The following is a 72,089-nucleotide window of genomic DNA, read 5'->3' on the forward strand; positions in this document are numbered from 1 at the left end:
TTATAAGTCATGATCCATCTTTGGATGATATATATATATATATATATATATATATATATATATATCATTTGACATAAACATGTTATCCATATAACATCAAACCAAAATTCAACTGTATAATTTAGAATTATAAACTTTAATGAATTTAATCACTTTGGTGATTAACAATTCTAGAACAATTATATTTAATATATAAAAAAAAAAACGATACACTGTTTTTAAAACAATAGCATTTAAAAAAAAGTTATCATGACAATCTGACAAGTTAATTAAACTAAGATATGCACATAAAAAATTTGAAAAGATAACAGAATCATTAAAAATTATATATATACATAAAGTTTCTATGTATATATTAATGGATATATAAGGTACTACCTTTAATACCTTGTTACTGCATGAGCATATTGTCGACCTCCGTTTTTGGCCATACCTCTCGCGGAGAGATACGTGAATTGACTCTTTTTTGTTTCTGCTTTTGTATTTTTGAAAATCAGAGAGTCGCCACCGACCTTTTATTTTATCCAACTAAGGAAAGGTTTATAAAAGAAACAGAAAAAAGACCTTTAAGAAATTCTGGGTAAGGGGGTAGGTTATACAAAGGGAAGGTGTTAGCACCCTTTGTATCCATGGTTATCCATGGGCTCTTTAATTTGCTTAGCTCACTTGTATTCAATTGCTCTGAAATGCTCGTATGTGGTTTGAAATACCTTTGTAAATTGAATTTGTAATGATCCTTGTGCGGATGTATACAAAGTGTTTTTATCTTTCAAAAGATGCTTTGGAAAAAAGAGCGTTAACTTCGTAATGATCCTTGTTTGGATATATACAAAGTATTGTCTTTTTGAAAGTTTTATTTTGAAAAACAATGATATATGAGAGATTTGTTTGTTTTGATTTGAGCAAGCAAATTAGGAGGTCTACCCTGAGTTATAAGGTCTTTATCCTATTTCCTTTAAAAATCTATCCTTTCAACGGATATAAACAAAAGTTCGATTTTGCGTTTGAAATAATAGAATTTGACTTTGATTTTGAAAAGAATAAGAAAGGGATTACCTTAAGAGGTGCAAATGTGATTGTGTTTTGATTAAGGTATTTTATCTTTGAAGTTAGTGATCTAACGGTTCAATTTTATCTTTGGCATGTACGCAGTTTATATGTGCTGGAATTTAAAATGCGGAAATGTAAAATGCGGAAAGTAAACCTACGCTATGACATCGATTGTGCAGGAAATGTAAACTACGCTATTTACATGAATTTGGCAACCTATACATTTATCTAGGAATTTAAATTGCAAGAAATATAAAAGAAATGTTTTTGGATTTTTATGATTAATTTTAATTATAATTAATGCATGATTAATTAAATTAAAATGAGGAAAAAAGATGAAAATAAATTTCAAACCTAAAAATTAAGTTCAAAATATGTTCAAAAATGCTTGTTAATTAAATTTAAAACAAAACTAATTTTTTTTGGGATTTTTGAAATTTGATTTGAAATCTATTAAGTTAATTAATACATAATTATATAAATAATTACACAAATAATTAAAACTTGAAGAGAAAATTATTCTAAATATGTACAAAATTAGCCTATGATATATAAACAATATTTAATATAAAGAACAAATTTTTTATGATTTTTGATTGGTTGAAAATAATTAAAAGATAAATATATGCATATTATCTAATTAATTATACAAAATATTTAAATTATGAAGAAAAATAAAATATTTTTATATCAGAAAATAAAATATTATTTTAGAAACTTAAAAATATTTTTTGTGTATTTTTTAGATATTTAAAACTATTTTTAATTAATTTTATAAGTTTAATTGAAATAAAATAGAAAATATAAAAAGATATGATCATGTGTGGTTGATTAGGCTGGATTATGGTGTGGCTGCATATTTTGATGCGTTGGATGAAAAGTTGAGAGGATCCAAGGGCTGTGAGGTGAGGTTACATCATAGCCACATGGAAATCAGAGCACATAATCATTCAGGTATTCAAAGTCCACGCTGGGACCCACGCTGGTTGACCAGCGAATGAGGGACTCCCACGTAGTCATCTTCCTCCTTCGTCCCATGCAGATTTCCTGAAGGCAAATTATGGCGGTTAAAACCGTCGTAATTTGCGTCGCAGAAACGCCATAATTCACATGAATCTATAACCTGCAAAAATGTTAGCTTCAAACAACAAAAGTAACCCAGATCCCCTAATTAGGATGCTCTGAGTTCATTGGTGGTGTTAGTTTTGATTAAAACCCACTCCATCTATGAAAACGAAAGCTTTGCATCTTTAGAGTTCAAAAATGGCACACGATGCTCTAGGGTGTATGGCTCATAGATGATACGTTGGATCATCTTTAATTCATGTTAGGAACACATAGAAATCATCATATTACATTGAAAAGGATTAGAGCATGAGATATTGAAATTGGAAGTTTAATGGAATATGGAAGAATGGCTATGCATGTTCTATGTACAAACAAGCAAGACTATTGATTGGAACCTGTTCTATAATAGCCCAGGAGAAGATTGAAGTGTTTATTTGATATTGATATGAGCTTATACAAAGAAAACGAAAATTACAAGTGTTTAGGTATTTTTTGAGAATGTTGGTGAGTTTCTTTGATATGCCCTTGCTATATTTCGTGTGTGTTTGTGTCCCCCTCTTTTTGATGGAGTATGCTGAGCTATTTATAGGCCATGGAGTGCTTAAAATTGAAGCTAAAAGCATTGATTGCTTTTGTTGAATTTTTGACTTTCAAGCTTAAAATTCAAGCAACCATTGCTTGATTTTTCCACATCTCTTGCCCTAGGCCTTCCTTGTATCTTCCTTGCTGCAGATTGTAAGCTAACTTTGATGAGTCATGCTTAGAATTCAAGCTATGTTTTATCCTTCCTTTTTTCCTTTTTAATTTAATCTTAAATGGGATAAAATTAAACCAAAAATGAATAAAAATGATATGGGCTTTGTCTTGGTCGTGGGAGGCCCATAATATCATGGCAAACATGTTTGAACCATGAAAACTTGGCCCCATTTGGAAAAAATACATTTTGAGCAATGTTGGTTTTATGCATTTTCCCAAAATTTAGCCAACTTCAACAAGGTGTAAATCCCTCAATTTTTGTCATATGAAGGAGATCTTGCACTTTTTGGAAACCTCAAAGAGTCCTTTAACCAATGTCTTTGGTCTCATGTCGAAATGATTTTTGATGCTCCTTGTGTATCCTTTTGAAAAAAGTGTCTTTTTGTTGACTTTGAAAATGACCTGTAATATCTTGGTTCATATTTTTCAAATGGTGAACCTAATGACCATGGGACCAATTGCATTTGAAAGATAATTGAATTTCCTTCACAATGAGCTTTGGTTTGAATTTTTTGGATGAAGGATGAGAGAGGTATGACCAGTCAAAGTTCAGTTGACTTTTTAGGAGAAAACCCTAATTATCTTAGGGTTTTGTTGATTTTTGATCTTTCCTTGATGAATTATGATCATCCAATGATCAAATGATGAATCCTTTGACAAAATATGGATGTTGACAAAAAATTTCATTTTTGACTGTCTGTTGACTTTTTGGTCAAACGGGTCGTCTGTTGACTGTTTGAGCTGCTGACGGTGCGTCTGAGTGAATTGAAGTTTGAAAATTTGTATGATGGTACTTTGAGATGTATGGAGGTCCATGAAATCCATTTGAAGTCTCAAAAAGTTGTTTCTCCTGAAAAAATAAGAAACCCTAGTCAGGGACTATTTGTGTAGGAGACAGTTAAGCGTACCTGATTTTTGTGCAGTGCCGAGTCTCTGCTAATCATGTGATATTCAGAAGACTTATAGGACAAAAATCTTGGAATTTTGAAATGCAAAAGTTTGATTTGATTGATGGTACAAAACACGGAGAATTGTACTGTCAGCAGTTTGACTGTCAACTGACTATTCAGGCATGTAACAGCTAGAGTGAAAAATCAACAGTCAAAGTTAATTTTCTTTTTGTTGTTTTTGTTTTATGTGAAAGATGAAAGTTTATTTACATGACTTGTTAAAAAACACAGACATAATAAATAATTATTATTTACTGTACGCGAGCAAAATTACCGATAATAACCCTGAAAATCATTTAATGCACAGAAACATAAATATTTGACTGGAAGAAAACACACAAAATATTATCTGAATAATTAAGCAACAATATGACAAATAGTACAACATTTAATACTGACAGTACAGACATTACATACTATAATGAACAATACGACGAGTAAACGGTACATTTAAGAAAATAAGAGATACGGCAATTTAAGAATGACGATTAATAACCCATGCTATGACCAACAGAAAATAGATGATCGGGAGTGTAACCATCGCAGGTCCACATTTTTCAGGACTATGCAGACAGAAGAAGGACACGATCCTCGTAGCAATGGTGATGACCATAAGAAAACATGTTTCCATCCGCTTCGCCATTTTGCCGGGGGAAGAAGAGAGAATGGATATGAAGTAGAAATTTGAGAAATGATTTAGAATTTGATGTGAGATTTTATGGAAAAAATGAGAGGTATTTATAGAATGAAAAGAGGGATAGAGACGTTGGGGAATGAAGTGATTCCGTACAAAAAGAAAATTTGAGTGGAAGTAAGATTTGAAAGAAAGTGTATGATAGTGTTGGGAAAAAGAGAGATGTGTAGAATAAAGTTAAGATTTGATTTTTGAAAAAGAGATTTGAAAAGAGATTTTGAAAATAATGGAATATAGTACAAAAGTTAGTGGGAAACAAAAATTAGTAATAATTTACTTGTTACCAGTACAGTCTGAATCCCGGACTCTGCGCCTGCAAAAGATTTAACTCTGTACCAATTGTGTCAGTACTATTTATCTGTAAACAAATATCAAATAAATAGCGTGTATGAACCTTAGGAACGGTAAATTAAAGAACAGTGCACAACCGATTCCCAAACGAAGGTACAACAGGAAAATGGTCGTTACGGCCAGTGCAGGGGGTAATCAGGATCCCCCACAAGGTTCAGGATCAGGAGCGGCAAATTCGACTTCTACTCAAGAAACACGAGATGCAACGGGTCCAAATGGATCGAGACCTGCAGATAATTCCCAGACTATGCCTGAAAATAGTACAGCACCCTCAGGGACTGTTCCAGTTTCAGTGTCGACAACCGCACCCTCATCCACAAGCGCAGAGGACGTATTGTTTGCCTCGACAAATGCTGCAAACAATTTATTTGGTCAAGGCACGAACTCCGCTTTCGAATGGAGACCAAATAATCCATACGGAATGCCATACCCATATGGAACAGGCGTACGAGGGGCAGGACATATATATGCCCCAACTAACAATGCGACATTTTCACCAAATGTTAGTTCAGTGGGTCGAAGTGCACATAACACTGGTTTCTCTACCCAGATGCCTCACTTTACCACAAATAACCAAGCAGCATTTCGACAAGAAATGGATGCAAGCAACCATGATATGGTAGGGGTTTTGGCCAGAGAATTGACTTCAGTTTTAAGCCCACTAATGGCAAATGTTACTACTACGAATAGAGAAAACATGGAGACTTTCCAAAAGATATCATCTCAGATGAATCGAATGGCAGAATTCATGGGAGTAACGCCACCTAAAAGGAAAGACAAACAGCCTTCGAATCAAGAAGAGAGGCCCATTTTAGAACGTGTACAAGACATAGTTCCATCATCTAAGACGGCTACTAGGGATGTAGGCCCCTCACGAAGAACAGAGGTGTTCGAAGGAACTCCAATAATTAACTTAGAAGCTTCAAATCAAAGAACTGTCCCCGTCCGACAAGAAACGGAGGAGGAGCAACCCAGATTAAGGATTGTGGGTAGGAACGAACATCCAGATGAGATTGTTCAAAGAGTCAGAAGAGAAAATCTGGCTACAGAAAATAACTTAACTGCCATGATAGAAAGGGTTATGGCCAACAATGGCCTTAGTACTGGACTTAGACGTCCAAACTATACATCCCCTATATCAGACTATATCATGCAAACAGAATTGCCTAGGGGCACTAAGGTACCCAAATTTACAAAATTTTCAGGCGAAACGAACGAGTCAACGGTGGAACATATTGCTAGATATTTGACGGAAGCAGGAGACTTAGCGGGAAACGAGGATTTAAGGATCAAATATTTCCCTAGTTCACTGACAAAAAATGCCTTCATTTGGTTTACTACTTTGCCACCAAATTCGATAGATGCATGGGCATACTTGGAAAGACTTTTCCATGAGCAATTCTACATGGGCCAAACTAAGATAAGCTTGAAAGAATTGGCCAGTGTTAAAAGAAAATTCACAGAAACAATTGATGATTATTTAAATAGGTTCCGTCTGTTGAAATCAAGGTGTTTTACAACAGTCCCAGAGCATGAACTTGTTGAAATGGCTGCAGGTGGTCTAGATTATTCAATAAGAAAGAAACTAGATACCCAATACCTTAGGGACATGGCCCAATTAGCAGATAGGGTTCGACAAGTCGAACGCCTGAAGGCAGAAAAAGCTAGGGCAAATAAAAGTTATAAGAAAGAAAGAGTGGCATACGTCGAAGCCAAGGAGGCTGAGAATGAGTCTTTCGATGACTCATATAGCCCTGAAGAAGTCGAAATAGACTTGGCTGAATCGAAAGAAGCGCCACCTTATGCTTGCAAACTGCTAAATCCTGCCAATGGAAAAAATCCAGTAGAAAACGATAAGAATGATAGGTTCCCTAAGAAAACTTATACATTCGACATTACCAAGTGTGATGAAATATTTGATTTATTGGTAAAAGATGGCCAAATGATACTACCTTCAAATTCAAAAATTCCTCCGTTGGAACAACGGAAGAAAAGAGGTTTTTGCAAATATCATGGGTTTTTAGGCCATAAAACTTCTCAATGTTTTCTTTTCAGGGATCTAATTCAAAATGCTCTCAATGATGGAAGGTTGAAGTTTGCTGACAAGACCAAGAGTCATATGAGGGTCGATACCAATCCCCTAAACATTGCTGACGCTAGCCTCTGCGAGGTAGAAGATATCAACATGGTGGAGGTTTCTGAAGTCGAAGTTGTGGAGACTAAAGCAATGTTCAATGGAAAGCAGGCTACCGAAAGCCTAAATAGTGACATAATCTTCAATACTGATGTTGAAGAATCTTCCAAGGCAGAAATAACTGAAGCCTCGAAGGAAGAAAACAGCGAGGCCACTGAAGACCTCAGGATGAAACTCCAGAAAATCCAGATTTCTGAAGTTCCTCCAGCAGCGGTTAACATGGTTAGCGCCAGACGACCAGCGTCTGAATTTGGCGAACTAGAGACATGGCTGACGAGGAAAAATGGGGGCATCGAAGTTCCTCCAAGAACTGAAAGCCTCAAAGAATATCTCTGGAATTGCCACGAGAGAAATGGTGGTAAGCAATGGATGTGTCCAAGGTGTTCGATCATGCTGAATCGAAGGGTCGAAGCCAACTTCGAAAGGGTTCGACGCGAAAGGTGGGAACACCCAGGAAGAGAGCCAAATCCCCTACTACAACTGTACCCAAAGATGGAGGAAAGCCTGGTAGGATTTTTGGTCAGATGCCACAAAGAAAACACTGAAGTTGCTCTCTGCCCAAGATGTGGGGCAGTCTATGACGAAATGCTAGCACGATCATTCGAACGTGTGTATTGCTACATGAGTCAAGAAACTCAGGGGTTGCGTCCCAACCTGTACGGTTTCGACATTTGGACTCCAACAAAGAGGCCTGATAGCCCACATCCTAGGACTCGAAGGGTGACGTTCAAAGTCCCTGCAAATGCACCCAGGGATAGGTGGGTACAAGCTGATGCAAGAACCAACAAATGGCGAAGTTGGGACCAAGGTGGTAGAACTGCAATGGCATATAGGAAACAATTTCAAAGATCAAATCGAGAGGCGTATCGGTTGGAGAATTATAAAGGAAAAAATCCTATGTCTCGGTCCCAGTGGAGAAGACATCAGAGAATAAAAAAAGGCTCAGAAGGAATACAGGCCAAGAGAAGCTGGAGACTCTAGTAGCAACCAAGTCCTATACCAGGGGGCAAAGTCGAACAAACCTCCGGTGGAACGCAGACTATTCGAAGCTGAAAAACTCTTGGATGAAGAAGACAAGATGCGTTCAAATTCTTGGAAAGAAGAGGATAGAATGACAAATGATTTTGACTCTGATGGGGTGTCATCTATAAACTTGAATTGCAATGTTGTCTCGGTACTCCCTCACGAGTTTAATCAGGAAACTGAAGTAGAAGACTGTGAAGAGGCTGATATCGAAGAAATGGCAAAACACAGACCCGTGTGTTACTATGTGCTGAATAACGGTGCAGTAGAAGAACAGAATGCTTTCTTCGAAAGGCCTGATGAGGGTATGCGAAATCATTTGAAGCCACTCTATATCAGGGCTAAGATTGAGAACGTGGGCATAAATAAAGTCCTAGTTGATGGGGGAGCAGCAGTAAACCTAATGCCTCAATACATGCTAAAAAGAATTGGTATGTTCGATACAGATATAAGGCCACATAACATGGTTTTATCTAACTACGAAGGCAAAATAGGACAAACTCTGGGAGTTGTTCAAGTCAATTTGACAGTAGGCTCAGTTACCAGGCCAACCATGTTCATGGTTATACCAGCGAAAGCAAACTACAACCTTTTGCTTGGTAGGGAATGGATTCATGGAGTAGCGGCTGTACCCTCAACCATGCATCAGAGGGTGACAATTTGGAGAGAAGATGGTATAGTGGAGAATATCGAAGGTGATCAGAGTTATTACATGGCTGAGGTCAACCAGGTGAACAAAAACAACTTCGACAGGAACTTGGCAAACATAGGCCCTTGTCATACTGCTGAAGAGATGTATACCCCAAACAAAAATGCAATGTACTATTTGACTTTACACCCAAATGGATTCCAATGGGATAGGGAGATCATGGATGGTCCACCAGATCCAGCACCATCGGAGAATTATCCAGCAGTACGGCCAACGGGCTGGGACGATGACATTAATCATGTCTGAGTCTGCGTTCTTCGAAAAGATTTCGGCCTATGTGGCCGAGAACAAAAGGAAAACGGCTCTCGAAGCCGAACTATCAAATACAAAGATAGATACAGTCCTAACCAAAGAAGGAATATCAGAATTGGAAATTCGTACGAGTTTCGAACTCTCTGAAGATACGGGTCCAGTTGAAGAGATCATAGGAGAAGAACCAAGTCAAAGGTTAGATGCAATATATGACGAAGAACCGTTGGGATTTGAAAAAGACCCGATGGCGTCGAACATAAAGATGTTGGCCCAAGATCCACTTGAAGAAGTCAATCTTGGAGACAATGATCAAAAGAGAATAACATATATCAGCGCGAAACTAGAACCAGAATTGAAAGCAACGGTCATCAAAATGTTGAAAGACAATAGAGATTGTTTTGCTTGGGACTATGATGAGATGCCTGGTCTCGAAAGAGACTTAGTCGAATTGAAATTACCAATAAAAGAAGGGAAGAAGCCAATAAAACAAACTCCCAGAAGATTCGCGCCAGAGATTCACTCGAAGATTAAAGCAGAGGTCGAAAGACTCTTACGGTGCAAATTTATCCGAACTACAAGGTATGTTGAGTGGATTGCTAATATAGTACCTGTAATTAAAAAGAATGGCTCATTAAGAGTATGCATAGACTTTCGCGACCTTAATGCAGCTACTCCGAAAGACGAGTATCCCATGCCTATAGCAGAAATGCTAGTAGACTCGGCCGCAGGTTTTGAGTATTTGAGCATGTTGGATGGATATTCGGGATACAATCAAATTTTTATAGCAGAAGATGATGTATCCAAGATAGCATTTCGTTGCCCAGGAGCAATAGGCACTTACGAATGGGTTGTGATGCCTTTTGGTTTAAAAAACGCAGGGGCAACTTATCAAAGAGCAATGAATTCTATATTTCACGACTTCATAGAAACATTCATGCAAGTGTATATAGATGACATTGTGGTAAAATCTACCTCGGGTATGAGTCATCTCGATCATCTGAGCCAATCATTCGAAAGAATGAGGAAATATGGCTTGAAGATGAACCCCCTTAAATGTGCTTTCTTTGTGCAGGCAGGAGATTTCTTGGGTTTCGTAGTCCACAAAAAAGGGATAGAAATCAACCAAAACAAGACAAAAGCCATTATGGAGACCAAGTCTCCCTCCACGAAGAAAGAATTACAATCATTGTTGGGTAAGATAAATTTCTTAAGAAGATTTATCTCTAACTTAAGTGGACGCACGCAAGCTTTCTCACCTCTACTTCGGCTTAAGCAAGGGAAATTCGAATGGCGTGCTGAACATCAAGAAGCTTTCGATCAGATAAAGCAATACTTGACTTGTCCACCAATTCTATCTCCCCCAAATGGGAAGAAGCACATGCGCCTATATATTTCAGCATCAGATAAAACAATAGGCAGCATGCTTGCCCAGGAGGATGAGAATGGCATTGAAAGAGCCATTTATTACTTAAGTAGAGTACTCAATGATGCAGAGACTAGATATACTGATATAGAAAAACTCTGCCTTTGTTTGTATTTCTCCTGTATCAAACTCAAGTATTATATAAAACCAGTTGATGTTTACGTTTCATCTCATTATGATGTTATTAAACATATGTTATCTAAGCCAATACTACATAGTCGAATTGGCAAATGGGCTTTAGCCCTTACTGAATATTCATTAATATTTCAGCCTCTCAAGGCAATGAAAGGTCAGATTGTGTCAGACTTCATTGTCGACCATGCGGTGGTTGAGAATCATCAGCATTTTGTAGATTTGAAACCTTGGAAGTTATATTTCGATGGTTCAACGCATAGAGAGGGAACTGGTGTTGGAATGTTGATAATTTCTCCTGATGGAATTCCAACAAAGCTCAAGTATAAAATCGAAGGTCCATCATGCTCCAATAATGAAGCTGAATACGAGGCTTTAATTGCTGGACTTGAGGCTTTGTTAGAATTGGGGGCAACCAGAGTCGAAATTAAAGGAGACTCCGAATTGGTCATCAAACAATTGACGAAGGAGTACAAGTGCATCAAAGAGAATTTGATCATGTATTTTATCATCGCAAATAGGTTACTCAAGAAATTCGAATACGTGGAATTAAAACATGTACCAAGGGTGAATAACCAGGAAGCAAACGACTTGGCTCAATTAGCTTCGGGATATAAAGTATCAAAAGAAAAGTTGGAAGAGTTGATTGAAGTAAGAGGAAGAGCAATGTTTACTAAACTTTCGCCAAGTGATCTGGAAGATTCACAATTGGGTTATGCCAATAAAGAACAATTCGAGGTACTAAATATAGATTCATTGGCTGACACAGATTGGAGGAATCCAATTATTAACTATCTGAAAAATCCTTCGACGGATACAGACAGAAAAATCAAGTATAGAGCCCTGTCATATTTTCTGATGGGAAATGAATTGTTCAAGAAAACTCCTGAAGGGGTATTGTTGAAATGCTTGGGAGAAGCAGAAGCATACTTGGCTTTGTCGAACGTACATAGTGGGGCATGTGGTGCACATCAAGCAGGGCACAAAATGAAATGGCTCTTGTTTCGTTATGGGATGTATTGGCCTTCGATGCTAAAGGATTGCATAGAGTTCGCGAAAGGGTGCCAAGAGTGCCAAGAACATGCAGGTATCCAACACGCTCCAGCAAACGAACTAAGTACAATAGTAAAACCATGGCCTTTCAGGGGATGGGCACTAGATTTGATTGGAGAGATTCACCCCAAGTCATCCAAAAGGGCAAAGATACATTTTGGTAGGAATAGACTATTTCACAAAATGGGTTGAAGCAATACCACTGGCAAATGTGGATCAAGAGGCGGTGATTGAGTTTATTCAGAAACACATTATATATAGATTTGGAATCCCAGAAAGTATAACAACTGATCAGGGATCAGTCTTTACTGGACGAAAAATGCAAGATTTTGCCAGAGAAATAGGTTTCAAGTTATTTACTTCTACACCTTATTATGCCCAAGCGAATGGACAGGTTGAAGCAGCAAACAAAATAATAATTGGCCTTATCAAGAAGCATGTAGGAAAGAGACCCAAGAATTGGCATAAGACTTTAGATCAAGCACTTTGGGCTTGTCGAACATCTCCAAAAGAAGCTACGAATACAACTCCTTTCCAGTTGACGTTTGGACATGATGCGGTACTCCCAATTGAGATATGTTTGCAATCAGTAAGGATACAAAGACAAGCAGACATTCCTCCCAACATATACTGGGAATTAATGATGAATGAGTTAGTAGATTTGGACGAAGACAGACTTCGAGCGCTGGAAATGATAAAAAGGCAAAAGGAAAGAGTGTCCAGAGCTTATAATAAAAAGGTGAAAGGTAAAACTTTTGTTAATAATGACTTAGTCTGGAAAGTTATTTTACCTATAGATCGAAAGAATCAGGCACTTGGTAAATGGTCCCCACATTGGGAAGGACCCTTTCGAATCTTAAAAGTATTCTCGAACAATGCTTATGAAATTGAAGAATTAGCAGAAGATCATAGGATCTTGAGAGTAAACGGGAAATATTTGAAGAGATATAAACCAAGTATGCACGAAGTAAGGATTGTAAAGACGTAGATACCCAGGGTACTACGAAAAGCCAAAATGGTCAGGCACCAAAATGGCTTCACAATCAGGAAGAATTATGGAAAGAAAAATCAAAGAAGACACCAAAATATTTTTTTTCATTTCAAGCATGGGAGTACATTCATTACAAAAAGATCCAAAGAATAGGATCTGAAGTTACAAAAGAATGAAGGCATAAATATAAATAAAAAGATTAAACCTAAGGTAAAAACTTGCTAGTCAATCCTTTGGTTTAAATTGTCCAAAGACAACACGGGAGAAGGTTCAGCCTCGAACATATCCATGGCTCCAGAAGTACGCATCCTTCTCACTACGCCTTTCTTAAGAAAAATGTAGCTAAGGAGTCTCCCGTACGGAAGACAAGTCACAACCCCTCGACGGTCGACACCGGCAGAGACAGCTTTAACAAGTCCCTTGAAGATCATCAAAGGGATGTTAATTTTCTTCCCTCGAAGACCGCAGAGGATAAACTCCAAGTCTTCAACCATGATGTCGTTTTCGTCAATCCGCCGAGGTTGGAAGTTCCCCACGAGCATCTTGTGCCAGATCCTGATGACTTTGGCACTGAAGCGGTCATTATCCACAAGAGCTCTCAGCATGAGATGAGTAGTCATGTTGAAACTGTTGTCATCAAAAGTTTCACCAGAGTTATTGCATCTTATTAGATTGGCAATAGTGGTGGGAGTAATGCTGAGACGAGCGTGTCGAATAACAGAATCAATGGTGGTCCTACCTTCAGGATCTATGCGTAAAGACGCATTCATCCAGAATTCTGCCACCATGTTGGGGTAAATGGCACCCTCCAGGACTTCCTCAAAGTAGAAGTCTAGTTCCTGGTTAACAAACAGGGTTTCGATGTTGATGAAATGGCGAACAAGTTCATCCTCAGAGAGTCTGAACTCGCCTCTAATGAGGGCTTTGATGTCGTTAAAGAAGAGAGGTTCAGCCATTGCAAGGTAAGAAAGTTGTTCTGAAAGAGAAGTTGTGTGTTTTCTTTTTTCTGTGTTTAATTGCCAATGAGTGATTGGACTGCGGTTGGTTTTCCAAAGAAAGAAGTTATGGCTTCCGCCGTTTCCCGCCCTTGGAAGTTGAGAAGTAATCATTAAACTGATGCACGCACGTCTGAAAACCGACGTTTTGGAGAAAGTGACGTCACTTTTAATAATGATTATGGCTAGAAGAAGTGGAAACGTCAAGTCTAGAGGCAAGAGTGCTGCGAAGGATGTTCAGGTTCTACATGTTGCATTTAATAAAAGCACTGTAGGAAATCTAAAAGATATATCTTGACAAGAAATTGAAAGATTTGCTAAATCAACAATGGCAAATATGATAGAGATAAAAGGGAGTCAAGCGTACAAATATTATATGTCTACAGTGGCCTCGATTACAAAATAAAGGTGCAATAAGTAACAAGATCGAAAACATTTAGTTGAAATCCTCAGGGAGATCCTTTTTGATCTTCAAATATTGAGTCTCCCATGAAGACATGCGAAGTTCAATTAGTGCCCGGTGTTTCTTCAACCTTTCGATTTCTGGCACTAACTTTTGTGCAGCCTCGAAATGTTTCATTCCTGACTGCAACACTTCGAGCAAGTCTTGTTGATTAGACTTTTGTAGGACTGCTTGACAACTTTCAGCCTCCTTTATCTTGCCCTCGAGTACTTTGATTTCTTGTTTCCAAGAGCCGATTTTCTTCTCATAATCATCAATGGCCTTCTGATTTTCTGAATGTTTGAGCCTGAGGGCCTCACCCTGTTTCGTTGCGTCCATAGCAAAATTCCATGAAGAGTCATGAGAGGCCTTTGTCTCAGATAACTCTTTTTCGACATTTTGCCTTCGAAGGATGTTAGCTTGGAGTTGCTCGAGTAGAGAGCCCAGCAGAACAATTACCTCTGAAACTTCTGGGGAAACTTGAAGCAAATCTACTTTCTTTAGAAGTTGATTTAGGTTGTGGCTCTTAATAGGGTCCCGGTTGAGAACATCTACAAGATTGACCCCAAAGAATCTTTCTTTTATTTGTCGAAGAAGACTGGGAATATCTTCCTTGTCACTAGAGTCTGCAGTAACAGCTGTTGAGACATTAAGCTCCGGAGGCGAAGGAGTATTCACATTCATAATGGCCTTTAAGAAACTGAGAGGATCAGTTTGCTTAAGTTGTTCAAGCTCTGAAGGAGTAAGCTTTGCAGGGGCAGGCGTCGAAGTTGTCTCAGAAATGGTTTTTGCGTCAAGAGTTGAAGTTCCATGAGAAACTGGTTTTTCAGGCTGAGAAATCTCTTCCATAGCATCTTTCTCCGACGCGGAATCTTCGTTGTCATGTGATTCCTGGTTCACATTGTCGCTGCCTGAGAATGGATGATCCTCTTCCAAAATTTTGCCTTGATGGGTAGGTGGGGATTCGTCAGTCGAGTGGCTTTCTTCGACTGGTTCATTAGGCAATATGGTAGCAATTGGCCTAACATCTTCAAAGACTGGTGAAAGAACGCGAGTTTGATTTTGAGAGGTACCTATGTTAAACAGAGCAAAGTTATTCAAAAAAAAATAAATAAATAAACTTTTGAGGAGTTTAGTTAACGAAAGTTAAAGTTTGACAACTACCATAAAGTTTGTCAACATCAATGGTGAGGCCAGGGTCTTTAAAACCGGAAGTAGCAGTGCCAGCATCATCCTGCAATAACAAGGTAAAGTGTCAGTACAATTATTTAGTTAAAATCACAAGATAATATGTGGGACAAACCCAAAGTACCTTGGGTGGAATATTGTCTGGACTTGAATTATGGCTTTCCACAACGAAAGCATTACTAGCAGCTTTCAAAGGAGACTCTTCAGAGGACGCTTTATCACCAGGAGAAACAGCCTTGGAAGGACTTGCTTTTTTCCCTTTTCTCGAAGGGGTAACAGCTTTATATTTTTTTCTTCTGTCCTTGTCTAGTTTGAGGAGGGGATTTATCTTCGCCATCCGAACCAGTGGTCGAAGAAGCTTTACGCTTCGAACCCGTTGGGGGTTTCGAACTCTGGCAAGTGGAAAATGAGAAAGATGATTACTAATCACATATTGTACAAGATTGAGAGTATGAGATAAGTATGTACCGTGGGCTTCTTATCAGTGACGAGGGAGTCACTCCCACTTGGTTTATTGCTTTTAGATGTCCCAGAGTCCTTTGGGGCAGAAGCTTCCTTAATCTTCCTCCTTTGTGCAACAGCTGTAGTTGAGACTGAAATCAGTATATCAATAAAGAAAAGATAAGTCAGTCGAAAAGATTGCCTTAATCCAGACCTTCAGGTATTGGAGTCAGGACACGAACATGTTTAAGATCTATATGAAGATGTCCTTTGAAAGTATCCAAGGTATGCTTAGTCGGAACCACTCGTTCAGCGCGTTTTTTGGTACTCTCTTGAAGAATTTTGAGAGCATTCCCACACACGAACCAGTCTGGGAAAGGAGGACTTAGAGCCACACCAAAATCAGCACTTGGTAGTGGGGGGAATTTTGGAGGATTGAGTTTGAAAGCCACTTCATAACGTAGTTCTGGTCGAACATACGAGGGCAATTTCAACTTATTTAGTTTGGCGGAAAACTTTTCGCGCAAAGTAACTGCAGCCTCACGAACAGTCCGACTAAGATCATCAGGCCTATAGATAGTTTCAAATAATTTTTGAAAAGCTTGGATTTCTTTAATATGAGTGGAAGTACCTTTTTGGAAGTTCTCCTGCACATCATTGAAAGCTGCAGTTAGTTCCTGAGCAAGGCTATCAGCATCAAAAATTTGAGAGCTATAATACTCTGTCCACCATTGATGAAAATCTGGTGTAGAGTAAAAAGAAGGTTCAAAAGGAATAGGAGAAAGATTGGTGACGTCAACGTATTTGTCGATTTTTTGCTCACATTCTTCTTCAGTCAAATACAAAGTGTGGAAACACATATGGTTCCTTTTCTCATATAAGCACTTGGGTGTTATTTGAGTTAGCCCAAATTGTCTTGAGACCAAATTCGGTTGATAGCACATGAGGATACATTGACCCTTTGATGGTCGAAGACGGTGGGAAAACAATCTTGGAGTCAGAAAGGCTTCCCAAATTTCCATAGATTCAGTTTGTTGATCCTGAGATGTTGGTGGAAATTTTTGAGTAAACCATTCAGGACCTATTGTTCTGTGTACAAATGGGGCCATAGAAGGATCGAACTGGTCACGCCGAGCAAACATCATCGAATACGCCAGGAAATGTTCATGAAGCTTTCCCATTTCTACTTTTGGAGTTAGGTAAGCTAACCTGGTCCCCTCTATAGTTCGATTTTTGATTATGCTATCCTCCTCATTGACATCTCCTCGAAAGGGAAGATGAGTTTCGAATGTAGCATTAAGCCACAGTTGCAATAGCCAGAAAGGACCAGCGTAAAGTAAACTACCAGATTTGAAATTCTTGGTAAGGTTTGCAGCTTCACTAAGGTTTTCATAAAGAGACCCTAGAAGTAGTTGGCTGAGGTTGAGCTTTTTCCCAGCATGCAATTGATTAGCCATGCAAAGGTACCTTTTCGCAACTTGGATAGACCTTGAACAAAAGGCACATCGTGAAAGCCATAATGCTAGAAAAGCAATATGCTCTTCATCAGATACTGTCGCTTCAGTGGTAATATGATGCTTCTGGATGAATGCCGTATAAGTGACTTGCGAATCGTTAAAACCAATAGTGTCATTGTCCATTTCATTGGGGTCGAAGGTTTCACCAGTTGGTCGAAGTCCTGTAATAGCGGCCACGTCGAAAAGCGTGGGGGTAACCATTCCACATGGGAGATGGAAGGTGTTGTGAGAAGCATCCCAAAAATGAACCGCTGCTACTAACATGGGTTGGTTGTATTCTAAACCCGTTCTTGACAGTTGAATCAAATCGTATATTCCTAATGTTTCCAGAAGGATCCTTTTTGTTTCTCTACCTTTTCTAGCCAGGCATAGTACAAGTCAGGATCTTTGGCTAAAGGGATTGACCTAAACACTTTTACAGAATTGGTCATATAGTTTAACCTAATTTTGTTTAGAGCTAAAGGGATTGTGGTCGAAGTTTCCTCAATATTAGCAGATTTGCCTAAAGGAGAGCGACCGTCTTCATCTATCTTAACTTTGCTAACTAATGGTCTAGTCTTGTAGTAAGCAGGAAAAAACTTATTCATAGATTGGATACTTTCACTCGGTAACGGACCCATAAAGGCAAGAGTTTTTTCAGAGAGTTCAAAGGGAATGATTACCTGGGAAGCGTAAATAGCGCGTATCTCTTCAGTGTTAGGGTTTGGAACGAACTCTCGTTCCCCAGAACGTGTTGTTGATTGGAGCTTCAACGCGGGTTGAAGAACATTTGAAGATGAAGCCATGAAGAATTTTTTTGATTAAAAGAACAAGATTCTAAAAAGAGTGAAGATGTATCAATTTTTTGGTGAAGAAGATGAATGAAAGGCGGTATAGAGACATAAGATCAAGTATTTAAAGGTTTAACGGAAACCTTTTTAAATCTTTTGGGTAAAGCCCGAGAGACACGTGGCGGCTGATGGTTTAATCCAACGGCGGTTGAATGATTTAGCCTCACTCCTAGTATGTAGGAGTAATGATCAGGAAGTAAGGTTAAAACGTGGGAATGTAGGTTATGAGAAGACATCTTTGAAAATGACAAGACGTTTCGGAAACAGTGTTATCAGTGATTATGACGCTAGTCAGCAGTCTTGGAACTTTCAAGGATCATAAAAACGAAATCTTATAATGACAAGAAACGCCTATTTCTGTTGATTCTCGAAACAGGCATTTATTGGGGGCAATTTGTTAGCTGAAGATTTCGTTTTATGTTGTTTATCCTTCGAAGGAGTTGAGAATCGAAGGAAAGATGGTTACTGATGGCCATCCCTTAAAAAGTAAAAGAATGGCTACTGATAGTCATGCTTCGAAAAATAAAGACTTCTAAGTTCGATGAAGATAAGTGAACGATGAAAGATTAATGAAAACATATGTCTTCGGGACTTAGACAAAATTCATAGAATATGTATTCAAGTATTACTACTTAGCGTGTTTTTTAGTAGTGTTTGTTTAATACACTGCCACGCGTCGAAGATGGACTCAGGCGGGAAGATTTGAAATTCGAAGACGGTTTCGTAACCGTTCAATAACAGATGGCTTCGCTGGAAGTTCTGATGAGTAACGTGGCAGCAGATTAGTATAGGACCGTTAAGGTCGAAACTAGTATAAATAGGAGTCTTAGTGTTAGGATTCTGTGTGTTCATTTTGTACAAATCACTCACATATTTACTCAAGTATCAAGCGTTAAGAGAAAGAGTTCGCTGAGAAAATGTACGTATGACACCACCATTTTAATACATGTGTATTATCTTTTGTGTTTATCTTTCAGAATTACTGCATTTCGTTTATTTCTTGCCATTTACGTTTCTGCATCTTTACTTTAACGTCATTTACTTTCGAATTACTTTCATGCTATTTACTTTCAAAGTCTTTTATATTTCTGCAGTTTAAGATTCTTTACGTTTCAATTGTCCCTTTAATTTTTATGTCATGTCACTTCGTTGAAGTCACATTTATATATAATAAAGTGATTGTCAAGACTATTTGTTCTGTTAATCGAACAACGCTTATTGAAGAAGACAAATAATGGATATGGTTCGAACAAACATTGATAACAATCTTCTTGACTATGTGTCCTAGGATCAATCTAGTCGATCCTGCAAGTAACCAAATCATATTTATTATAGTTTGGAAGACTAGCGGTTGTTTACCGGAAATCACCGTAAACAAAACTGTACAAGAAAAGATTCATTCACATCCATACCTAAGGACTTCAACTTTGCCGCCAAATTTCCCATTTGCGTCACATGATCATGAATGGGTTGAGACCATTAAAAAATTTTAGTCGTCAAAGCACTCATCAAATTCCCCACAACAAATTTGTCAGTAATTTCAGAATTTGAATACTCTTTCACATTTTTTCATAAATTCCCTTGCGTTTTCAGTGTTGGGTATAAATGGCTTAACATTGTTTTCCATCGTCATTCTCATCAAGTTCAAAGATAACCTGTTGGACCTTTCCCAAGCCTCAGAAAGAGACCTTTCATCGTCAGTACTATCCTCCGTAATGGTCGCGGGTTTTTCATTCATTATCAATGCCATGTCCAAAGTCCATAACACCCAGTTGAAACTGAATCTTTTCAGACCAATCATCATAGTTTAGCCCATTGAAATTTGTCATTGCATTGCCCAAAGCAAACATATTAGTAGTAACTGCAAACATTTAAAACATGCTCATACGTTAATGCTTTGAATAAACTTCATAGATTCAAACTAATCATCTTTAAACATGTATCTAAATTCACCTTTGGGTGATACATAAATACATTTCAATAAAATAAACAGATGTTAAATGAGCATACTTTAATGAAGAAATAATCATACTCAAAATAACATGCATGTTTATCTTTGTATATACAAGCAACAAGTATGTTGATAAATACCTTAATTTCATCAATTATAAGTCATGATCCATCTTTGGATGATATATATATATATATATATATATATATATATATATATATATATATATATATATATATATATATATATATATATATATATCATTTGACATAAACATGTTATCCATATAACATCAAACCAAAATTCAACTGTATAATTTAGAATTATAAACTTTAATGAATTTAATCACTTTGGTGATTAACAATTCTAGAACAATTATATTTAATATATAAAAAAAAAAACGATACACTGTTTTTAAAACAATAGCATTTAAAAAAAAGTTATCATGACAATCTGACAAGTTAATTAAACTAAGATATGCACATAAAAAATTTGAAAAGATAACAGAATCATTAAAAATTATATATATACATAAAGTTTCTATGTATATATTAATGGATATATAAGGTACTACCTTTAATACCTTGTTACTGCATGAGCATATTGTCGACCTCCGTTTTTGGCCATACCTCTCGCGGAGAGATACGTGAATTGACTCTTTTTTGTTTCTGCTTTTGTATTTTTGAAAATCAGAGAGTCGCCACCGACCTTTTATTTTATCCAACTAAGGAAAGGTTTATAAAAGAAACAGAAAAAAGACCTTTAAGAAATTCTGGGTAAGGGGGTAGGTTATACAAAGGGAAGGTGTTAGCACCCTTTGTATCCATGGTTATCCATGGGCTCTTTAATTTGCTTAGCTCACTTGTATTCAATTGCTCTGAAATGCTCGTATGTGGTTTGAAATACCTTTGTAAATTGAATTTGTAATGATCCTTGTGCGGATGTATACAAAGTGTTTTTATCTTTCAAAAGATGCTTTGGAAAAAAGAGCGTTAACTTCGTAATGATCCTTGTTTGGATATATACAAAGTATTGTCTTTTTGAAAGTTTTATTTTGAAAAACAATGATATATGAGAGATTTGTTTGTTTTGATTTGAGCAAGCAAATTAGGAGGTCTACCCTGAGTTATAAGGTCTTTATCCTATTTCCTTTAAAAATCTATCCTTTCAACGGATATAAACAAAAGTTCGATTTTGCGTTTGAAATAATAGAATTTGACTTTGATTTTGAAAAGAATAAGAAAGGGATTACCTTAAGAGGTGCAAATGTGATTGTGTTTTGATTAAGGTATTTTATCTTTGAAGTTAGTGATCTAACGGTTCAATTTTATCTTTGGCATGTACGCAGTTTATATGTGCTGGAATTTAAAATGCGGAAATGTAAAATGCGGAAAGTAAACCTACGCTATGACATCGATTGTGCAGGAAATGTAAACTACGCTATTTACATGAATTTGGCAACCTATACATTTATCTAGGAATTTAAATTGCAAGAAATATAAAAGAAATGTTTTTGGATTTTTATGATTAATTTTAATTATAATTAATGCATGATTAATTAAATTAAAATGAGGAAAAAAGATGAAAATAAATTTCAAACCTAAAAATTAAGTTCAAAATATGTTCAAAAATGCTTGTTAATTAAATTTAAAACAAAACTAATTTTTTTTGGGATTTTTGAAATTTGATTTGAAATCTATTAAGTTAATTAATACATAATTATATAAATAATTACACAAATAATTAAAACTTGAAGAGAAAATTATTCTAAATATGTACAAAATTAGCCTATGATATATAAACAATATTTAATATAAAGAACAAATTTTTTATGATTTTTGATTGGTTGAAAATAATTAAAAGATAAATATATGCATATTATCTAATTAATTATACAAAATATTTAAATTATGAAGAAAAATAAAATATTTTTATATCAGAAAATAAAATATTATTTTAGAAACTTAAAAATATTTTTTGTGTATTTTTTAGATATTTAAAACTATTTTTAATTAATTTTATAAGTTTAATTGAAATAAAATAGAAAATATAAAAAGATATGATCATGTGTGGTTGATTAGGCTGGATTATGGTGTGGCTGCATATTTTGATGCGTTGGATGAAAAGTTGAGAGGATCCAAGGGCTGTGAGGTGAGGTTACATCATAGCCACATGGAAATCAGAGCACATAATCATTCAGGTATTCAAAGTCCACGCTGGGACCCACGCTGGTTGACCAGCGAATGAGGGACTCCCACGTAGTCATCTTCCTCCTTCGTCCCATGCAGATTTCCTGAAGGCAAATTATGGCGGTTAAAACCGTCGTAATTTGCGTCGCAGAAACGCCATAATTCACATGAATCTATAACCTGCAAAAATGTTAGCTTCAAACAACAAAAGTAACCCAGATCCCCTAATTAGGATGCTCTGAGTTCATTGGTGGTGTTAGTTTTGATTAAAACCCACTCCATCTATGAAAACGAAAGCTTTGCATCTTTAGAGTTCAAAAATGGCACACGATGCTCTAGGGTGTATGGCTCATAGATGATACGTTGGATCATCTTTAATTCATGTTAGGAACACATAGAAATCATCATATTACATTGAAAAGGATTAGAGCATGAGATATTGAAATTGGAAGTTTAATGGAATATGGAAGAATGGCTATGCATGTTCTATGTACAAACAAGCAAGACTATTGATTGGAACCTGTTCTATAATAGCCCAGGAGAAGATTGAAGTGTTTATTTGATATTGATATGAGCTTATACAAAGAAAACGAAAATTACAAGTGTTTAGGTATTTTTTGAGAATGTTGGTGAGTTTCTTTGATATGCCCTTGCTATATTTCGTGTGTGTTTGTGTCCCCCTCTTTTTGATGGAGTATGCTGAGCTATTTATAGGCCATGGAGTGCTTAAAATTGAAGCTAAAAGCATTGATTGCTTTTGTTGAATTTTTGACTTTCAAGCTTAAAATTCAAGCAACCATTGCTTGATTTTTCCACATCTCTTGCCCTAGGCCTTCCTTGTATCTTCCTTGCTGCAGATTGTAAGCTAACTTTGATGAGTCATGCTTAGAATTCAAGCTATGTTTTATCCTTCCTTTTTTCCTTTTTAATTTAATCTTAAATGGGATAAAATTAAACCAAAAATGAATAAAAATGATGTGGGCTTTGTCTTGGTCGTGGGAGGCCCATAATATCATGGCAAACATGTTTGAACCATGAAAACTTGGCCCCATTTGGAAAAAATACATTTTGAGCAATGTTGGTTTTATGCATTTTCCCAAAATTTAGCCAACTTCAACAAGGTGTAAATCCCTCAATTTTTGTCATATGAAGGAGATCTTGCACTTTTTGGAAACCTCAAAGAGTCCTTTAACCAATGTCTTTGGTCTCATGTCAAAATGATTTTTGATGCTCCTTGTGTATCCTTTTGAAAAAAGTGTCTTTTTGTTGACTTTGAAAATGACCTGTAATATCTTGGTTCATATTTTTCAAATGGTGAACCTAATGACCATGGGACCAATTGCATTTGAAAGATAATTGAATTTCCTTCACAATGAGCTTTGGTTTGAATTTTTTGGATGAAGGATGAGAGAGGTATGACCAGTCAAAGTTCAGTTGACTTTTTAGGAGAAAACCCTAATTATCTTAGGGTTTTGTTGATTTTTGATCTTTCCTTGATGAATTATGATCATCCAATGATCAAATGATGAATCCTTTGACAAAATATGGATGTTGACAAAAAATTTCATTTTTGACTGTCTGTTGACTTTTTGGTCAAACGGGTCGTCTGTTGACTGTTTGAGCTGCTGACGGTGCGTCTGAGTGAATTGAAGTTTGAAAATTTGTATGATGGTACTTTGAGATGTATGGAGGTCCATGAAATCCATTTGAAGTCTCAAAAAGTTGTTTCTCCTGAAAAAATAAGAAACCCTAGTCAGGGACTATTTGTGTAGGAGACAGTTAAGCGTACCTGATTTTTGTGCAGTGCCGAGTCTCTGCTAATCATGTGATATTCAGAAGACTTATAGGACAAAAATCTTGGAATTTTGAAATGCAAAAGTTTGATTTGATTGATGGTACAAAACACGGAGAATTGTACTGTCAGCAGTTTGACTGTCAACTGACTATTCAGGCATGTAACAGCTAGAGTGAAAAATCAACAGTCAAAGTTAATTTTCTTTTTGTTGTTTTTGTTTTATGTGAAAGATGAAAGTTTATTTACATGACTTGTTAAAAAACACAGACATAATAAATAATTATTATTTACTGTACGCGAGCAAAATTACCGATAATAACCCTGAAAATCATTTAATGCACAGAAACATAAATATTTGACTGGAAGAAAACACACAAAATATTATCTGAATAATTAAGCAACAATATGACAAATAGTACAACATTTAATACTGACAGTACAGACATTACATACTATAATGAACAATACGACGAGTAAACGGTACATTTAAGAAAATAAGAGATACGGCAATTTAAGAATGACGATTAATAACCCATGCTATGACCAACAGAAAATAGATGATCGGGAGTGTAACCATCGCAGGTCCACATTTTTCAGGACTATGCAGACAGAAGAAGGACACGATCCTCGTAGCAATGGTGATGACCATAAGAAAACATGTTTCCATCCGCTTCGCCATTTTGCCGGGGGAAGAAGAGAGAATGGATATGAAGTAGAAATTTGAGAAATGATTTAGAATTTGATGTGAGATTTTATGGAAAAAATGAGAGGTATTTATAGAATGAAAAGAGGGATAGAGACGTTGGGGAATGAAGTGATTCCGTACAAAAAGAAAATTTGAGTGGAAGTAAGATTTGAAAGAAAGTGTATGATAGTGTTGGGAAAAAGAGAGATGTGTAGAATAAAGTTAAGATTTGATTTTTGAAAAAGAGATTTGAAAAGAGATTTTGAAAATAATGGAATATAGTACAAAAGTTAGTGGGAAACAAAAATTAGTAATAATTTACTTGTTACCAGTACAGTCTGAATCCCGGACTCTGCGCCTGCAAAAGATTTAACTCTGTACCAATTGTGTCAGTACTATTTATCTGTAAACAAATATCAAATAAATAGCGTGTGTGAAGCAATAAACAGTACTTGGCGTTTGCGTAAGAGTAAATCCAACAGCGAGCCAAAATACTGTATAAGAAAAATTCTAAAAACTAAGTATTTCATATGTCAGGATATTTGTGAAATAAAAATCCATGATTATATGAAACTCCTAATTTTTAGATTGGAGTTTTCTTGAAAAAATATGCGGGCAAATTTTGGGGTATAACACATATCATAATAGAGAAATAAAAAAAAACTTGAAGTTTCTATGTGTTATCAAAGCGATGCCGACACAGTACCTCTTAACATTTATAATAATACACACATTTTCAAACTAGCAACATTACGACATTGGTGCATATCTTTCAACATGCTAAGCCACTTTTACGCACAGTAACAATACAATGCAATAACAAAATACATTATTATATTAATCATTATCGGAAAATTATAACATGGGTAACTTTGCTCTGATACCAATTCTTAGCATTATTTCATTTTGGATCTTGATATCATGAATTTCACGGTGTTTTAAATTCTATGAAGAACAATAAAAGCGTACCCGGATCCATAACGACGATTCTTGTCTGGTTCTCGATTCTTGATTTCAATTGTTCTCTCCTATCTTCCTTCTTCCTTATGTGTATCTTTGATGATGAAAATACTTTTATGTATTTGTGAGAAAATGAAAAGGAATGAGAAAAGTTGATTTTTCTTGCATCCTTTTATTCTATCCCAATAGTTATGTCCCAACAGTCATGAAGAGAGAAGAGAGATTTATATTTTGAATTTCAAAATAAAACCTCTCTGACTTAATTACCAATTAAACCTAGACAATCATCACATTTAAGTATCTTTATTTAAAGTCAAATTTTATTTACATGAGCCACACCTAATTAATTAAGTAATATTAATCCAACACAAATTACTATATCATTTGTATTAGCTTGATGTAAACCAATATAGGACCTCGGAATAAATTTGTACATATAATTACGTTCTAAGTGTAATAAAATTTAATATAAAAAGTAGTATTTAAATGTAGATGAAATTCATCGTTTAACTTCAACAGATTAATAAAAATTGACGTGCGACAACACAATAATGCAGAGTTATATGAGATTAATATATTGCATCCCATGTCTGGACCACGTAACAAAATTTATAAAACTTAATTACGTAACAAGAGAAAATTATAAGTAATTAACTAATTATATGTATATATTTATTAAGGTGTAACAAATATGAAATTTATTTGGTAGCAACCGAATAGAAAAATATTTAATTATTTCTTGATGCTAGTGTATGTAATCTTAACTATCTCACGTTTGGAGTAAGACAAAGAAAAAGAAATCTATTGCACTTAACTTTTGTCGTATTTATGCATTCAGTTATTTTTAGGTCGTTAGATTAAGATTAAATGGTCAAAATTTAAATATTATTTCTAATTTGTATAAAATAGAAATATTTAATATAAAATTTTAATCGTTTAATTTTAATTCAACAATTAAAAAAATGCCGAATGCTTAATTATGTCTAATTGAAGACCGCATAGAATAGTGGTCTAAGCTAGAGCATCTAGTAAATCTATGTACGTTTTCCAACGTGACTTTAAACATTCCTTTGTAAATAAACTAGTAAATCAACCGTATTGTCGCACGAGCACATTAATTTGATATTATATATATAATTTGTTTAAATATTTATAATATTAAATAATAACGATAATTGTATAAAGAATAGTGATATTTATACATTTGCATAGGTTAAAATAATTTTATATGACGGTTTTATACTCAAATATATATTGAAAATAATATTTATAAAAAGAATTGCGTAAATTTAACTGATTGTGTCCCGTTACAAATTATTTAATATGATATAGATTTTATTTAAATAAATATGTAGATATTTTCTTGATAGTGCCCCGTGAGAAAAATAAAATTTTGACATTTGAAAATAAGAATTTTGTGTCTCAAATAAAAAAAATTTGTTAATTAAAATAAAATATGTATTTTGCTGATAGTTTCCCGTGAAAAAGTAAAAATATTGACATTTGAAAATAAGAATTTTGTTATCTATCGACTTAATATAAATGTAAAGAAGTCATGATGTCAACCCTAACCACATGTCATCTTGATAACAATAATTACCACATGTCATTTGGAAATAATTCTAAATACACACCATAATTATACAAACTCAAAATTAAAATAAATAATAACCATAATAATAATAGAATAAATAATAATTATAAATATAATAATAATATTAACCTTAATAATGTAAATAATAAGTAACAATTAATATTATTTAATAATTGACACAATATTAATAATTAAAATAATAGCAATAATAAAAATATTATTTAATAGTTGATGAAATATATTTTAATATAAAAAATTTTGTAATAATTGCAATATATTTTATTATTATTATTATTTTTATTATTATTATTATTATTAATATTTGTTTATTTATTTGTTTATTTATTTATGTATATTAATATTTATTTGCAACATTTTTATTATTATTATTATTTTTATTATTATTTTTATTATTAATATTTCATCAACTATTAAATAATATTATAAATAATATTATTTCATCAACTATCCATAGTAATAAATAAACAAATAAATAATAATTTAAAATAGAGTAAAATTAAATATACATAAATAATATTTTAATATAAGTTGTTGTATTCAAAAAATATTTTAATTATAATTAATTATATATATATATATATATATATATATATATATATATATATATATATATATATATATATATATATATATATATATATATATATATATATATATATATATATATATATATATATATATATATATATATGAATAAAAAGTAACGCTTATTGACACTACCTTACGAATAAATAATATTATCTTAATAATAATAATAATAAATATAGTAATTATAATTAAAATAATATAATAAAGTATTTTTCCACTAATAGTAATAATTATTTTTTAAACTATTTTATCTTAATAGTTTTGTATAATATAATTTAGACAAATATTTAATAACGTTTACTCAGTTAACGACAGATATACTATATAAATAAATTACTTAAGTAATATGTTTTATTGAATATATTTTGTGATTAAATTAATAAAAAAAATTTTAAATATATTTTATATTGATAATAATGAATAAATAGTGATGCCCACATGTTTATATTCAAATAATATATTTATTTTACTCAAATTTATCATATCATATATTAAGACATTAGTTTGCAATATATTTTAATATAAAAGAAATAAAAATTTGTTTTTATAAATATTTCATAACTATTTGAACGTTTTTTTCTTCAATTCAAATCTGTAACTACTATTATTTATTTAGAATCATTCACTCATTTATTATATTATATAAATTTGATATTTTTATAAATATAATAAAATAGTTACATGTTTCTATTCAAATAATATATTTATTTAACTCAAATTTATCATATCATATATTAAGACATTAGTTTGCAATATATTTTAATATAAAAAAATAATAATAATAATTTGTTTTTATAAATATTTCATAACTATTTGAACGTTTTTTTTTTCAATTCAATTTTGTAATTGTTTAATTAGGATCATTCACTCATTTATTATATTATATTATATTTAATTAATACGTTATTATTTTTATTATTTGTTATTGTTCTATTCATATCCAAATCATTGTGTATATAAATATGTGATCATGGTTTATCATCATTTTCTACAAAACAAATCTTTGATGGTGATTTTTTTTTTTTATAATGGTTTTTGTTTCCCTTTACATATATGTCTTGCATTTAGTTTGTGTGGCATAATAGAGACTGAGTTATTCTATTACAAGTATTTAAATTCTCTTTTTTATTGATATTATTTTTTCTATTTGAATCAGGAGAAGATGATAAATTTGTGTTTGATCATTGATGCTTGGAAAGTCTGCAGATTGGTCACTTATAAATGTTTTTATTGATGTAATTTTTTAATAATTGTTCAAATAAATAGATATATCTTTATCCCTAATATCTTTATTCAGCATATTGTTATGGTTGCTGTAAGGGTTTAGCCCCTTTGGAAATATGGAATACAGAGAAAATATAGACAATCGGAGAAATGTAACTTTATATAGAATTCATTAGAAACAATCCAATAGGAATTAAGTGAATACAATGCAAACTGACAAATTAAGGAACTAGTAAGAGGATAAAAGAAGATTAAGTATAAGACTTAATCATTACTCTCAAGAGAGTACCAAAGGGGAGAGAGGAGTGATTCATCAATTTTCTTCCATACCTTTGATGCTAATCAATGCTCCCTTTATAGAAGATTAAGAGAATATTTCTTGTTAACTCTATTCCCTTAATTGATGGATCAAGTGACACATGTCTCTTTTCTCTAACCATTTTAATGACTCACTTTGATGACATGGCTTTTCTTCAATTTGGATCATAACATTACCACCCCCATTAAAAATCAACCTTGTCCTCAAGGTTGAAATCATAACAATGCATATAAGTAATAAAAGCATCCTTTCAAGTGACTTCCATGTCAAGTGAATCTTCATAATGAAAATAAAATAACCACCTGGATCCCATTTAACAATTGTAGCATTAAACAATATATAAAACTTTGGTGCAATTGGCCCTTGTTTAGTCCAAACAATTATTGCCCATGTCACAAAAGTATCGAGTCTTCCGTTGTTTATGACTTTGGGGTATAAGGTTTGAATAACAGCCACACATCCTGCATCTAATGTATATCCCAATTTGCCAAAGCATGTGGCTTTGTAATTCAGTCCATTGATAAGTCTCTCATACAACTTTTCAAAGAAAATAGGTGAAAAAGATAAGTCATCATGTGTTGCATGGGCATGAGCTAAGCAATTATCATTCTTATTGGCAGCCAAGGAACAAGGGTGATCCTTACTAAATAACTCATCATTAGAAACAAACATTACCATTTGGATTGTAGTGATGTCAACTACAAGAAGTTTGGCTCTTAAACCCAAGACAGTGACCTTCCTCCACCATTTTTCCTTCTTGGAAACCACACACATATCTTGGAATGTGATTTTAACAACAAGGAAGTGAATATGCATTACTTTGAACTGAACCAATATGTATAGTTCATGACAAATCCAAAGTCTATATATTATCATGAAATATGCAGCAATGACAATTTTTGAGAGATATTTATATGTAAGCCATTTAAACTTTGTAGATTGAAACCAAACATCATAGTTAATGGTAGGAAAAGCACATTGTGAAACAGGATATCCAAATGAACCAACCATTGAAATGCTAGAGAGGTTGAAATTACCATTATTAACAAGCTTATCCAAGCCAAGAAAAACACCCGAGAGTTCCAACTCAGAGCCAGTGAAATAGGCATAAATTAATTCCTTGCATTCCACTGAGATGCTAAAGTCCAAGTTCTTATATCTTGAATGTGAATTGTGATTACCACTAGAATCATCAAAACTTTGTAGTGGCATGACCTTACAACCCAAAACTCCATTAAGAGTCAAGTCATACACAACAACCACATTTAACATAGCAAAATGATGGAAGCTCAGTAGCTCTTGTAATTTAACTTGAGCAGTTCTTTCAACAATCATAATTGACAACCAATTCCCACCCTTAAGTTTGGTTTGGCAATGAGATGAGTATAATACTAGTAAGAGCTCAATGTGGCAGCAATAGAAAAGACTCACAAAATCATGACAGCTTAGGTTACGATTCAGAATCATACCACAAGAATTACAAGCAAAGCTAGCCAATAAATAATATGAAAGGGGGACTGATCCAACAATAGAAATTAAACCAAACTCAAGTCCAAGTCCACTAGATGGAAAACCATTACTACAAACATGATAATTATGAAGCAAATTATTACTTGCAGAATACTGGGAGTCCATATCTATTTGTCCAATAATTTTCATCATACTCAACAAGCTTGTAAAAGTGTCAAAAGAGAAATCAACTGTGAGGGGAATTTTGACAAACAGATAGTGGGCATCAATTAAGGACACAGTATTCTTATAAGCATAAGAATAACATGTTAACACACAAACACTTGGAATTTGGGGATCAATTATGGGTGTGTTGTGATATTGAGTTCCAATTAAAATATTCTGCTTAAATTGGAGATAGTGAATAAGGTTGTTTACCTTGATTGAGGTTAATGATTTAAGCGGTCTTGTGTAAAGTGAGTGATGTAGCCATGGTGGTGCGAGCGGCGGCGGCAGAATGAAGACTAAGTCATATGGATCCAATAAAGGAATCATAGGCAGGGTAAGCGTCACAACGGGACTTAAATTCCTTCTGACAATCACCGTTAAAGACCCCGGTCGCTTGCTATCGACTTCGGTTGTTGTCTTCTTCTTGCTATAACAATCGTGCCCGACAATGGAAGGAATAAAATCTTTGATTGTGGAAACCACATAAAAATTGGAAATCGATGGCTCAATGACTCGATCACTACTCAGGTTAGAAGCATCAACAACTAATAAAGTTTCACTTAAAGCTTCTGAAAGAGTACTCGTCTCAGCAGTCGTGTATGGGGTAGTCAATACCTCAACATCGAGCAAATCAGAATCATCGATCTCTTCTTGCGGTTGGTCGGTCATTCTTGTAAGAATCACCAACGATTGATTCTCTGGAGATTGCAGAAATGAGTCCAAATCACCATTAGAAGCAGAGCTCACTTTAAGTGCAACCAATTGCTCCTCAACGCGGTCTAAACGCAAGGCATTAGTTGTGCGTAACATCTTATACTCAGCATAACGTACATCTTCCTTTTCCATGAATGTTTTCATTGTGGCGTTGAGTCTTTGGATGGCTGCCTCCAAACCATTCAAACAAGTATTATCTGCCATGGTGAGATATGAAAGCACCAATGTAAGGGTTTAGCCCCTTTGGAAATATGGAATACAGAGAAAATATAGACAATCGGAGAAATGTATCTTTATATAGAATTCATTAGAAACAATCCAATAGGAATTAAGTGAATACAATGCAAACTGACAAATTAAGGAACTAGTAAGAGGATAAAAGAAGATTAAGTATAAGACTTAATCATTACTCTCAAGAGAGTACCAAAGGGGAGAGAGGAGTGATTCATCAATTTTCTTCCATACCTTTGATGCTAATCAATGCTCCCTTTATAGAAGATTAAGAGAATATTTCTTGTTAACTCTATTCCCTTAATTGATGGATCAAGTGACACATGTCTCTTTTCTCTAACCATTTTAATGACTCACTTTGATGACATGGCTTTTCTTCAATTTGGATCATAACAGTTGCTATTGATCCATTTGTTACTATTCTATTGTAAATTATTTGTTACTATTGTTCCATTTGTTCTTTCATTTACCTTTAACGTATAAATTATTAAACTAATAATACTTTTAACCTCAATCTAAAAGTTGATCGTGCATATGTTCCTTAAGGTAATATTGAGAAACTTTACGTGCTAAAAATGTGTTTGAAGAATTCTGATTTACTGGGGGTTAAACACATAACATTCTGAAAGTAATAAGCTTTCTGATTTAGAATTTATAGCTGAATATAGTTATGTTATTAGAATATCTATTATTGTTTTATTACAAAAAAAAAAAGTTTTTTTTGTAGGTTATTGTATTTGGTTTCAATTTCATATATGGCTTAACAACTAATAATTATTTGGTTATTTAGTTTTATAATGGTTCAATTTTGAAGTTTTCTTTGTGTGATGTTCTTTCACGTGATTGTGTTAGGATCGAAACTATTAATGATATTATAATGATATGTAAGTCATTTGAATATTTAATTTTTTATTACATAAATTTAGATGATGGTAATTATATCTTAAGTTTGTATATTTTTTAATTATCATATCAAAATAACATGTCTGTTTATATAATTTTTGTTATTATAGTTTAGATGTTTCTATAATTTATATTTATTTTCGATTAATAATTAGATAACCATTTAAATTAGAATAATAATAATTATTAAAATTATTTCTTTATAAAGTTTTTGTAATCTCGATAAAATCAATTTTTAATTAATTTTTTAAAATAAATTTATATTTTCTCTAAAAATAATACCAAAATCTTCTCATGAAGGAGTGAACCTAAAAAAAAAAAAAAGACCAAGCCTATTCTTTATAAAATCTACCCGCAAGAAAATAGGGATGCAATTATAGTTAGTGTATTCCAATACCATTTGTCCAATATTTACCATAGAATCCGCACAACTATTCTCTTCTCTCAAAATATGAGAAGCCACAAAATTCATACTATTAGTGATATTATTACAGTTGACCTATCGGTTCCGAACTTGCCAAGGCACAAAATCCATACTATTATCTTATAAATTTATAAGATAAATTTTACGATTTCTTACAAATAAAAGTCTACATATTTTTGACTACGTAAGTAGTTATAATATAAACATGTGTTATTTAATTTCCATATTATTAACTAAAAAGAAAAAAAATTAATTTATAGTCTTTCGCATTAAAAAATTAATAATATAATTGTAAATATAACCTGAATGGCCTACAAGATAATTTTATATATATATAGTTTTATTTCTAATATACTCGTGCGAAGCACGGGTTTTGGCAATCTAGTATATATAAATTTAAGGTTGTCATGATGACAACCCTAGCCACATTTCACATTGGTAGCAACTCTAAACCCAAATCCTAGCCACATGTCACCTTGGTAGCAACTTTAAACACAAACTCTAATTGTATTTTTACTAATTTGTCCATACTTTAAAAATAAATAATAATAATAACTATAATAATAATAATAACTATAATAATAATAAACATAATAAAAATAATAATTATTATACTTATACCTAAAATAATAATAATAATAATAATAATAATAATAATAATAATAATATTCTACCACATTATTAATAATAATAATATAAATAATACATTATAATATAATATTCATCTAATTATAAAATAATAATAGTAATATAATATAATATTTTATAATATTCAGCTACCACAATTAAAAATACTATTATTTATAAAAATTATAATTATTTATCTATTATGCACTCAACTATAATATTTAACACTATATTAATAATTATTAGAAAAAATAATAAGGAATAAATGAAACAATTATCTAACAATATAACAAAAATATATATGTTAAAAAATTGAAGTAGCTAAAATATTATAAAAATAATAATTGAAAAACAGAACTAAAGATTAATTGATATAATAGTTTAAAATTTATTAATATTTTATTTTAATACTTTATAATATGATATAAAAATATTTTTTAAATATTGTATTTAAATATAAACTTTATTAATAAATAAATTTGAGAATTCGAAATTTGAAGTGATAAAATAAAAAAAAAATCTTAAAAGGTATATTTTAATCTAATATTATTTTTAAAATCTACAAATAATATGTTTTTGGTTAATATCAATAAAGTTTTTAATAACTATTTTACACATATTTTTAGAAAAATGTAGTAATTTAAAATTTATATAAAGTAACAAATCATTTTAATTATTAAAACTTTATGAGGAATGAGTGAAACAATTATCTAACAATATAACAAATATATATATATATATATATATATATATATATATATATATATATATATATATATATATATATATATATATATATATATATATATATATATATATATATATATATATATATATATATATATATATATATATATATATATATAAGTAGAAAAAATATTATAAAATAAATAATTTAAAAAAGAACTAAAGATTAACTGATATAATAGTTTAAAATTTATTAACATTTTATTTTAATACTTTATAAGATGATATAAAAATATTTTTTAATTATTGTATTTAAATATAAGTTTTATTAGTAAATAAACTAGAGATATCGGATTTTGAAGTGATAACAAAATATTTAAAGGTATATTTTGATCTAATATTATTTTTAAAATCTACAAATAATATTTTTCGAGAATATCAATAAAGTTTTTAATAACCGCTTTACACATATTCTTAGAAAAATGTAGTAATTCAAAATTTATATAAATTAACAAATCATTTTATTCTTACTCGATTTATTTTATTGAAAAATGTATTTCAATAAAAATTACTAACTTATATAATTTTTTTCTTTTTAGTTTTTAATGTTATCATCATTGTATTTTAATTACATTTTATTTTTGGAACAAAAATCAATTACAATTTTTATAATTATTGCAAAAATTAATATTTATAAAATGAATAATTTTATGAAACGGCCAATAATAATATCATTTTATTATTCTGAAACCGATAAATTTGTCCCACTTCCTATCTTAAATAGATAAACTTTTGTCACTTTTTTGCTCACACGTATATTTAAGAATTTAATGCATAACATGACAAAACATGGAATATACGTCTCTTGCAATCATCTACTATTCTACGCCGATTCAAAAAAAAAAAGATTTTTGTATCTTTATCTAATATTTTAATCCAAAATCTCTTGGATGGTTTTATCTTTTTTTTTTTGGCTTTAGTTTCATCTTTTTTACATCTATTCAAATCTATTTCATGTCCATGTTTTTTCGAATAAATTTTATTTTATCATTTTGATCATATTTAAATTTATTTCATATATATTATTTTGATCATATTCAAATTAATTTATACTCATATTCATATTTTATAATATAATTTCTAATTATAATTTTGCAGGTAGTGCAATTTGAATGAGAGCCCAATCGGCACAAGCTCCTACAAACAACAGTCTTAGCATCAATTTTGAAATATGCAATCATCTAGATAATCTAAATTTTAGAAACAATAATATATATGCTTATGTTAAGATGTTTTTTATTTTTTGTATTGATTTTTAATTTTTTAAATTTAATTTCCTTCATTTTTTTTATTTAAATTCTAGAAACAATAATATATACGCTTATATCAATATAATTTCTAATTACAATTTTGCAGGTTTTACAATTTGAATGAGAGTCTAATCGTCACAAGCTCCTACAAACAATAATCTTAGAATCAATATTAAAATATACGTTCTCTTACAATCATCTAGAGAATCTAAATTCTAGAAACAATAATATATATGCATATGTTAAGATGCTTTTATTTTTTGTATTGATTTTTAATTTTTTTAATTTAATTTCATTCCTCCTTCTTCACAATTCTAGAATGGTATTACTTATGTTTTCTTTATAATATAAATATATGTTGTTTAGTATTCTTATAATAAAGATGCACATAAACTTATCGGCCTTCCAATTTAAAAGTTTGTCGGCTTCTATGAATAACAATCTTTTAATAAATATTAAAATATACGACTTTTGCAATCATTTGGATAACCAAATTTCTATAACAGTAATACACATGATTTCGTCCACATATAATCATACCAATTAGATTATTATTTTTGTTTAATTTTCGTCTTCCACTTATTATTTCTTTCGAATATAACCATACCAAATAGATTATGACTTCTTCCACTTATCATTTTTCTTTGGATTAATTTTCTTGATCTTAAATTCAAAATGTTTTTGTGATCTTCTATATTATTCTTAAAATTTAACTTTTTCTCAAATATTTGTTTATAAAACTACATATAATAATTACTTAAATAAAATCATTTAAAAAAATTCCACAAACAAATCAATAATCTAAAATTTTGAAGTTTAAAATATTATATACAATAATAATATATTATGGGCCAACCGTGCAACGCGCGGGTTATATACTAGTTCAAATAAATATAGTGTTAACTAAAATAAAGTAGGTATTTTGTTGATAGTGATCAATGAGAAAAGTAGAAATTTTGACATTAATTTTTTTTAATAATTATGAATAATTTTGACATTTAAAAATAATATTTTAATAATTATGTTAATTTAATTTATTAATTTATTTATGTTTAAAAAATAAAAAAGAAAAGATAAAATTGAGAGAGAAAATATTAAAATGAAGTGACAATATTGGAGAGAGAAAAGGAAAATGATAGTTTGAAATATGAAAGATTGAAGGACATGTGTTGTATTTTGGTTTGTTTGGAAGTTGAATAAAATGGTTGGATTATGAAAAGACAATTTAGTCCTTTTTATTTTGTAAATTGTTGAAATAGAAGGGTAATTTGGGTAGAATGGTAGACTTCTTTTTTAATAGCTTGATAGTAGACATGGAGATTTCCAACTATAACTATTTATATATAAAAGGGTCACAGCTCACAAGGTTAAAAGTAGAGGTGGCAAAACGGGTCCAACCTGTTGCGTATTTCCGTTTTGCTCGCACTTTAGTGTGGGACGGATTAAGGTTTTAGGCCCTCACCTTTTAATGTGGTCGTCCCGTCCTGTTTTTTATGCGAGCTTTTGTGGACATAAAAATTAACATTAATTTTAGCATTTTAAGGCTTAAAATGTATAATGCCGGCGGACTTAGCCCGCTCCGCCCTCACTTTTTTGCAGGGTGTGCTAAGGTTTTAAACCCGAACCCCTAACTACGACCGTCCCACCCCATTTTTTTACGGATTTTCATAGGGTGGATCTAAACAGGACGAGCATGTCCGTTTATCAACCCTTGTTAAAATGTCTTTCCTCAAACAGAATGACTTACTTGAATAAATTAAATAACTCGATCATAAGATTTGATTTCGATACTAAAGTTGCAGAGATATTAAATAAATTTAAACAAACTTGTTGTTTAAAAAGTTCTAAAAAACTATAACACTTTAAAAAATCATAAATATCAAAAATTTAATCAATTTTTCATATTTATTAAACATTTATGACTAATAATATGTTTTATTTTTATAATTTTTTGGTTTTTTTAATAAATAATTATAAAATGATGTTGAGTTTTTTTTTTTTTTGACCGGATGTTGTTGAGTTTTATAAAACAAAAGTTTGGAGAAGACATTAATCCATCCGATTTGCATAAACATTTGGTTCATCATTTTTATCAGTTTTGATTGGTTCACAACTACTTTCATCTGATTGGTTGCATGAATTATTAAACTGTTATTTCAAATCGGTTATCTTTTTAATTCTTGATTCAACCGACATGTTCGAACCGATTTTTAAAATCATATATATATATATATATATATATATATATATATATATATATATATATATATATATATATATATATATATATATATATATATATATATATATATATTATTATATATATATATATATATATATATATATATATATATATATATTATGAATTCTATATTGACATTTTAGATTTAAATATAGACTTTTAACATAAACTATGATTTTATTTTAATATTTTTAATGTTAACAATGTGTGAAATATTGTATATATCACAAATTCAATCCGTTGATCTTTTAAACCTAATATAAACCTCTCCCAAATCTAAACTGCTTCCTATTTCAAAATCTCAATGGTCCCCTCTTATATAGTTTTAAAATCATCTCAAAGTTGAAATAGGAAAATGGTCCCCCTCTTATTATTTCTAGAAAGTTCAAATCAAATCTTTGTGTCTCATTAAAAGAAACAAAACACTCCCATGCCTCACAGTTGGGAGTAACACCATGAACCCTTTGTGAATTATTACACATGTCAGAACCTCAGCATCCTTGGAATTTTCCATGCATCGATATTCGTTGGAACTGTTAATAATAACGTCAATGATAAAAATTATAAGTTCCATATTTAAAGTCAGAAGTACCTTTCCTGAGGCCCAGCTAAACAATTCAACGGTCTAAATTTTTTTATCAATTTTAATAAATTAATTTGAAGAGTAATCTACAACTCAAATTAGATTTTATAGAGTTTAATTTACGTTAACGGATTTTTTTATTCAAATCAAAACTAAGAACGTAAAAACATCGACGTATAAAAATAAATTTAAGTGCAGAAAATTATAAGCAAATGCATTAATGTAACTGTGTTGATCAGATAAAATTATAACTTTTTTCATCATCAATATTTTATATATAAAAGAATACAAAAAATAATGTAAATTTTTTTTTAATCTTATCATTATCAATATCAACAAATTAAAAATGAAAACACAAGTAAATACTTAGCAGATTCATTTCAAATTAAAATAGTAGTATTTATAGATATGTAAATTAAAATAAATATCATACAAAGCATATAAAAAATATACACATAGTATTTTTTTTTTTTGCAAGAAACAAACAAAAATATGATGGCATGTAAGATTTGTAACATAATATGATCCGATTTGATTTGTTTAGATTTGCAAAACAAAAACCGACAATCGAACTGAAGCACACGATTCTCTTAGAAAATATCACAAACAAATCTGAACCAAATACAGCTTTTAATGATTTTCGATTTGGTTAGTAGTTTTATATTAGGTCGGTTTGGTTTGGAACTCTTGTAAGTGGGTGTGGAGACATGCTAGAGAAGGATTGCTTATCAAGTCCAAGCTGGATGTGGTCCTATCTCCGATGAGATTTTTGAGAATGTGTTCCCAACCCTTCCAGCGATTTGGGAGAGTTAGGCTCTTCTAAGGCTGTGGTTTTTTCTTGACAACTTCTGCAAGATAGATTTTCTTCTAAAAAAAGTCTATTCAAGCGGGATGTTATTACTAATCACGATGGGACATCCTATACTTTTTATGGAGAACATGTATAGACATCCATTAGGATTTGGCATGCTGTGATGTGGATTATCTTGTATGTTCGTAATGATAAGCTTTTCACCGATTCATCAACAAATGTGAAAGAGATGGAGGATAAAAGTATTTTTTTAGATAGAGTTGATTCCATTAAAAAAATCTAGTCGGACTCTTTATCTTTCTCTAATTGGCTTCAGAACTTTATCATGTGTCTGATTCAATAGTGGATCGAAATTTCCGCCCGACTTTCAAGTATTATGTGGTTTGTTCGTGTTTCTTGGAGACTATGGCATGCGTTTGGTTGTTCGAGTGTTTGAGATTTAGTTTGCTTCTGGTTAGGTGGTGTTTCACAGTGTGAGTAGGAGTGTAGCTTTCTTATTTCTCTACTATTAGTTGCTTTGGTTGTGACTGTAAGTAGTGATTGTAATATATATATCAAAAACGATTATAACCTCTTTTATTATTTGAGGTGACATGTATGAAACTGTATGATCAAATATGACAATGGGTGATCTTTAGTGGAGAGGAATTGAGTGTTGGACTCTCCAACATTGTTAAACCTAATTCTTAACTACTTTGTTGAGATGTCTCTTGTGATCGAATTCTCTTGTGCCCAAAATAATTATAGCTTATAATTCAATAGTTAATTTTATAATACAACTATCCAATCAATCAATTTGAAAGAGAACAATGGGTATCAAGAAGAAATAGCTAGAGTAATTAATGAGTATTTTAAGAAATTAATCCGAACCCATTCATTTTCATTTAAGGGTTATAACATTTTAAAACTAAATATAAAGCTCCCTAAACCAAACTGCTTCTTATTTCATTCATAATCTAAATGGTCCCTCTTGAATAGTTTTAAAATCATCTCAAGGTTGAAATTGGAGAATGGTCCCCTCAACTCATCATTCCTCCTTCTCTCTTTTATTATTTCTGCAAAGTTCAAATATGTGTGTCTCATTAAAAGAAACAAAACCCTCTCATGTCTCACAATTTCCGTCTTGTTTCCGCCATGTGAATGATTGATTACACATGTTAGATGTCAGAATCTCAGCATATTTGGAATTTTCCATGCATCCATATTCGTTGAAACTGTTCTTTGGTACTGCTAATAATAACGTTAATGATCCAAATTATAAGCTCCATATTCAGTAGTATAAAGAAAAAGTTTCAAAAGAGAACAATAAAGAAACAAGTGAAAGAATTTAATCATTATTCTTTTGTTGCATGTAGATTTAATCAATTTTTAATAAATAAATTTGAAGAATAGTCTATAATTTAAATTAAATTGTAAAAGAGTTTTATTTGACAGATTTATTTAATAAAACTAAATCTTTTGGAACAAGAAACATTATAAAAATATTAACGCATGAAAATAAAATCTGTTTGAAATAAAATGATTTATACATGTGTTTGAGATTGAACACTAAAATGAATAAAAATGATCTTTTGATTTGAGTCAATGACAAAATAAATGATTTTTTAGATTTTGGACATTTGTTTCGAGTTAGTGATTCGAGTTGTTAAGAGTCCCACATCGGACAATATATGGCCTGAACATGTCCTTATAAGTGGGGGCAATTCTCACCCTACAAGCCGGTTTTGTAGGGTTGAGTTAGGCCTAACCACACTTCTTTACATGGTATCAGAGCCTGGTTTAAGATCCGGTGGGCCACCTTCCATGGTTTCCGTTATCGGGCCACCCACCATTTATTTCCACGCTCCAGTTGTCTAGTCCTGGGCGTGAGGGGGTGTGTTAAGAGTCCCACATCGGACAATATATGGCCTGAACATGTCCTTATAAGTGGGGGCAATCCTCACCCTACAAGCCGGTTTTGTAGGGTTGAGTTAGGCCTAACCACACTTCTTTACACGAGTCACAAAATTTTATGATTTGAATTATGGGTGTGCAAAAATATGGTTAATTGAACCATATATCTAAACTGAATTGCATTGAACCAAAAAAACTTAAACCATTTAAATGGTTAATAAACTGAACCACATATTATAAACAATTCAGTTAACCAAATTTAAGTTTATAAACCGGTTTTAACTTATTTAAACTGTTTATCCTTTTCTTACAACTTTTCAAAAACTTAAAATATACCTCTCACTTTTATATATATATATATATATATATATATATATATATATATATATATATATATATATATATATATATATATATATATGCGTGCTCTGTCAGTTTTCATTTTTCAAATTGTAAATTTCTGGTTTAAATATAAGTTCTATGCTGTCTTCATTTTTCAAATTGCAAATTTCTGATTTGAATATAAGATCTATGCCTATTTAAAATAATAAGTTTATTTTTTTATTGAGCGTAGTAAAAATAATTATTGTCGTTTTTTGTTATGAATAATCAATTGCAAATGATTTCATAATCTCATATTTTACTTATCAAGTGTGACCATATACATATGCTATAAACTATAACATTATATTAATCAGTAAATACGTAAATTTTCAAAACTTTAGATTCTACAGATTTGGATTAATAAATTTCTCAAAGCTTTGGTAATCTAAATGCTAAAAAAACGTACCGAAAGAAACGAAAGAAACACAGCTCTGGATTAATGAATTTTTGTAAGTTTGTTTTTGAACCAATTTACATTATAAAACCGGTTTGTACTTATAAACTGGTTCAAAATTAGTTTATATATACAAACAGGTTTAAACCAGTTTATAACTGAATTAAAACTGTTTTTACAATTAACTGAACTTTTATTAATGTGGTTACTAAAAACTGAATTGATTCATTTATATGGTTCAGTTCAGTGCAGTTCATGAACCATGAACACCCCTAATTTGAATCACACTGACAGAGCTAAAAACTAGTTTTTAAATTGAATTAATATATGTCTAAATCGGAGGTTTTCTTTAGTCGTAACTTGAGCACCCCTGCACAAGAGGATCTAGCTAAAATCATGGGAGTCCGACACGTCTTGGGTACCGGTAATTATTTGGGTCTACCGTCTTTGATAGGCAGGAGCAAGAAGGCAACTTTTTCTTTCATCAGGGATCGTATCTGGAAGCGTATTAATTCATGGAGAGGTCGGTCTTTATCCAGAGCAGGTAAGGAAACCATGATTAAGTCTGTTCTACAAGCTATCCCGGCTTATATTATGAGTATCTTTCTTCTTCCGGATGGCGTGATCGATGAGATTGAGAAAATGATTAATTCTTTTTGGTGGGGAGGTGGTGCTAATAGTAAGGGCATTAGATGGATGTCGTGGGATAAGCTGACTTGTTTGAAGGCGGAAGGTGGATTGGGTTTTCGGGATTTTAAAGCTTTTAACATGGCAATGGTTGCTAAACAAGGTTGGTTTCTCATGTCTAATCCTCAAGCTCTCGTGTCCAGAATATTTAAAGCAAGGTATTTTCCAAGAACTTCTTTCTTCGATGCAACTCTTGGTTACAATCCCAGCTTTGTTTGGAGAGGTGTTTGGAAGGCTCGAGAGGTTCTAACATTGGGTTGTAGGTGGAGTATTGGCGATGGAAGCAATATAAAAGTCATGAATGAACCTTGGCTCCGTGGCACCCGTGAGGGATGCTTAAGTGGTCCACAAGTGCAAGGTGCGTATAATATTACAGTTAAAGATTTGTTGTTGCCTAATACTAAACAATGGAATATGAGGACTCTTCGTGATTTGTTTGATGTTACAGTTACAAAAGACATCTTGCAAGTCCCTTTAGTGGATGATGTTATGGTCGACCGTCTGGTTTGGAAGGAAGAACATCATGGTTCTTATAGTGTCAGGTCGGGGTATCGCATTTGGAGGAAGGCGAGGAAAAGAAATGGAGGGGTAGCCGTGGATGGAAATTGGAATAGCCTATGGCAGATATTCGCACCGGCTAGAGTTAAACATCTCCTTTGGAGAATTTGTAGGGAATGTCTCCCGACGAGAGTGCGACTCCGATGGCATTATGTTTCATGTGATCCAAATTGTCCGTTTTGTGATAACAACTATGAAGATGATTGGCATGTTCTTTTCGGGTGTGTGGAAGCAATTAGCTCTTGGCGGGCAGCAGGTTTGTTTAATGTCATATCCCCCCGTCTCCAATCTTTTCAGGATGCTAAATCGGTTATTATGGATATATGCAGCAAGGAAGATAGAAATATTGCTGGTAGAGTTGCGGTTATGATAGAGGGATTGTGGAAGAATAGAAATGATTGGGTTTGGAATAAAGAGAAGGAAGAAGCTACTAAACTTGGTTGGCTAGCCTTTCACAAGTGGCAAGAATGGTTCACCGCTCAACAAGTTCGCCATTATCAAGGAAATAATGAGAATCTGCTTCAGTGGAATCCGCCGCCGAGTGGTCTCTTTAAGTGTAACGTGGATGCGGGTTTTAACCGTCAGTTAGGCACAACAAACCGTGGGTGGTGTCTTCGCGATGATCATGGGGTTTTTGTTGTTGCGGGCACTGCTTGGGATGGAGGTACTTTATCTATTTTGGAAGCGGAAGCCTTAGCCCTTAAGGAAGCTATTCACGGTGTTAGTTCTCTAAACTTTGTTCATGTTATCTTTGAAAGTGACTCTCAAATGGTAGTTCATGGACTTAGGTCAGACTCCTGTGGTAACTCAGAGTTTAATGTTATTATTTCTTCTATTAAGATGTTGTTACTAGAATTTCCCCACTTTGAGGTAAAGTTTGTAAAGCGTCAAGCGAATTTGGTTGCCCATACTTTAGCCAAGGCGGCCAATTCTTGGACTCGACGCATGTTGTTTGATGAATTTCCTCCTTGTATTTCCTCTTATTTGAATAATGAAAGAAGTTAAATTTGATTTTGTCAAAAAAAAAAATTGAATTAATAAAAACTTGGTTTTCACATTTATTTATGGTGAACACTCCCGTACCCTGGATTAAATGGGTATCGATACTCTTATCCAATCAAATAAAAACATTCAATGTCACATCATCTTTTTGTTTTATTTTACTTTTAAAAAATTAAATTTTAAATCAATTTACACTAACTAAAACTTTTAAATCAATTTACACTAACTAAAACTCATGGATACCAAAGAATTTAATTTTATTTATTGATCCAATTCATGTATAACTTTGATTCGAGCCACACTTAAAATAAATTGTTATTTAAAAAAAAATGTTTATTTAAATCAAAAACTAGTATAATATGAGTCATGTATTCATTCATTTTTTGACTTAAATATTCAACTAATTAACTTGAATCATTTAACATCCACTTTTATTTTAGGGTTTGATTTATACATGCAAAATACGGTAGGGTTTGATTTATACATGCAAAATACGAGTTAATAAATTGCACTCAGCTTTAAAATATGTGCAAAGATTTAACTTAAAGAATACTCGATTAGTAAAATGATAAACAATATAACAAAACCAAAATTTTAGGAGAACAAAGCACCTTCAATCTCCCTCTTTTATTATATTTGACAACGTTTAAAACTTATTAAAATTGAGTTGACTTGAACATTACGTAAAGCATGCTCAAAACTTTCCTTTATATTGTCCGTAAAATATTGAATCATATCATAATTGTATAAAATGACATAAATTATACATTAGACTAATTTAACAAAGAAATAAATTATAGACACATATATAATGAGGTAACAAAAGAGGTTCTAACGAAATTATCTCAAATTGCCAAAACAAAACAAAATTATGATGTAGTTTATTTGACAGGAATAAAATACTTCTTTTTTCAAAATCTAAATGGTCCCCTCTTCAATAGTTTTAAAGTTATCACGTAAGATTGAAAGGAGAATGGCCCCCCATTTATCTCATTTCCCCATTCCTCCTCTCTATTATTTCTCTGCAATGTGTAAATCTTGGTGTCTCATTTAAAGAAACAAAACACTCCATGCCTCACAATTTCCGTCTTGTTTCCACCACAGGGAGTAACACTTGAACCCTTTGTGAATGATTACATATGTCAGAACCTCACCATGATTGGAATTTTCCATGTTTTTTGAAACTGTTATTCGGTATTAGTAATAATAGTGATTGAAATTATAAGCTCAATAGTCAGTATAAAGAAAAAGTTCAAAAAGAGAAACAATAAAAAAGAGTGACTAGTTAGGTATTTTAGAGGTCATTTTTGTCATTACATTCTTCAATATAATTTCTTTCCAAATTCCATATCATCTATTTAAATAAAATGCAAAATCATGTCGTCATAGTGACGGTAGAGAATCCAGTTCAAAATAAAGAGTGCAAATGAAGCTATATAATGACAACAATCATTATTAAAGATCACAGTCAAGTAGCAGACTAAGGAGTAGGAGAAGAGGTATAAAATTTGAGATTTAATTAGGTTATATAATATTAAGTATTATTGAGTTTTAGTTTTTAAAAATTATTTTATAAATTAATTTTAAAAAATATTGTTCCGTTAAACCATCCCAAGTGATAGTTGTGCATGAATATTAAATATAGAAGTGTGAATTCAAATCTGCGACATCTCATTTATTCATCTTTAATAGACGAATTTCAGCCACAAAGTTAGTTGACTAAAAAAATAGTTTGAAGAAAAAAAGAAAAGAAAATATATTTGATAAATGAAAAAAAATCTAGTGTCTTAATAAAACAACTGCATTGGCTAATGTACGTATTTTTTTCTCTGAGAATGTGAGATATCTTGATTATAAAAAATTATATTGTGTGTAAAGTATTCTTCTATTTAATTAAAAGATGTCAAATGACCATATTTAAATTAGAAAATTCGTTAAGGGTCTATTTGGTTCAAATGAGGGAGAGGGGAGATTTTAATAGAGGGAAGAAGGGAAGGGAAGGGCAGGGGAGGGTTTTTTTTTTAATTATATGTATGTTGCTTCAAACGAGGGAGGGGAGGGGGAGGGAGGGAGGGATTTTGGTTAAAAATATGTTTGGTTTACGAGGGGAGGAATTTTATTAATAATTTACATTTTTATCCTTATGATTTTATATAAGTGAATGATATTAAAAAGTGAAAATTTTATAAATAATTTTTTGGAAGTAATATTTGTAACATTGAGTGATTAAAAATTTATAACCTATGACATAACGTTAAAAAAATTGATTACACTTGATAAATATTATAATTATCGACACAATAATCAAAGTATTGATAACAACTTTTGAATACATAAAATAGCTTATTATTAAAAATATATATACATAATATATTTTATATATATATAAATAATAAACAAAACAATTTTTAAAATTTTATATAAAAAATATATATAATAGAATACATAACAAAATTTAAAAAAAATAAATAAATAAACATAAAAATAAAAATTACAATTACAGTGATTACAATTTTTACTAAATAATAATAATAATTTAAAGGTAAAGAATAATTATAATAAGTTGAAAGAAACAATAGAGAAAAATCACAAAAAAAAGAAACAAAAAGACAAAAGAAAATAATTAATTTTGAAATAATAAAATAAAACTGAGGATATTTCAATAAATATATTAATTTCTTAAATATCAACCGTTACATCCCTCTCCTGTCTAGGGGTGGCAAAACGGGCCTGACCTGGGGCAGGGTAGTTACTCAGTTAACTCAATTGTACTAGCTGCTGTTTATACAAATAATGATGGGTTCCCGCAATCATGAAGTCAGGCAGTCAATGTCCATCAAAAAGGAAAAGATGTTAAGTCAAAACCTATGAAGGAAACTTATCAAAAATCAAAAAAACATCCCGCTGACTGTAATCTCAAAAATAAACGGTTCAGGCAAAAGTTAGGGATAACGAAGTCAAAAAGGAGGTTGCTAAAAATCCTCGACAAAAGAAGACATTTCAAAAGAGGTCACTACAAATCCTCGATCAAAGCAAAAATAATTACAAAAAAGGGATGACTGCCTGTCCAAATAAACTCCCATTGCTTTATCCATCATCAAATGTCAATGTTACGACGTCAGGCTTTGCTAAAGCTTAAACACAAAGTCAACTGAGCATAGGATCGAAGGACATCACGAAGAAGGGGATGGGTATAAATAAATATTTGAGCTATTACCCTTTGTTTCTTAAACCGTGAACTAAGCCACGCTACAACCCTTGAAAGTCCTAACTGAAGCATGGTTAGTTTGAAAGCATACTGTCACAACAAAGGTATCCCGACTCCTTAAGGTTTACCACAAATGCTGAGTTGGTATTTTTTTTTTTACAAACACCACGTTTTTACAAATATCACGCTTTTACGTCTCATGTTTTAATGTTTTTCAAAAACTCAAGACAGACGTATGCATTGCATCTCATGAATTCATTATTAAACATATTCTGCTACATAATTTCAAATGTTAGCAACAGAAAGAATTTGCACAGGGTACAACTAATGACTGAAAGTTATCCCGACAGGCAAGATTACTCCGAGAAGCAATGTCTCCTACGTATACAAGGGGCATGGCACACTTTGCCCAATCAATCTGGGGAAATCAAGTCAAGATTCGAAGAATCTCTCAAATGCCAAACAGTCAAAGGCATACATCCCAAGTGGATTTCAAACTATTTCCCGATCAATCTGAGGAAATCAAGTCAAGATTCTGAGAATCTCTCAAGGGTGCCAAAACAATCAGGGGCATGCATCCAAGTATATCAGGGGCAAAACATCTCATAAAGTCCTCGCGAGACGAATCTTTCCAAAGTTCCTACTAGCAGGGGCAAATCTATGAAAGTCCAGTTTGACATCTTGATCAATACTCAGTGATGTGTCCTAATCAAATCCAGGAATGTAGTTACTATAATACTGGGGGCGACTTTCAAGACACCCATGTCTCCCCACAGAGCCGGGTTCACAAGATCATATCCCCACAGAGTAATCATTAAGAAGATATCTTCAAATTCTCTCGTCCCGACAAAGACATGGCTCCCCAACAGAGTTTACATCTTGAACACTACCGATTCTCCAACACTTTGATCTTCTCCAACATGGTTTACTAATATCTTTTATCCCCAGTCAGGGTACATCAAATTACTATTCATCCCCAAGCAGAAATCATAAATCCTCGGCTGAGCATCTCCAAGATAAGATCAAACATCAAAATCGCAATAACATGGAGATCTATCTTCTCAATCAAGATGCTCCGAATAACATAAATCATAGTCATGCATCATATATTGCATACATTACCTCATATGTTCGTTCCTCATTTATTTTGAGGAACTCGTCACATAATACATGCATCATAAACATTGCATAAAACTAACATCGTTACAAAGTGAATATTATCTTACATGTACATTACAAAGATAGTCAACGCAATGATTCAAATCTTAAATCCATTCAAAGGCAAAGTCTAACGCACGACTCTTTCTGATAACAAATTGGATCCGGTCTAACGCCCGATCCATCCTTCAGCCTAACGCACGACTTTCCAGACATCTACGGATGCAATTGGATCTGGTCTAACGCACGACTCATCCTTCATCCTAACGCACGGCTTTCTAGACATCTACGGATGCAATTGGATCTGGTCTAACGCACGACTCATCCTTCAGCCTAACGCACGGCTTTCCAGACATCTACGGATGCAATTGGATCCGGTCTAACGCACGACTCGTCCTTCAGCCTAACGCACGGATTTCCAGACATCTACGGATGCAATTGGATCTGGTCTAACGCACGACTCATCCTTCAGCCTAACGCACGGCTTTCCAGACATCTACGGATGCAATTGGACCCGATCTAACGCACGACTCGTCCTTCAGCCAAACACACGGCTTTCCAGACATCTACTAATGCAAATTGGATTCAGTCTAACGCACGACCCAACCTTCAGCCTAACGCACGGCTTTCCAGACATCTACCGATGCAAATTGGATTCGGTCTAACGCACGACCCATCCTCCAGTCTAACGTACGACTCATCCTAAGTATATTCTTCAGATACGGTCTAACGTATGACATATTCTAACTCTCAAGTCTATCAAACTGGATGGCATCTTTAAGCCCATCTCTATCAAGTCTCTCAACATCCGGATAGCATCTTTAAGCCCATCTTCGAAAAGGTCCCTATGTCATCAAGGGCAAATTTCTTGGTATTCTAGTGTTCAATCCTCTTCCACCTTCAAATTCCAACAGGCACACATGCCAATCTACATCTTCAGGTTTAAGAAGATTGAACAGGGGCAGCTGTCATACCCCAAAATTTGCCCATCTCATTTCCCTATTCAAGCTCATACTAAAGTTCAAGACTCAAAGGCATACTCTCCTAAACAATGAACTCCTGAACTAAGGTTTTGTTTTCCCTGAAGAAAGTCAATGAATCAAAGGCTCAAATACATCTCATATGGCTTATGATGTTTCAAATTATCTCCATGACAAAATTCAGGCTCTAATTCAAAGGATTGGTCACTCAATTGCTTAGAAAGTCAACAGTCGATTAATTTGGCCTAAAAGTCAACTATGGTCAAAGTACAGTCAAAACTCCTGATTTTTTGTCAACATCCTTATTTTGAAGTATCATTCACCATTTGATCAAGAATTGATCATGGTTCATCAAGAAAAGATCAGAAATTGATAAATTCAAAAGTTTCTAAGTCAGGGTTTTCATAGGAGAAAGTCAACTGAACTTTGACCAGCCATAACTCCTACAGGGAACATCATAAATTTCCCATCAAAAGCTCAATTTGAAGGAAATTGAATTCTCTACAACTTTGTCTCTTACATGCCAAGTCTAAAAATGCTTCATTTGAGAGATATGGATCAAAAGATTATAGGTCCTTTTTGAAAGTCAACCAAAAGCAGTTTTTTGTCAAAGACCATATCATCAAGATAAAATCCTCAAATAGAAAAAAGCTTCCAAAGTGGCTTATAGATGATATCTTGAGGTTTTCAAAAAGTCCTAGGGAGATATGCCTTGTCAAAGTTGGATCATTTTAAGGGAAGAAATGTGAAAGAATATGGTCCAAAATGAAATTCCTTGCAAATAAACCCAATCTTTTTTGGCCCAATCTTGTTACTCAAGTTATCTAGAAGATCCAATCCACTTGCCACAAATTTTTGAATTTTATTTGATTTTTTAGGGATTTTATTCATTTAAAAAAAAGCAATATAATTCATATAAATCAAAGAAGAAATCAAATATTTGATTTAGCAAGGCATTCTAAGTATATCCAATCACCATTTAAGCCACATATTGAAATCAAATCCATGGAGATTGAAATTGGTGAAGAAAGATGCAAATGGACCAATTTGGAAAGATTGTATAACCAATTTCAATCAAGTTTCAATGAAATCTTAATTATTGGAATTACATGATTTCTCTCCCATTCTGTTGACCTAATGCAATCTATATAAGTAGCTGAATGTATCCAGAGCCAAGGGACGAATTTTCATAAGGATTGGAGTCACAAAGAACTCGTGCCAAGCTCAAGAAATTCAAGAGAAAAATTCAACTCGGTTTCCAATTTGCGGACGAATTCAGGGCGTTTGGAGGAGTGAATCAGCTTCCTTGGTACTCCTTGAAGCAGTTTGGGTCACCATCAAGGTTTCATACTCTCATAAACACGCCCACATTAGTCACGGTTTGCCTTAATATTTCCAAATTCGATTATGATCATACACTCATTATAAATAACATGTGAATATATATTCTTGATCGTGAAGGTGTTTAGAAGCTTTCTGTGCCGTTTAATTTGTGTTTAGTTGCAGATTGAAGGTTGCACCATTGTTAGGTTTTTAGAGTTTCAAATTAGGAACTCTGGAATTCGTAAGAATTGGTCAAAACTGAGGCCTCCATCGGGTTCAAAGGCTTGATTATGATCGACCTGGGTAATCTTTTGGGATTTATTGATGAATATTTGTAGGTTTTGAGTTTGGAAGTCTATGGCTACACAAGAAAAGCGTTGCCAAAGAGTTCACGTTTTTTTTTTTCCAAAAATTCTCGTGAGGAAGAAGAAGCCACACGCGCTAAGTTTTCTTTTCAAATTTTGGGTCATTTGAATTTCATATATATTTACATTTGTTCATTCCATTAACGATTGACAGCCATGGCTCAGTTGGCAAAACGCATTGTTGGTGAGGCAAGTGACGTAGGTTCGAATCCTTGCTCTCAACATTCTTTTTTAATACAATTAACAATGACAGATTACATGCGCTACAGACCCCAGGGTGCACCATATGTCTTCAGCGTCCAGCAATTAGATCACCAGCGTTACAGATCCGACGCCTATCAGAACGCAGGAGTATCATGTACCCTCACAGGCTCGACACACCCAATCGCAGCAGTTAAGTTTTCTTTTCTCTATTTCTTTTTAATATTTTGGGTTTTTCTTTTTTCTTTCTAATTTATTTTTATTCACTTATTTATTTTCATAAAACTGCTTTTTCTTCATAAGAGTTTTACACTATTTATTTATTTTAATCGAAAATTCGATTTTCTTTATAATTCTTTAAATTTTAATTTTATCTGTTTATATATTTAAATAATTAAAATATCAGGCTTAACCCTATAACTGTTAGATTTTATTTTGGTTTATCTATTCAATCGAACCTTCGGTTCCATGAACCTTTGAGGGTTTGTTTAATATTATTTTATATTTTGTTTGCCTTTTGGGCTAAAATAGGGTTCGTATCAATAGCCGATGACTCTGTCCTACACTGAAAAACTTTCTCTTTTCTTTGTGCAGCTTCAGGGTTAGTACCAGGATTTCCTCCGACTACGAACCTTATCAGATCAAAGCTAAGTCCCCGATTCTATTTCATTTTACATTTATTTTTGCCTTTTCTTTTTGCCTTTAATTGAATTTAATTATTTTTGCCTTTTAATTTCAATTATTTATGTTGCCTTTCTGATCAATGAGCTGGTGTCGCGGGGAAAAATCGTATCTTTTTCGGGATGAGACACCTGATGCCTTCTTTGGGCTCGAGTGCTCAAAAAATGATTTTTCTTTTGTTTCGACCAAACTTTTTATTGTTTCCAAAGTAGGAAAAGGAAAAAAGCTGCAATAACCTTAAAAGTGGGGGGAGAGATTCCGGGTAAGAGGGTTGGTTATACGAAGGGAAGGTATTAGCACCCAACGTATCTATAGTACTCTATAGGCTTCTTTGTTGTTTTTGTTTCATTCTATGTTATGGTGGAGGTTCTGTTGTGAAATAGGTGGGACCTAAGGTGTTTGTTTGATTATGCTCGCAAAGATCATCGCGATCCTCTGCAAACATATCCCTTAGAGGGAATCAGAGCATCTGTAGCTCGGGGTCTAAGGGTGCTAAGGTTTGAGTGGTTTGGGGGAGAAGTTTTGCTCGCCAAGGATACGACCTTGTGCCTACGTATTCTCAAAGGGATGTTGAGAAAGTCAGAGCAATCGTAGTTCCCACTTATGCTAGTGGAAGCAAAGGAAAAGAGACAAATGTCATCTAAATGTTCGATGTATCTAATCTATATCATCACATACATCTGTTTGATTTTGTTTGAAAATCTTTTCATTATAAGCCCTGGGCCATGCCACTTATGGTGCTTAGAATTATAAAGATGTTTTTTAGCCAGCCTTGTGGCAAAAACTTTCAATGAAGTCAGCCTTGTGACAAAAAGTTTTGATTAATCAGCCAGCCTTGTGGCAAAAGTTTCAATGAAGTCAGCCTTGTGACAAAAACTTTGATTAATCAGCCAGTATGGTGGCAAAAAGGTTTGATTGATTAGCCAGCCTTGTGGCAAAAAAGTTAAGTTGATTGATTGATAGATTGTTTGTGATGATATAGAAGAGATACTCCTATCATAGAGATGATAAATGTCTAATCTCCTAGGGTATTTGATTTGGATATTGGGGATGCTTATAAGAAGCCCGTGGGTCCTTGTACGAAGCCCAAGAGGAGGCTATCCGGGGGTCCTTGCATTGTAAGCCCAAGAGGAGGCTATGGGAGGGACAATCGAGGGTCCTTGCATTGTAAGCCCAAGAGGAGGCTATGGGAGGGACAAGTCGTTTGTACGAAGCCCAAGGGGAGGCATGGTATAGTTGGTTTGAGCTCTTAGAGCGATTTCACCGGGAAACCATACTCTATGTCCTAACCTAAACTAGGGAGATTCTTTGCACGAAGCCCAATAGGAGGCTATGGGGAACCTAGTGTTGTACTAAGTTGAACAAGCATATATATAACATGAACAAACACATGAACAAGTATGAACAAACATGAACAAACATGAACAAGTATGAACAATTATATATATATGACAAAGTGTGTGTATATAATGGAGTTTATGAAGGAAATATACCTGTAAGCATGATCCATTTGTATACACGGGGGCTCGGGACTTATACTCGGGGAGAGGCCCATTTGAGTTTATTCAAAAGCTATGTAAACAAGTATTTACAAAAGGGCTCGGGACTTATACCTACATGGAGGCCCATGGTATTTTTGGGAAGATTTAAAGAAAACCTTCATTTTTGATTTGTTATTCGAGGTTAAAAATCAAATTGATCGAGGTATGTACAAAAAGGTGTATGTACAATGAAATACCTAATTTCATGCAAGGGAATGGGACTTATACCTATGTGGAGGCCCATGGTATTTACAAAACATGGTTAATTGTTTTATTAACAGACGTAAGGTTTCGTCTTTTGAAAACAGTTTGAAAGTTTTGTTTTGAAAGAAGTTTTATGTTTAAAGAAAAATTGTACAAAGAAAAAAGGAATGGGTATGTACCAAAGGGGCTCGGGACTTATACCTACATGGAGGCCCATGGTATTTTGAAAATCAATTGATCAATCCAAAAAGATTTAATCAATAGTTTCTTTTGAAAAGAAAACCAAAAAGAAATGGTTTATCGTTTTGAAAAACTGTGATCGTTTGTTTTAAAACAGTTTGAAATTTTGACAGAAATCAAATTAATTAAGATAAACACAAAGATTATACTTAATTAACACCTAAATGATTAGGGTTTGATCACAAAATATTTACAAATGATTAAGTTTGAAAAATCAAATGAAAAACAATATTTAAAGTATTTTAAAAACACTTAAAAATATGTCATTTTAAACCTAATTAAAAATGTATTAAATAAATATTTTTTTGTGATTTTTTTTGGATATTCATAAAATATATGTGTTAAATAAAGAGTGTGTAAAAAATGAAGTGAAAATGAATTAGTTTGATTGGTTAATTAATGGGTTGAAGTTGTGAAGAAAATAGAGAAAAAAATAGTGATAAAAAAGAGGTTTTGGTCCCTAAGGGTGTTGAACCCACGACCTGGAGGTTGTTTCTCAAAACAAAAGCCAACTGAGCCACGCTTGTGGCTTGTAACATACACGCGTCCATTTAGTTATATTAACAAACAAGAATTTGAAATTTCTGAACCAAAAAACGCGCCAAGAACACCATCCCCATTTGAATTTGAAAATCTTCAAAACTGAACCAAATTGATCAAGTGAAGGGTGTATCTTACTCGTTTTTTCATAAGGAACATGATGGTGACCTTTAATTTCATTTATTTTCACTCTAAGGCTATCAATTTTCTGATGAACACGAAGAACCCTAATTCTATGATTCAATCTGAAATTGTGTATGATTGATGAATTATGAAATTGATTGAGGGCTATTGATCAGTGATAGTGCAGAAACAAGATGGCAACTCAATTTTTCATTTATGATGCATGTATGTATGAGTTTGAAGTTCATGAGGCTTACCTTCAAAAACGGCAAAACTGGAGATTGAATTCTTCAATAGAGGTGTTACAGATGTTGCTTCTTGATCTGGACAGCTTCAATGAACCTTATGGAAGGTGTTTGGATGCTTGGAACCACCTGAATTCATCTGAGCATGGCCATGGTACCCGATCTGCAGAAGCTTCAAGAGTGAATCGAATTTGATGATGGAGATGTTTCAGGCCATGTGTGATGGTTGGGATAGCTCACATATGGTATATGGAATGTATTTGGATGATTAGCTTGGTCAGAATTGGCCTGGAATTTATTTTGGCATGATAAGGCTAGTGTTATGCATATTTGAGAAGTGAGGTAGTGATTCTGAGTTCTTGATGTTTTTGGAAGGTTTCAATGGTTCAAACAACTTCCATATGGTATTTGGGAAGTGTTAGAAGCATCACTTTGCTTAGAACTTCAAAGGTTTAGAGGTTGAGAATTTTACCTCTTTTGAAAAACTATGAAACTTGCATTCTAAGAAAGGAAGAGAAAACCTATGTTTATGAGGTTTTGGTGTGATTTGGAGAGTGGAAATGACCTCTATTTATAGGCCAAGCTTTCTAAATACAAAGCCCTTGCAAGTGGATCAAAGAGTGATGATTTGGCTTAAGAGATAAAATGGAATCTTTACATTTAATGCAAATGGTTAAAAGTGACTTAACCATGGTTATTTTGCCAAGCTTCTTATCTCTTTCCTTTCTGATCCTAAACCAGAAAATATCTCTCAATTATTGCATTGGTGTGTCATCACTTGTGTTATAGGTCACATGGTACATAACTTTGGCAAAAATGACTTGAAATTTCAAGTGAAATGGTCACTAATGGAGAAATTCAAAGCCATAGCTACACTCCATATTTTTTCATGCTCTTGGACATTTTGGAAAGCTCATGTTACACACTTCAAAACCCTAGTTGGAAGTTTCTTCAAGACCTTTAAGGAAATGTGTGAAAAAGATCCATGAACTTTGAGAAAAATGAGATTTTCAAGTGAAATTTTCAAAAGATACCAACTTTGAAGCTCCATATCTCTTAAATGGTTGATCTTTTGGAAAATCATCATATGTGACAAAGTTGTTTATTGGATCAAAATCTACAACTTTCATGTTGGAAGTTTTTTTCAGTTTGTAGGTGAAATTTTGAGAAATTCCCTTCCAAAGTTTGGAAAAAACCATTGAAAAACACTTAGAAAATTTTCTAAGTATGGAAAGTCAAACCTTTGACTTTTTGATTCTTGATTGATTTTCTTGATTTTTCTTGATCAAATGACTTCATATATCATATATTGATGATTCAAAACTTCAAAAGTCATGGTTGACCAAAATTCCCCAAAAGTCAATGGTGATCTTGTACAGTTGACTTTTTCAGATGAATCGCGTTTCTGGAGATTTCAAATGAACCAGGCTATCCTCACCAAATGAATGGTATGAATGGATCATGTTGAGTTATTGGAGGACCTTGAGCCATGGTTTAAGTTGTGGCACCATGTTCTGATTAAAAAGTCAGTGGTTCAAGTAAATTAGGTCAAAAACCCTAATTGTCGACCTGATGAAATTGATGACTGTGGATCTTGAATTGAGATGTAATTTCCATTGGATATTGTCATAGGGATTATTTGAAGATGATTGAAACCTTTGAGTGATCCCTTGGAGCTTTTTAAGGTTTCCCAAATGTGATCCCTGATTTTAGTCCCTGACAGCTCAAAAACCCTAATCTGATGATTTGAAATTTCACTGTTGATCAATCCTTGTGTAGGAGATGTCTTGAGTCAATAGATTAGGTCAAAATGATGTACTTGGGGTCTTGAGGTCATGTCCCAAGTCATTAGGTCAAATCCTGAGCAAAAGTCAGGAGTATACTGTCTTCAGTCAAAACCCTAATCTGGTTGATTCAGAGCTTTTGAGCTTGTTGAAATGAAACTTTGAGGACCAAATGTTGATTGTTGATGAAGATAATTCTTTTGAGATGAAGGGAGAACAAAACCCTAATTGATTGTTACTTGTACTGATGAGTGATTTCTTGATTTAATCCTGCTGAGTCACAAGTAGCAAACACAAACTATGCAATTTGTTAGGGATGCAAATGATGCATATGCACATGATATGAGGTGGTATCTTAGGTCAAAAATTGGGGTATGACAGATGCCCCTATTTAAGTTTCTTCAACCTGAGATATGAAGATTGAAAATCTTCATTTTGATAGGGTGGAAGAGACTTAAATATCAGAAGACGCAAATTTTGGACCTAAGATACCAAAATTGCGAATGATGCAAGGATATCTTTACCGAGGGGATATCAAGAACTGACTCCGCTGGGGAAAAGAGATCGGGAAGGATGCCTCAATCCGTTTTAGGAAGAGAATCCGTTTTTTCGGGAAAGCAAGTGTATGCTTCACCGGGGAACGATAGCTTTGTAAAAAAACTTATCTATCGACATTATCGACTATCAACACATGGATAGACTTGTTTAATAATGCGAAGGTGAAAGTTATGAAACTGTGTTACCGACTATCAGCATGGTGATAGACTTGACATGGTAAAAAGAGTTTCAAAGGTTCGGTTAATATTACCGACTATCAGCATGGTGATAGACATGTTAAATAATATAACCAGAACAAAAGGTTACCGACTACTAGCCTCGTGATAGCGGTTTTGAAGACATGATCAATTATCAGCCAAGTGATAAAATGATTCTGGAGACTTAGCCAGGGAAATTACTGGTTATTCAGCCTTGTGAACAGTAATAAGGCCCTGATCGTCAAATGGTCTTCATGATTGACTTCCTTGAGAGGAAAAATCTTTTGAAAGAGACATAAGCTGCTCAGATGATGAGGCTATTGCTTATTGTCTGCTTTTCACGACTCTATTTGGGGAATCGGAATTTGAATTTTGGTAAAGACAAGGTTCTAACCAAGAATGAATTGGAAAGAAACAGTCAAACAAGACTTTGTACCCAATGAGGGATGAACTCAACTGGGGATTTTCTCCTTCGTTTTGAGAGGAGAAACTAAAGCAACCTTCTTCCACGAGGGATGATCTCAGTGGGGAACTGGAGAAAGAATATGTTCTTTTCTGCTTATGGGTGACAACCTACTTGGAGAGATGACACACCCCATTCCTGTTTTTTTTTTTGAGGATAGATATATCCTAAACAAGTGATTTCGAAGCAAACATTGAAAAATGCAAGAATGCATAAATGATGCAAATATGTATGAATGATGAATGTCATGAATGTAGCATGCATACTGACGATACTGACAGACAAAGAAGTATATACTGGAGACGGACCGACGTCGCAATACAACCAGATACTTGGCAAATGTTCTTCAACACGGTGCATATAATACAGTTGATGAATGGTGTTACGTGCTTTAAACTTCTCTGAGGAAGATAAGCATCTTTTCTTATTGAGATGGAAGAACTTCTTCACTGGAGATAGAAAATCTTCGTCACTGGGGATAAAAGACCTTCTTCACTGGGGATAGAAGAGCTTTTCCTATCATAATCTTTGATTCATCCTATGGAGATAGCTGTTGATGTTCCTTCTGTTGTTCACAACTCAAAGGAAAGTTTCACTTTTATTTTTAAAAGAAAGGAAAAGTAAATTCATTTAAAACTTTTTTTTCTTTTTTTTTTCAAAAGTGAATAACACAATTAAAGCGTCATTTTGCAAGCTAGAAGAAATCAAGAATTGCAAACAAATGGGCACAAGGCTCAAATTTATTTAATAGGATGGTAACCAGCTAAAGGCGTGATTCCATAGAGTATTTACAAAAGTTGGAAATGGTAATTATGCGGAAAAGGCTACATTGAAAGCAATAACCACTATTCACCCTAACAACTTTGAGTTCCAACTGTGCTTGTTGCTTCAGATTGGCGATGATTTGATTGAAGATCCTTTGATGAAAAAGACTCTTCAGGTGACGAAGTACGGACTGATGCAGTTACTTTGTCATGAATCCCTAATTTTTGCCTAGATTGCCCTTTCAGGTTTTCAATTTACCAGGATAAATTTTTCTGTTTATTGTCTCTAATTTTTGCCTGGACCGCCCTTTCGGGTTTTCAGTCCACCGAGACGCTCATTTTTGCCTAAGTCGCCCTTTGCGGGTTTTCGACTTACCGAGCTGTTCTTTTGTATTTTTTTAGACAAAGTATTTCTTGACTGCATCAGCATTCACAGGATGTGGGAGTTCATCACCATCCATGGTTGCAAGAGTCATGGCGCCGCCAGAAAATGTTCTTTTGACAACATACGGGCCTTCGTAATTAGGAGACCATTTGCCCCTAGAATCTGGTTGAAAAGACAAGATCTTTTTAAGCACGAGGTCACCTTCTCGAAATTCACGAGGTCGAACCTTTTTGTTGAAGGCTTGTTTCATCCTTGCTTGGTATAACTGTCCATGGCATAGAGCAGTCATACGTTTTTCTTCGATTAAGTTCAACTGATCATATCTGCTTTGGCACCATTCAGCCTCTGATAACTTAGTCTCCATGAGGACTCTCATTGATGGGATTTCAACTTCTACGGGGAGTACAGCTTCCATGCCGTATACTAGAGAAAAGGGAGTTGCCCCTGTTGAAGTACGCACTGAAGTACGGTATCCATGTAGAGCAAATGGCAGCATTTCGTGCCAGTCTTTGTAAGTGACGACCATTTTCTGGACAATCTTCTTAATGTTCTTGTTGGCAGCTTCAACAGCGCCGTTCATTTTTGGTCTGTAAGGAGAAGAGTTATGATGCTCAATCTTGAATTCCTCACATAATTCTTTCATCATTTTGTTATTCAAGTTTGAACCATTGTCAGTAATGATCTTGCTGGGAACACCATATCGGCAAATGATGTTGTTCTTGATAAACCTCACAACCACTTGTCTTGTAACATTGGCGTAAGATACTGCTTCGACCCATTTGGTGAAGAAATCAATTGCCACCAAGATGAAACGATGACCGTTTGAAGCTTTTGGTTCGATCATTCCAATCATGTCGATACCCCACATGGAAAAAGGCCATGGAGATGAGAGAACGTTGAGTAGAGTCGGTGGCACATGGATCTTATCTGCATAGATCTGGCACTTGTGACATCTCTTCACGTGTTTATAACAGTCAGATTCCATTGTCAACCAATAGTATCCAGCTCTTAAGATCTTTTTGGACATTGCATGCCCATTTGAATGAGTTCCAAAGGACCCTTCATGCACTTCATGCATTAACATGTCTGCTTCGTGTCTATCCACGCATCTGAGCAAAACCATGTCGAAGTTTCTTTTGTATAGCACATCTCCATTCAGGAAGAAACTGCCAGAAAGTCTCCTTAGAGTTTTCTTATCTTTGTTTGATGCCCCAAGTGGGTACTCTTGAGTTTGAAGGAAGCGTTTGATGTCGTGGAACCACGGTTTATCATCGATGACTGCTTCAGTTGCAAACACATAGGCGGGACTTTCAAGGCGCATAATTCTGACTTTAGGCATATCGTTCCAATGATTGACTTTGAACATGGAAGATAGAGTAGCCAAGGCGTCTGCCATTCGATTCTGATCTCGAGGTATATGATGCAATTCAACCTTGTTGAAGAAAGTCAACAAACGTCTTGCATAATCTCTGTAAGGAATCAAGCCAGGGTGGTAAGTTTCCCATTTGTCTTTGATTTGGTTGATCACAAGGGCTGAATCTCCATATATGTCTAGGATCTTGATCCTTAAGTCAATGGCTTCTTCGAGACCCATGATACAAGCTTCATATTCTGCGATGTTGTTGGTACAATCAAATAGCAATCTGGCAGAGAATGGGATATGAGTACCCTTGGGAGTGATGATGATTGCCCCAATTCCATTGCCAAAAGCGTTTACTGCTCCATCAAAAATTAGGCCCCATCTTGATCCAGGATCAGGACCTTCTTCAAGTAATGGTTCGTCACAATCTTTCATCTTCAAGTACATGACATCTTCGTCAGGAAAGTCAAACTTGAGAGATTGATATTCATTAATTGGTTGATGCGCCAAGTGATCGGCGAGAATGCTTCCTTTGACCGCTTTTTGAGCACGGTACTCAATGTCATACTCAGATAACAGCATTTGCCATCGGGCAATCCTTCCTGTTAATGCAGGCTTTTCAAAGACATACTTGATCGGATCCATTTTGGAGATTAACCAAGTAGTATTGTTGATCATGTACTGGCGGAGACGTTTTGAAGCCCAAGCCAAAGCATAACATGTTTTTTCGAGCATGGAGTAACGAGACTCACAATCTGTGAATTTCTTACTCAGGTAATAGATGGCATGCTCCTTCTTACCGGTTTCATCATGTTGTCCAAGCATACAACCCATGGATTCTTCCAACACGGTAAGGTACATGATTAGTGGTCTTCCTTCAACCGGAGGAATCAATATTGGTGGTTCTAACAGGTATTCCTTGATACTGTCAAACGCTTTCTGGCAATCTTCACTCCATACAACCCCTTGATCTTTGCGGAGAAGCTTGAAAATTGGCCCACAAGTAGCAGTCATTTGAGAGATAAACCTGGAGATATAGTTCAATCGTCCGAGAAATCCTCTTACTTGCTTTTCAGTTTTTGGTGCAGGCATTTCTTGAATAGCTCTGACTTTGTCGGGATCTACTTCGATACCTCTTTGGCTGACAATGAAACCCAAGAGTTTTCCAGATCTAACCCCAAAAGTACATTTGTTAGGATTCAATCGAAGCTGATATTTCCTTAGTCGTTGAAACAACTTCAAAAGGTATTCAATATGTTCTTCTTCTGTGCTGGACTTGGCTATCATGTCGTCCACATAAACTTCAATTTCTTTATGCATCATGTCATGAAAGAGAGTAGTCATTGCCCTTTGGTAAGTTGCGCCTGCATTCTTTAATCCAAACGGCATCACTTTGTAGCAAAAGGTACCCCATGGGGTGATGAAAGATGTCTTCTCCATGTCTTCGGGAGCCATCTTGATCTTATTATAACCGGAGAACCCGTCCATGAAGGAAAAGACGTTGAACTTAGCGGTGTTATCAACCAGCATGTCGATATGTGGTAATGGAAAGTCATCTTTTGGACTGGCCTTGTTCAAGTCACGGTAGTCAACACACATTCTGACTTTGCCATCTTTCTTCGGAACTGGCACAATGTTGGCCAACCATTGAGGATACTCTGAGGTGACTAGAAAACCTGCGTCGAGTTGCTTTTGAACTTCAGTTTTGATCTTGTTAGCCATATCAGGGTGAGTCCTTCGCAATTTCTGCTTAACTGGCGGACATTCCGGCTTCAATGGCAAGTAATGCTGAACAATATTGGTATCCAACCCAGGCATGTCTTGGTAGGACCAGGCAAACACGTCAACATATTCTTTGAGAAGGTCTGTCAACTTACTCTTGATATCAGCATCAAGCAGCGATCCAATGGTCACTTCTTTTTTGTCTTCTTCAGAACCCAAGTTGATCTTTTCTAAAGGCTCTTTGTGAGGCAGAATGGCTCTTTCCTCATGCTTAAGTAATCGAGAGATCTCGTCCGGGATCTCCTCTTCTTCCTCTTCTTCGGCTTCGAACACAGGAAACTCAAAGTTGGGAGAGGGCATAGGGTTATTGCATTCAATGGGTTTTTCAATAGTAAATCTGCACATATGATTTATATTCATTTCAGAAAATTTATGAATGCAAGAGTGTATGCAGATTTTTTTTGAAAAGTTTTTTTTTTTGGTTTTTTAGGATTACCATTTCCAGAAAAAAGCAAAAAATAAAACACATAGTGTAGGGAATTCAAAATGACACTTTATTTATGATTCATTTTTGAAACAAAGCCCTAAACACAAACTCATTTGTCTTGGGCAGGACAAAGAGGGAAACTTTTAAAACAAAGCCCTATACACAAGTTATTTGGGCGGAACATTTAAAAGTAAAGCCCTATAAAACATCTCTCTGCTTTGGGCCAGGCAGGAGGTCAAAATAACAGCGAGGTGATTACTTTGAGCGGCGAACAACATTCGGAACATCGACAGCTTTCCAGTAGCAACGAACTCCTCTGTGTATTATGTATTCAGGCAAATTCTCCTCAGAATTATCTTCAGTATTGACATTGACCGCTGGTCGAGCAGGATTTGAAGGTCCTGGTTTGTCAACCTTGTTCTTTGTAGAGTTGAAACGGTCTTCTTCTACTTCTTGAAGAGCATAAGATGAGTCACAATCTTCAGAATTTTCAGGATGTAATTCCCAGTCTTCAGGATGAAGAGACTCATTGTCAGAGACACTTTCCGAGTCAACTGCGGGGCCATCTTCCCCTTCATCTTCAAAAATGGCATTTATGTGATAATAACCATCTTCGGAGTTATAAATCTTGGTAGATGCGTTGAAGCTGAAATCTTCAGTAATTTCAGGTTGCTGTGAAAATTGAGAGCATTGGTAAGCCTCTTCTGGTTGACTATTATATTCAAAGGGATATCCCCATCCAGTTGGTTGGATGTCTTCAATCGCAATCTTTGAACTTTCGGGTGCAGTATATTTCACCATATAATCAAATTTTCCACTTGGTTGTCCCAAGGTGTCCCAGACCTCTGCAGGAACAGGCGCAGTTTCGTTGGCACTAGATTTCTCTGAAGAAGGATAGAACGGTGCATATGGTTCTTCCTGAGATATGTATCCCGAGTCATTGAGATAACATTTCCATTCTTCTTCAGGATCGGGTAGACCTTCTTCGATGCATTCTTCGATAAGGACATTAACCTCTTGAGGAATCGGGTTAAGGAATCCTCCACTAATGAACGTTTCTTTGATCGGACGAAGGGTTTCATCCTTCTTGGTGCAGTTTGAGAATGTTGGTGAACATCCGAGACCTGCTCTAGTTTCATTCTTGGTCGGGATCACAACTTGCCCCCAGCCAGTGGTAGTTCCATCTTTCACTACTTTTACTGCCTCTTTGTAAGAAGAGATTGATGCTTTCTTTTTGGAAGATTCGTCTTCTAAAGAGAGACCTTGGAACTGCATTCCTTCCTCATTATCAGCAGTAATGAAAGAAAAATTGGATAAATGGCTCACCATCAAGGCTTGCTCCCCACTTATTGTTACCAATTTTCCATTTGTTACAAACTTTAACTTTTGATGGAGCGTAGAAGTTACTGCCCCTGCTTCATGGATCCATGGTCGTCCTAACAGACAGCTATAAGCAGCTTGAATGTCCATGACCTGGAAGATGATTTGAAATGTATGTGGACCAATTGTCATGGGAAGGTTGACTTCGCCGATAACTGATTTTCGCGATCCATCAAATGCTTTGACTACTACACCACTGAACTTCATAGGCATTCCTTGGTAAGATAAACGAGCAAGAGTCGTCTTTGGCATCACATTCAAGGAAGATCCGGTGTCTACCAGCACGTTAGACAAAGAGTCTGACTGACAGTTCATAGAAATGTGCAGAGCAAGATTGTGATTTCTGCCCTCCTCGGGGAGTTCTTCATCACAGAAGCTTAAATTGTTGCAAGCTGTTATGTTGGCTATTATCCCACCAAAATGGTCAATAGTCACATCATGATCCACAAAAGCTTGATCTAATACTCTCATCAGGGCTTCCCTATGGGCTTCAGAATTTAAAAGCAATGAAAGTATTGAGATCTTTGAAGGAGTCTGCATAAGCTGATCCACAATCTTGTATTCACTTCTTTTGATAAGCTTCAAAATTTCATCAAAGTCAGGATTGACATTGGTTCCACTGGATTGACCAACATCAGTGCTTGTATTACTGATAGGAATTTCCACAGGATTCCCCACTGGTGTATTAATAGGATTTTGCCTGGTTGCGGGAGCAATAGGCTGCTTTGGAGGTAGTGGAGTGCACACACGTCCACTTCTTGTTACTCGACTCACATCAGCGATGTTCACAACAGATGAAAGAGTAGGTAAGGGAACTTCTTGTCCATTCTTTATCATTGTTGCATTGTAGTTGTATGGAACTGCCTTGTCAGAGTCATAAGGAACAGGTCCAGGTAGACAAATGATCAAAGAGCAACAGGAACCCTTGGCTTGTTGTAAGTAACTTCTATGCGCTCAGGTATGTTGAAATGAGGAACGATAACGTTAACTTTAGGCATTTCCGAGTTGATATCTGAGACTAAAAGCTCATGCAGATAACATCCTATCATGTTAACTTCATCTTCATTCCTATTTCTGTAGATCTGAATAGTACCATTATCTAGAAAAACTTGAAGATCTCTTCTCACAATCGAACATCCATGAGGATCTACACAACATATGCTACAGGAACCGTAGTGATGCTGGCGAAAATTCTGCCCTTGACAGAGAGTAGCGTGCATTTGTACCAAATCTGCTCTTGAGAAGTTGATATTATAGACTCGATATGGACCAGGACATCCATACACCCTGTTTACAACATGCCCTCCATGATTGGGCAGCGGATTTGCTTGCACATTAGGATTCAAATTTCTGAAAGAGAGAAGATTAGATCTAACCAACCTCTGAACTTCATATTTCAAAGCTATGCAATGCTCGAGATCATGGCCAGGTGCTCCTTGATGATAAGGGCATGAGACCTCAGCTTTGTACCACCATGGTAGTTTCTCAGGTATTGGTGGTGGTGCTTTAGTTTGAACAAGACCTCTTTCAATCAAAGCAGGGTACAACTCTGTGTAGGTCATTGGAATTGGATCAAACTGTGGAGCTCTTTGCACACGATTCTGATTATTGTTGAACTGCTGAGCCTGTTGTCGAGGCTGTTGTTGTTGAAACTGCGGGGTAAATCCCGGATTGGGTGCTGTATTAACGGCTGGTGCGATAGCAGCAATCTGTCGTTGACGATTGACATTTGCTCTTGGCTTTCCTTGGGATACCATGTCAACACTTTGTTCTTTCTTCTTTGGGAAACCACTTCCGAACTTTTTGGTTCCGCTTGAAGATCCACCTTCTTTAGTTAGACGTCCGGTTCGGACTCCTTCTTCTAGACGCATCCCCACGTTTACCATTTCGGTGAAATCACTTGGAGCACTAGCAATCATGCGTTCATAATAAAACGGGCCAAGAGTATTCAAGAAGATCTTTGTCATCTCTTTCTCTTTTAACGGTGGATTAATCTGAGCAGCAGTTTCTCTCCATCGTTGGGCATACTCTTTGAAAGCTTCATGGTCTTTCTGAGCCATGGATCGAAGCTGATCTCTGTCTGGAGCCATATCCGAGTTGTATTTGTATTGTCGGACAAAGGCCTCACCTAGGTCGTTGAAAGTTCGAATGTTAGTGCTATCCAAACCTGTGTACCACTTCAGTGCGGCACCAGTCAAACTGTCTTGAAAGTAATGGATAAGCAACTGATGATTATCTGCATAAGTAGACATCTTCCTAGCATACATCACAAGATGGCTTTGTGGACAAGAACTACCTTTGTACTTCTCAAAGTCAGGGACCTTGAATTTAGCAGGTATTTGTACACTGGGAACTAAACATAGCTCCTGGGCATTCTTTCCAAACAAATCTTTCCCACGAATAGCTTTAACTTCTAGCTGTATCTTGTTGAATTGCTCTTGGAGATCTTCCACAAGGTTTCGCTGATTTGTGCTATCACCTCGATCATGATAAATCTCATTGCCATCATAAGGAACAGTGTAAACCATAGGAGTCGCAACTGTCATAGTGGGTTGAGAAAGTGCCATAGTGATTTGGGAAAAAGTTACCCCTGAATGTGGAATAAACGCCGAACCTTGCGTTGCAGGCGCTTCAGTTGTGGTTGTTTGAACCCCAGAGAAATTATGGCGGAAACCTGCACCAAAGCTGAAAGGCGTGCCCCAACCTTCTGGCATAGAGAAAGATGGAATGCTGAATGCAACTGTAGAGACTGGAGTAGTGACTTCAGATGTCACTGTTGCTTGACTGTTGGGTGGCGGCTGCTGATTCTGTACGGCCATTAGGGAGTCAACCAGAGTAGTGAGACTTTCCAATTTTTCCTGAAGGGTGGTCACTGTACCACGGAGCTCAATATTCTCTTGTTTAGAGTGTTCCATTACTCTTCTTCTGCTTGAACGAGTATTGTATCTGTGATCTGATTGCGAGCGCGGTCGAGAAACTTTGAGACGCGACAGCTTGACGATCTAATGGAGAAATATCCAAAAGATGAGACTCTATACAACAGACTCGATATGCAGAATGATGTATGCAAAAAGAAATTTATGATTTTTCCAAACATTTTAAAGATTATTTTCTTGCAAACATTTGATCACAAACTATTCTTTTATTGAAATAATGGGAAATGTTACAACATTGGAGCATAGCTCCTTACAGAAGCAAATGATAAATAAAAGCTAAACAATTCTAAGCATCTTCATCAGACGAAGAACCAAATGCGTTGTGCAGCTTGAGCTTCAGGATTTCTTTCCCATAGTGAGCTTTCAATTCGGCCTTTTCGGTCTTCAGCTTGTCAACAACATTCTTCCAGTCGTCAGGAGTTGGAGCGTTGCTTGTTGAGCCTTCAAACTTTTTCTTGCTTTCTTTGATGTACCTCTTGATTGCAGCGTCTTTCTGACGGATCTTCTCATCTTTACTCATGAGCCATCCATCTTGATAATAAAGAGTTTCTTCGTGATTTTTCACTCTTTTCTTCAACTTTCTGTTTTCCACATCGGTCTTACGAAACTTATCTTCCCAAGCATCTTTCTCTATCCTCATCTTGGCTAAAGTGTCTTGGTATTCCTCCATAGTGGGAATGTTGGGCAATTGAGATACTGCAGGAAACATGGGTTCTTCATAAACATAAGGCATTTGAAACTCCTTTGCTATTTTCTTTACCCAGCAGGTGTAGGTGTCCACGGCAATGCAATTTCTTGCCTCACCTTTTTCTTTCCATCGGACGTCGTACCAAGCTCTCACCATTCTTGTTTTCAACCTTTGAGGATCATCCCCTTCTCGGTAAAAGTAGCATTCCACTGCGAGACCAATGGGTTTAGCTGAATTTGCATACCCGAGTTGTCGTCGGGCTAGGACCGGATTGTAGTTAATTCCTCCTTGTGTACCAATGAGGGGTACGTTGGCGAACTCTCCACAACTTTCAATGGTTTCTGTACCACAGCGAGCCAAGGTATACCAACGAATATCATTATTAGTAAGGGACATAAGTCTTCGAGGCCAACGTAAGCCTTCTCGGTTTTCCGTGAAAATAGGAGACTCAGGTAAGTGTGAAACAATCCATTTGAACAACAATGGTGCACAACATAAAATGACTCCACCGCCTTGGCGATTCCTATGATGAACAGAGAAATACATGTCACCAAGCAAAGTCGGAACAGGATTTCCAATCAGAAAGATATTTATGGCATTGATATTAACAAAATCGTTAACGTTGGGAAACAGAACCAACCCATAGATGAGCAAGGCTAGTATAGCTTCAAAAGCTATCATGCTACCAGTTTCGATGAAATCAAAGGCTTTCTTCATTAGGAAGTGTGAAGTTAAACCCGGGAGGTTTCCTTTGGTAGTCCAATTACTCTCTACTTCAGATTTCTTCAAGTGGATACTTGCTGCAATGACGTGTGACTTAGGAATGGCTTCCAAACCATTGAAGGGTATTTTGTCAGACACAGGAATACCCAAAAGATTGGCATATTCTTCCAAGGTCGGTACCAACTGGTAGTCTGGAAAGGTAAAACACCGGTAGACGGGATCATAGAACTGAACCAGAGTCTTGAGAAGTCCTTCATCAACATGAGTGTTCAGGATAGGCAAAAGCTTTCCTTAACTTTTCCTAAAATTAGAAGGATCTTGTACAGAAGATGCTAATTCTATCAGTTTTCCCACATCAGGCGCTTTGAAACCGTACTTTTTGGTATACCTTTTTACCCCTTCCATAACTTAATCCTATAATGTTTGCAAATAAAATCCTCTAAATCTTTGGAGAAATCATGTTTGTATTGAAAAAGATGGGTTTTTTAATGAATGTATGAATGCATGGATGCCACATATTCAAACATGGTAAAACGAACATGGTAACGCAAACATGGTACTGCAAACATGGTACTGCAAACATGGTACACAAACATGGTAACACAAACATGGTACACAAACATGGTACACATAGGTTCAAAGGTCCAGCGTCACGAGCATGAGGTCGGAGAACCAAAAATGGGATAGTTCTAGTTAATCACCTGCACAACATGTTCTACTGATACGTCAGAGTCTACATTCTTCTTTCGGATATTACCGGCTTGCACGACTGAACTTGTGAGCCAGAAATATTCTCAAGAAAAACTCGTCTGAGTGTGGCTCTCCGCATGACAACTATCCAAGTCTTCACCTGAATTGTTTCTGCGCCACAACCTAATAAGGCCAGGATGGGTTGGGGTTCTACGGCCAACTCAGCTTCTACAGTTCAATGCAGCAATAATGTTTTCGCTACGAAACATGCTAAACATATATTACCAACAAGGAACCTCCACTGAGCGGAAGGATTCTCACGTACGCCTGTACATGACTATACCCTCCACCTAATTCTTATGTGTACTTAATCCGGGTTAGGATTTGTCCATAATGTATCACTTGTAACAGAACCACACATGTAACAGAATCAGAACCACACATGTAACAAGAAAAAAAAACAAAACAAATAGAATTAACCCTTTCTTTGGAAACAATAAAAAGATGGTCCCCAGTGAAGTCGCCATTTTTCTGTCGCGGGGAAAAATCGTATCTTTTCCGGGATGAGACACCTGATGCCTTCTTTGGGCTCGAGTGCTCAAAAAATGATTTTTCTTTTGTTTCGACCAAACTTTTTATTGTTTCCAAAGTAGGAAAAGGAAAAAAGCTGCAATAACCTTAAAAGTGGGGGGAGAGATTCCGGGTAAGAGGGTTGGTTATACGAAGGGAAGGTATTAGCACCCAACGTATCTATAGTACTCTATAGGCTTCTTTGTTGTTTTTGTTTCATTCTATGTTATGGTGGAGGTTCTGTTGTGAAATAGGTGGGACCTAAGGTGTTTGTTTGATCATGCTCGCAAAGATCATCGCGATCCTCTGCATACATATCCCTTAGAGGGAATTAGAGCATCTGTAGCTCGGGGTCTAAGGGTGCTAAGGTTTGAGTGGTTTGAGGGAGAAGTTTTGCTCGCCAAGGATACGACCTTGTGCCTACGTATTCTCAAAGGGATGTTGAGAAAGTCAGAGCAATCGTAGTTCCCACTTATGCTAGTGGAAGCAAAGGAAAAGAGACAAATGTCATCTAAATGTTCGATGTATCTAATCTATATCATCACATACATCTGTTTGATTTTGTTTGAAAATCTTTTCATTATAAGCCCTGGGCCATGCCACTTATGGTGCTTAGAATGATAAAGATGTTTTTTAGCCAGCCTTGTGGCAAAAACTTTCAATGAAGTCAGCCTTGTGACAAAAAGTTTTGATTAATCAGCCAGCCTTGTGGCAAAAGTTTCAATGAAGTCAGCCTTGTGACAAAAACTTTGATTAATCAGCCAGTATGGTGGCAAAAAGGTTTGATTGATTAGCCAGCCTTGTGGCAAAAAAGTTAAGTTGATTGATTGATTGATTGATTGTTTGTGATGATATAGAAGAGATACTCCTATCATAGAGATGATAAATGTCTAATCTCCTAGGGTATTTGATTTGGATATTGGGGATGCTTATAAGAAGCCCGTGGGTCCTTGTACGAAGCCCAAGAGGAGGCTATCCGGGGGTCCTTGCATTGTAAGCCCAAGAGGAGGCTATGGGAGGGACAATCGAGGGTCCTTGCATTGTAAGCCCAAGAGGAGGCTATGGGAGGGACAAGTCGTTTGTACGAAGCCCAAGGGGAGGCATGGTATAGTTGGTTTGAGCTCTTAGAGCGATTTCACCGGGAAACCATACTCTATGTCCTAACCTAAACTAGGGAGATTCTTTGCACGAAGCCCAATAGGAGGCTATGGGGAACCTAGTGTTGTACTAAGTTGAACAAGCATATATATAACATGAACAAACACATGAACAAGTATGAACAAACATGAACAAACATGAACAAGTATGAACAATTATATATATATATATATATGACAAAGTGTGTGTATATAATGGAGTTTATGAAGGAAATATACCTGTAAGCATGATCCATTTGTATACACGGGGGCTCGGGACTTATACTCGGGGAGAGGCCCATTTGAGTTTATTCAAAAGCTATGTAAACAAGTATTTACAAAAGGGCTCGGGACTTATACCTACATGGAGGCCCATGGTATTTTTGGGAAGATTTAAAGAAAACCTTCATTTTTGATTTGTTATTCGAGGTTAAAAATCAAATTGATCGAGGTATGTACAAAAAGGTGTATGTACAATGAAATACCTAATTTCATGCAAGGGAATGGGACTTATACCTATGTGGAGGCCCATGGTATTTACAAAACATGGTTAATTGTTTTATTAACAGACGCAAGGTTTCGTCTTTTGAAAACAGTTTGAAAGTTTTGTTTTGAAAGAAGCTTTATGTTTAAAGAAAAATTGTACAAAGAAAAAAGGAATGGGTATGTACCAAAGGGGCTCGGGACTTATACCTACATGGAGGCCCATGGTATTTTGAAAATCAATTGATCAATCCAAAAAGATTTAATCAATAGTTTCTTTTGAAAAGAAAACCAAAAAGAAATGGTTTATCGTTTTGAAAAACTGTGATCGTTTGTTTTAAAACAGTTTGAAATTTTGACAAAAATCAAATTAATTAAGATAAACACAAAGATTATACTTAATTAACACCTAAATGATTAGGGTTTGATCACAAAATATTTA

The 72,089-nt window shown here is 34.5% G+C and overlaps 1 protein-coding gene across 1 annotated transcript; it reads right to left on the minus strand.

Annotated features, from left to right (window-relative positions):
• Nucleotides 1-29,176: 29,176 nt before the first annotated feature.
• On the minus strand, nt 29,177-32,396 carry LOC131609152 (uncharacterized). Its single transcript, XM_058880811.1, has 2 exons — nt 32,242-32,396; nt 29,177-31,973 (listed from the first exon to the last, which is right to left on the minus strand). The coding sequence occupies exon 2, from the start codon at nt 31,918-31,920 to the stop codon at nt 29,455-29,457; it is 2,466 nt and encodes an 821-aa protein (XP_058736794.1). The 5' UTR covers nt 31,921-31,973; nt 32,242-32,396; the 3' UTR covers nt 29,177-29,454.
• Nucleotides 32,397-72,089: the final 39,693 nt, after the last annotated feature.

The sequence above is a fragment of the Vicia villosa genome, linkage group LG6, assembly GCF_029867415.1.
Source record: "Vicia villosa cultivar HV-30 ecotype Madison, WI linkage group LG6, Vvil1.0, whole genome shotgun sequence".
Lineage (NCBI taxonomy): Eukaryota > Viridiplantae > Streptophyta > Magnoliopsida > Fabales > Fabaceae > Vicia > Vicia villosa.

What these genes read in the sequence shown, in the direction of transcription:
- LOC131609152 (XM_058880811.1), bottom strand. Translation starts at nt 31,920, where the DNA reads ATGAAAACATTCATGGAAAAGGAAGATGTACGTTATGCTGAGTATAAG.